This window comes from Mycena indigotica (assembly GCF_014461135.1).
Source record: "Mycena indigotica strain 171206Taipei chromosome Unknown Mind.scaff0005, whole genome shotgun sequence".
NCBI lineage: Eukaryota > Fungi > Basidiomycota > Agaricomycetes > Agaricales > Mycenaceae > Mycena > Mycena indigotica.
Window position 1 is genome coordinate 1,055,005 of NW_023503004.1, and position 71,753 is coordinate 1,126,757.

General features: G+C 50.4%; 5 protein-coding genes across 5 annotated transcripts; 2 read left to right on the top strand and 3 right to left on the bottom strand.

The window, feature by feature from the left end:
• Positions 1-20,412: 20,412 nt before the first annotated feature.
• MIND_00570900 (uncharacterized protein) lies at positions 20,413-21,842 on the bottom strand (the record flags this gene model as incomplete). The annotated part of the gene is made up of 5 exons (XM_037362474.1): positions 20,413-20,877; positions 20,921-21,185; positions 21,240-21,505; positions 21,564-21,596; positions 21,807-21,842. 5 exons carry the CDS (start codon positions 21,840-21,842, stop codon positions 20,413-20,415), a joined length of 1,065 nt encoding a protein of 354 aa, XP_037220395.1.
• Positions 21,843-25,609: 3,767 nt separating this feature from the next.
• Positions 25,610-26,804, bottom strand: MIND_00571000 (Peptidylprolyl isomerase; the record flags this gene model as incomplete). The annotated part of the gene is made up of 4 exons (XM_037362475.1): positions 26,683-26,804; positions 25,857-26,632; positions 25,666-25,807; positions 25,610-25,616 (listed from the first exon to the last, which is right to left on the bottom strand). Exons 1-4 carry the CDS (start codon positions 26,709-26,711, stop codon positions 25,610-25,612), a joined length of 954 nt encoding a protein of 317 aa, XP_037220396.1. The 5' UTR covers positions 26,712-26,804.
• Positions 26,805-27,168: 364 nt separating this feature from the next.
• MIND_00571100 (uncharacterized protein) lies at positions 27,169-28,625 on the bottom strand (the record flags this gene model as incomplete). The annotated part of the gene is made up of 8 exons (XM_037362476.1): positions 27,169-27,341; positions 27,407-27,571; positions 27,618-27,830; positions 27,877-28,010; positions 28,062-28,120; positions 28,174-28,280; positions 28,335-28,545; positions 28,596-28,625. The coding sequence occupies 8 exons, from the start codon at positions 28,623-28,625 to the stop codon at positions 27,169-27,171; spliced, it is 1,092 nt and encodes a 363-aa protein (XP_037220397.1).
• A 974-nt stretch (positions 28,626-29,599) lies between these two features.
• On the top strand, positions 29,600-31,147 carry MIND_00571200 (uncharacterized protein; the record flags this gene model as incomplete). Its single annotated transcript, XM_037362477.1, has 11 exons — positions 29,600-29,630; positions 29,683-29,769; positions 29,828-29,852; positions 29,906-29,953; positions 30,004-30,065; positions 30,113-30,191; positions 30,236-30,346; positions 30,396-30,475; positions 30,535-30,737; positions 30,783-30,872; positions 30,920-31,147. 11 exons carry the CDS (start codon positions 29,600-29,602, stop codon positions 31,145-31,147), a joined length of 1,044 nt encoding a protein of 347 aa, XP_037220398.1.
• A 4,030-nt stretch (positions 31,148-35,177) lies between these two features.
• MIND_00571300 (Fe2OG dioxygenase domain-containing protein) lies at positions 35,178-36,851 on the top strand (the record flags this gene model as incomplete). The annotated part of the gene is made up of 3 exons (XM_037362478.1): positions 35,178-35,386; positions 35,437-35,705; positions 35,755-36,851. The coding sequence occupies exons 1-3, from the start codon at positions 35,232-35,234 to the stop codon at positions 36,849-36,851; spliced, it is 1,521 nt and encodes a 506-aa protein (XP_037220399.1). The 5' UTR covers positions 35,178-35,231.
• Positions 36,852-71,753: the final 34,902 nt, after the last annotated feature.

Below are 71,753 nucleotides of genomic sequence, written 5' to 3' on the forward strand. Positions count from 1 at the left end.
AGGACCGCTACCCGCTTCCGCTGATCTCGGACTTGCTTGACGCACCGGGAAAGGCACGTATCTATACAAAACTCGATCTGCGCCACGCCTATCATCTTCTCCGCATCGCACCCGGAGACGAACCAAAAACGGCATTCCGCTCCTCGCTACGGCTCTTACGAGTTCAGGGTTGTACCTGAAGGGCTTACCAATGCTCCTGCTGCGTTTCAAAGATTTCTCAATAGTCTTTTCGCCGACTTACTGGATGTTACAGTTATCGTCTATCTTGACGACATCCTAGTCTATTCAGACGACAAGTCGAAGCATGTCGAGCATGTTCGGGAAGTCCTCAGGCGTCTCGCGAGCCGGACTCTACTGTAAGTTGCCAAAGTGCGAATTTGGCGTCACGACCACCGAGTATCTGGGCTACATTCTCTCTCCTGACGGCTTTCGCATGTCTCCGGAGAAGGTCTCCGCGATCACGGACTGGCCTACGCCTAGGAAAGTTAAGGATATTCAATCCTTCCTCAGTTTCTGTAACTTCTATCGACATTTTATCTTCAACTACTCCGACATCACGATTCCGCTCACTCATCTCACTCGTGCCAACGTCCGCTGGAACTGGTCCACTGAGTGTCAAGAGGCTTTCGATTACCTCAAGAAGGCCTTTGTCGAGGCTCCGATCCTTCATCACTGGGTCCCAGACCGCCAAATCACCCTAGAAACGGACGCCTCCGACTACGCTATCGCCGCTATCCTTTCCGTCTCCGGCGATGATGGTGAAATCCATCCTGTGGCTTTCCGGAGTCGCTCTCTGGGGCCATCAGAGCTCAACTATGACACACACGATAAGGAATTACTCGCTATCTTCGATGCGTTTACTCACTGGCATCAATATCTTGAAGGCGCTCCGATTCCGGTCGATGTGGTCACCGATCACAAGAATCTTGAGTATTTCTCTACTACCAAGGTTCTAACTCGGCGCCAGGTCCGCTGGTCCGAGTATCTTTGTCGTTTCAACATGACAATCCGATTCCGCCCAGGTAAACTTGGGGGTAAGCCTGATGCGTTAACTAGACGATGGGACGTCTACCCAAAAGAGGGGGATAAGTCCTATGGAAAATTGAATCCGCAAAATTTTCGCCCTATTTTCACGTCTGAACAACTCAACGCCTCTCTCCCGCTACCTTCCTTGAAGAACCTGTGTCCGCGCCTCCGTCATTCTGGATGTCAAGAAGCTTCACGACGACATCCCGCTCATAGCAATGACGATCCCGCTGCCGTCTCCAGCCTCTCCGCCGCGAAATCTGGCAACTCATCGCGCTGGAAACTTCGATGACACTGGTCTCTTACGCTATGACGATCGAATCTGGGTACCACTCGTCTCCGGTACGTCTCCGGAGTTGCGACTTACTGTACTCCGACACCATCACGACCATATCCTCTCCGGTCACTTTGGCCAAAATCGTACTCTCGCTCTTGTCCGACGCGAATACACCTGGCCAGAACTCAGAACCTTCGTCAAGGACTACTGTGCATCTTGTATCACGTGCAAGTGCAACAAGAAGCCAAGGCATCGACCTTATGGTCTGCTGAAGCCTCTCCCCGTTCCTCTCCGTCCTTGGGATTCTATCTCTATGGACTTCATTGAGCAGCTCCCCACATCCGGTGAATTCGATACCATTCTAGTCATCGTTGATCGTGCCTCCAAACAGGTCATTTTGATTCCGTGCGACACTCACATTTCGTCTCCGGAGCTCGCTCGACTTTTCCTCATTCACGTCTTCTCGAAACACGGAGTCCCATCCCACGTCACTTCTGACCGCGGAAAGGAATTCGTGTCCTCTTTTTTCCGTTCCCTTGGAGAACTACTCAACATGGAACTCCATTATACTTCGGGTTATCATCCTTCTGCTGATGGGCAAACGGAGCGCATGAACCAAACTGTTGAGCAATATATTCGCATCTATTGTTCTTACCAACAGGATGATTGGCACGAGTTACTGCCGATCGCAGAGTTCGCACTCAATAATGCTCCTAACGCTTCTACTGGCATATCACCCTTCTTCGCGAACAAAGGCTACGATCCCTCTATTACGATTCATCCAGAGCGTGATGTGGCTAATGTTTATGCTAAGGACTACGTCGTCGATCTCCAAGAGCTGCACGAGTTCCTCAAGGAACAGATCAAGTACGCTCAGGAGCAATACAAAGAGACTGCGGACCGGAAACGCATTCCGGATCCGTCTCCGTCTATTGGTGATGAAGTCTTTATCTCGACCAAGTACATCAAGACCAAGCGTCCGACTCCGAAGTTCTCGGAAACGCATTTTGGTCCCTTCGAGATCATCGGAAAGCCCAGTGCTGCGTCCTATCAAGTCCGTCTCCCGAAATCCCTTTCTCAAGTTCATCCCGTTTTTCACGTTTCCCAAATCGAAATCCACACACCCAACAAGTTCCCTGATCGCGAAGAGCCACCACCTGCGGCAATTGAAGTCGATGGAGAAGAACACTTCGAAATCAAACAAATCGTTGACTCCAAGATTGATCGCCGTTTCAAGGGCCCGGCTCGACTCCGCTACCTGGTCGAATGGCTTGGTTACGAGAACACTGATGAGCAATTCACTTGGGTTGGTGCACCTGACTTGGAAGCTGAAGAGTATATCGAATCCTTCCATCGTCAATACCCCAACAAACCCAAACTGGATTAACATCACACCGGATTTGCGAGATAAGGAAAATTATATTCTATTTTACATTAACGACTCTAATCTTCGTCGTTTTCTCGATTCCGTCTCCGAGGCGTCTCCGTCTCCGCTACTCGGCTCTTCCCTTCCCTTTGTCAACCCTTGCCGGGGGCTCCTCGTCGACATCCATTGCATCCTCTTCTTCAACCTCCTCCTGTTCCTCCTCGTATGGCTCACCCTCTGCATCCTCCGACTCCGACTCATCCGCGTCTCGGCACAACTGACCTTCCCGCTGAATGAACACATCCCAGTGTTTCAGGGTCTTGTCGATCCCCTGGATGCGTTCGTCCAGCCGTTCGGGTGTGGTCGCCGAATTGATTGCGCCAACGTTGAATCGCAGCTCGCGACCAAGGTTTTGTAAACCCATGATCACGCGGTTGAGTTGCCGGTGATCAGTTCGCTGACGCATCAGCAGATTGCCGATTGTGGCGGCAACCCCCGCGTTGCTGAGCGTCAGGCCTGACGACTCCGCTGGCGTTTCCGCTGGCGTCTCCGCTGACGTCTCCGCAGGAGCCTTCTTCGCAACCACTCTGGGCACCACGATCCGTGGCCCCGCAATCTTCTTCTTGCCCTTCTCTTTGACCATCCCCGCTTCCTTCTCGTCTTTGCGGAATCGCAGCGGCGGGTTTCCGTCCTCGCAGCGGATCTTGAGCTTGCGGCAATTCTCGCAAGACAGCCTTCCGTGCCAAGTCGTATTGGGTTTGGGCTCGACCCACACGCAGGCTTTCCCCGACCTGATGCATTTGCGACATTTCTCTGCCAAATCGGGTTAGGTGTTTAACTCAAATCAAAATCTTTGCACTTACTTTCGCCTTCTTCATCGCCTCCCGCATCGGACTTGACAGTCTGGGCCTTATCGGCGCTCTCGGCGTTTTCGGGTCTTCCCGCCTTCTTGGGTTCTTCGGCTACATCAGCCGGCTCGGGCTCCGCGGATGACTCAACGCGTTGCATGACCCGGCGGCCAACCCGGGCATTTGCCTCGGCCGTCTCGGCAAGGGTCAGCGGTGCGAGTCCGCGTTCCCGGCGAGCCCTAGCCCGCGCTCTGGCCAACTCGGCCTTCCGCCTCTGCTCTTCGGCCTTGCGCTCGGCCTTTTCTGCTTCCTTCCGCTTGGTCTCAGCCTCATCCTCCTGCTCCTTGAGCACCTGGGCTCGCTGCTGCTCGGCTCGGCTCCGGTGGTACTCGGCCGCTCGCTCGATGAGCTCTTCTTCATTGTTCGGGACCGAGGCCAATGGGGCTATGACGGACCCGTGCTCCGACTCCTCCTCGTTTATCGGCTCGTTGTCAACCGGGTCATCGGGATCGTACGACTCCGACCGACCACCCGGTGACGGTGCCCTTGGAGCCATCTCCGCGAGCTCAGCACGCAGCCTCTCCGCTCTACGCTCCAACTCCTCCAACTCCCTCCGCATGTCTACGCGTCGGTTGCTACCCGACGGTAACGCGTCAGCCAAGGGGTCTCTGTCCGTCCCCCCAACCCAGCCACCAATCCTTTCCGTCTCCGACAACTCCTCGACCTGCTCCACCGCGTTGGTGTACAGGTTCTTGGCCTTCTTCGCGTTTTTGGCGTTTTGGCGTTTAGGCGGCATGGTGGTGAAGAAGTGCCAATGGGTCCAAGCGGGGACCCTGAGTTCGTCAGAGTATCGGTCGTAGGTCGTCCAGCTGTGGGGAATATGTGAGATGGAGAGGAAGTGGAGAAGAGGGTAGGCGTGGAGTAGAAAGTAGTCGAAATGTCGAGTAGGAATGGAATGTGAACACTGGCACTTGTCCTCGGTGGGACACTCGAAAGCACTGGCGCGGACACTGAGAGGGCTCGGGGTAAGAAAGTGTAATGTATTCCTGATTGACAGGCCAGCTAAATACTGAGAAGAATAGGGGAGTAAATGAGTAATCATGTATTTGTAAGTAACTATGAGTGGGACATTCCACCCTTCCACAGTGGGGAGAACTTTGAATCTCGCCCTCGAGATCACGTGTATTTGGGTGGAATAACCACAACTTGGAAGGTAAGTAAAATAGATTCAATCAAAAGGACAACTTGATGACGGTATTGGAGCATGGAGGAAGCACGGCGGAGGGTGTGGACGTGAGAGTGAGAGAGGAAGCCGTGAACGCAGCGCTGACTCATCACTGGAATCCAGCTCATTGAATTTGTGTGCAATATCGATGAACAAGGCGCGGAAATGCCGTGAAATGAGCGCGCCAATCAGAGTTTGGAAGAATTTGGTAAAAAGACAGGGTGAACATGGGGAATGTATGCGTTCATGAGTTCGATGACGTGAGCGCAACGGTGGAGCAGCATGGGGAGAACTTTGGATGTGCTCCGGTGGTGACTCAGGAACAGGAAAGAAATCGATTGAGACGCGTGTCGGTGTAGGAGGAATCTGAGGCGAAGGCTCGGATGGACGCGATGCGCGGTTGTATTGAGAAATTAAATGGCCGGCAACACCGCCAGCATGACGTGTCATCGGAATTGGAGAGCCATCTGGAAGAACAAGGCGTCCGCGGGAGTTAAAACAGACAAGGCCTCGACGTAGAAGTGTGTGTGTGCGTGGACAGTGTTGAAATCCAAGTGCGTGGGCATTGCTACGGGCACAAACGAAGCAGCGGTGTGAACGCGGTTTGCTCGAAGGAAGATCGGCACGAGTGGCGGTTGACATGGGAAAAGCTTGGCGCGAGAAGCTCGGCTTTATCGGGCGATCAGAGCGATTGACGTGACAAAACAGAAAGAAAGGAGTGTTTCTCGGCTGTGCGGTAGTCGCTATGGAGCTAATAGGAGCTGGAGAGTGTGCTTGGGGGCTCGAGAGCGTCGTGCAGGGCAATAGTGGAGGGAATTCGATGGTGGGAAGGATGTTGGAGTGCTCAGGAATGCTGTGGGAGCCGCGAAGACGATGATCCAAGCTCGTCTGATGAAGTCTCGACACGAGCGGCACAGGAGAAGGCTGAGACGGCACTGAGACCTAGAGAGGATTTGGTAGAAGAACCCTCCCTCGCGGTGGGCTCCACTGAAGAAGTGCCAATGGGTCCAAGCGGGGACCCTGAGTTCGTCAGAGTATCGGTCGTAGGTCGTCCAGCTGTGGGGAATATGTGAGATGGAGAGGAAGTGGAGAAGAGGGTAGGCGTGGAGTAGAAAGTAGTCGAAATGTCGAGTAGGAATGGAATGTGAACACTGGCACTTGTCCTCGGTGGGACACTCGAAAGCACTGGCGCGGACACTGAGAGGGCTCGGGGTAAGAAAGTGTAATGTATTCCTGATTGACAGGCCAGCTAAATACTGAGAAGAATAGGGGAGTAAATGAGTAATCATGTATTTGTAAGTAACTATGAGTGGGACATTCCACCCTTCCACAGTGGGAAGTGGTAAAGATAGAGAGATTGATGTCAATCGGTGACGTGCTTCTTGTCACCCCTTTCCTTTTCTGGCCTCCTTCCTATTATCACGTTCTCACCGGCTTCCTCGGTGATCTCGGCTCTTCCCGGTTCTCGACTCGAAATTTTCACAAGTCCAAACTCTGACTCCGACTCATTCTGATTCCGACTCCTACCTCTACGACCATTGCTCCTGTTTCTTGTGGGCAAGAAACGCAAGAGGGGGATACTGTTATATCCGTGCCGACTCCGGCATCCGTCTCCGATATCCGTCTCCGGTATTTGGTTTTTACGCAATGAAGATTTACTGAGCGTTTCCAATTACCCCGACTTATGATCTATGCAATCATCTATGCCTTGTTCCTCGTATGCAACTCCTCTTCTACTTTACTTGACTTTGTTCTAATCTTGTTACTTACTTTGTTATACCTTATTCCGTTTCCGTTACTTCTCGTACTATAAATACTTTGATGTATTATCACGTACTTCAGTTTGTAAATTAGCGTTGCTGGTCTCTATCTCCCAGCGTCGTCTCGACTCCACTCTTCTCCTCTTGTCTTGTCTTGGTCAACTGGAAGCCCCGGTCACCCAATCATCCTTCTGTGGTGTTCCGCCCCAAGTGCTCTACGACTTCGATTCCGTCTCCGACTTCGACTCCGTCTCCGTCTCCGTCTCCGTCTCCGTCCCTTTGGTCGACACAGCACTTAACATTGTCCGTAGCTGCCGCTGTCGGGCACAGAAGGCTTGGGCGGTGTCGCAGGCGAGGTCCCAGGGCGACCGTCGGGAGGGCGTTGACGGATCGGTGATTGTGCGGGCGAGATGGAGGGCCGGACCGGAGACGGAACCGGAGTCGGACCGGAATCGGAGGCGTCTCCGAGGGGCCGAAAGGGAGGTTCCCCTGACATCACCCCCCCCTTTGAATGCGGCGTCCCGACGCATAGACCGGAACGGAATCGAGTCGAAGGTCGCAGAGGCGATGTGTCGTGGCTTGCCAGGGTACTTACGATAGAACTCCGCAATTTTCTCCGGGGCAAAGACGCGGTCGAAGCGGACCCATTGGTCGTGCGATGCGTCGTAGCCTTTCCATCTGACGAAGTAGTTCAGCCGTTTATACCTCACCCTTGCGTCCAGGATTTCCTCTACTTCCCACTCCGGAACTCCGTCCTCGAGGTCCGGAGGGGGCTGGTCGTAGCCAGGGCGTCCGTCGAAGGGGTCGTCCTGGGCGAGCCTCGAGCTTGACGACGGGGAAGACCGGGTGGAGCTTCGAGTAGCGCGGAGGGAGGTCGAGCTTGTAGGCACCTTTGCTGATCTCCGCGACTATCTTGAACGGTCCGAGGCGGCGATGGGAGAACTTTTCCAGGGGGCGAGTCGTCCTGATGTCAGAGGCATCCAGCCAAACACGGTCGCCAACCTTAAACTCCGGAGACGGAGTCCGTCTCCGGTCGTAGTAGCGCTTGTACTCCTCTTTGGCCTTAGTGAGCGCAGCCTTGGCTTCAGCAACACCGGTGGCGATCCGGTCACGGAACTCGTTCACTGACTCCATGGCGGAACGGACTCCGGGTTCGAAGCCCATGCGCGGGAGCCGTCCCGTGTCCGTCATGAAGGGGACCTGCTGCGTGGAGGAGTGAACATGGTTGTTGTAGGCGAACTCCGCGGCCGGAATCAGCTCATCCCAGTCGTCCTGCTGGTAGTTGGTGAAGATCCGCAAGTACTGCTCCAGCTCCTGGTTGACGCGCTCTGTCTGACCGTCTGTCTGCGGGTGGTATGCGGTGGACGTGGCGGGCTTGATGCCGATTAGACGCCAAAGTTCTCGGGTGAAGTCCGCGATGAACTGCGAGCCGCGGTCGGAGACGTACTTCTCCGGAGTCCCATGGTGCCGCCAGACATTCCGGTAGTAGAGGCGGGCTGCCCCTACTGCATCGACCGTCGTATGACACTCCGAGATGGGAGCGCTTTCCGAGGGTGTCAACGACGACCATAATCGCGTCGTACCCATGGGCTTCGGGAAGCTCTACGATGAAGTCGACGGAGACGGTATGCCAGCGTTCCGGGGGCGTTTCCGTGGGGTGCAGCTCTCCGTGGGGCAGTCTCCGGAGTGCCTTGGTGCGACAGCACAAGTCACAGGTTGCGACATACCGGCCGATATGGCGAGACATCTGAGGCCACCAGTAGTTCCGGGAGACCAACTCCAGGGTCTTGAAACGACCTGCGTGTCCGGCGACTCGGGTGTCATGGCAGAGCTCGATGATGCGTCTCCGGAGGTCCTTGTCCTTTGGTACGACGATCTTTCCTCGGAAATGGAGAAGACCGCCGGAGACGGCCCACTCGTCAGAACGTGAGGAGCGGGGGCCTCGAGCTTGACCTTGAACCTTAAGAAGTTGCCGGGCCGCTAGTGCGACGGGCTCCTCCAGGTCAGGCTCACCGGAGAGGGCATCACGGATGTCGCGGAGGAGTTCAGAGCCGGGACCGGAAACGGAAACGCCCTCGAGTGCGCGGACGTGGAAGAGTTCAGGCCGCAGAAGGACGACATCGGAGTTGTCGGAATCGACTCCGTGGTCGGGTCTCCGGGAGAGGGCGTCAGGCCGACCCATATCGCGGCCAGTGTCAGGGGATGAGGGTCCAGGTGCCTAGTTGATACCAAAGCCGGGGGAACAGCCCCACAGCCAACTACTTAAGTACAGGGCTATCTGCGCACGGACCAGTCACGTGATCAGTCACAGCTGTCACATCACATGCTCCCCTTACACCAACCCCTCCTCAAGATCCGTCGCCTCGACGGATAGGCGGAGTGTAGGGTTCTGCGAACTCGTATTCGGGGTCGCCAGGGAAATAGAGGTTGTCGCCTATAACACGCGATGATTGCGCAGGTACGCCCCCTCGTTGGGCCGTCTGTCGATTGCGCTGCCGACCGTGCGCTACCGCGTCAATCTGCATGGGAGTGGAAGCCACACTGGTATCCATCCGCATGGGAGAGGCGCCTTGGGTATGCGAGACTCGGGTAAACGTCGACGGAGTTCCCATAGCCACCGAGGGTGCGAAGGGAGTAGGGTTAGGCTGGGGAGTAGGGAGAGTGGAAGCCGCGGCCCGTATAGGTTGGGTAGTGGCGGCGGCGGGCTGACGGGGTAGGGTAGACGGGAAGAGGGGAGAAGACAGTCGCGAATGCCCAGCTGGCCCGCCGGCGGCAGTCGAAGCCCTCGGATGAGCGGCAGGACGTGCGGCAGTGGGGGCGCGGGGCACCTGAGACTGGCCACGGGGCACAGTGGACGAGCGGTGCGGAGCACGGTCGACATCCATCTTAGTGGCGTGGGACGCAGGCACAGGCGCGACAGGAGGAGGGGGGGCAGGTCCCTCAGCAGACGGTGGCTGACGTTGCTTCTTCGCACGGACACGCTTACGCATGAACCGTTTCCCAAGCGCAATAAGCGCTTCACCGATTTGCTGGTCGGTTCCCCGGATAGAGACCCGGCGCTCGCCAGGCGCAGCGCGATCAGAGTACGCACGCAACTGAGCACCGGAAGTGTCGTGAGCTTGGTGGAGACCCTTGCCGCCACGACCCACGATATGCCCGACAGCCGAGTCAGGCACCACAAGCGTACAAGAGAAGCGCGTGACAGTGTCGGGCGCAGTAGGGGGGAAGGTTTCGGCAAGTGGTATCGAAGTGTGGGCCGCAGCGATGACGGCAGGGGTAGGGGCCGGGATTGTTGGAAGAACCCAGCGACTGCCGTCCCAGACACCGTGGAATGTAGGACCAGGGGAAGGGGGAGCAGGGGGTGGAGCAGGTGTACCATACTCAAGACGGTCTAGACGGTCGGTGAGGCGAGTAATTTCGCTCTGCAGGAGCAGGCAGTACGAATACAGGTCGACAGGAACGCCGGGAGTCGTCATTGGAGGAGAGAAGGCAAGCACAGTAGGGTGAGGACAAATATAGGAGATAGAGAGGATCAACTGGGGCTAGAAGAGTGCCAGAGTCGATGTAGAGGCTTTGGTATGCTGTCAGGGGATGAGGGTCCAGGTGCCTAGTTGATACCAAAGCCGGGGGAACAGCCCCACAGCCAACTACTTAAGTACAGGGCTATCTGCGCACGGACCAGTCACGTGATCAGTCACAGCTGTCACATCACATGCTCCCCTTACAGCCAGGCTTGTGGTGCAGCGTGAAGTCGAACCGGGAGAGGTACAGAGACCACCGGGCCTGTCTCCGGTTGAGGTGCTGCGTCTTCCTGAAGTACTCCAAATTCTTATGGTCAGTCCAAATCTCGACAGGGTGCGCGGCGCCCTCGAGGAAGTGTCTATACTCCTCGAGTGCGCGGATGATCGCGAGCATCTCCTTGTCGTGGATTTCGTAGTTGCGCTGGACATCATTTAAGCTTTTGGAATAGAATGCTACAGGGTGCCACTTCCCGTCCGGGGCGGATTGTGAAAGAACCGCCCCCGTCGCATAATCAGAGCTGTCCGCCTCGAGTCGGAAAGGCCGTGCGTCGTCCGGAATCGCCAGGACCGGTTCCGAGGTGACCGCGTCCTTGATCGCTTGGAACGCGGAGGCCTCCGCGTCACCCCAAGTCCACTGCTGGTCCTTCTTGGTGAGCACGAAAAGAGGGGCGCGCAAGGGTCGAGAAGTCCCGAATGAACCTGCGGTAGAAGTTAGCGAACCCAAGGAACTGCTGAATGTCCTTCTTGTTTTCCGGAGTCGGCCAAGCGGAGACGCCTGCGACCTTGACGGGGTCCATTTCGACGTGGTTGTGGGAGATGATGACTCCGAGGTACTCGATTGACGATTTTTCAAAGTCGCACTTCTCCGCTCGGAGGTACAACTTGTGCTCCCGGAGTCGCCGTAAGACCTCCTGGACAATCTGCCGGTGTTTCCGGAGGTCGGAATGGGCAATCAGGATGTCGTCAAGGTAGATCATGACGTCTCCGGAGAGCATGAGATCCTGGAAAATGTCATTCATCATCGTTTGGAACGTCGCGGGAGAGTTTGTCAGGCCGAAATACATCACCAAGGGCTCGAACAGGCCTCGGTTAGTCTGGAAAGCCGCTTTCCACTCGTCACCTTCCTTGATCCGGACGTTGTTGAAGCCCCAACGGACGTCGAGTTTGGTGAAGTAACGAGCGCCTTTGAGCCGGTTGATGAGGTCGTTGATCAGCGGAAGGGGGTACCGGTTTTTGACAGTCATCGCGTTGAGAGCACGGTAGTCCTGGACGAAGCGGAGTCCGCCGTCCTTCTTCTTGACGAAGAAGACCGGAGACGCCATCGGAGACTCACCTGTTTATCCCAAAACCCACTGTACATCATCAGTGGCAACCCAGCGGGTTGGCACTGATAACAGCCAGTCTTTTCATTTTTGCCTAAGTGGTGAATAATTGGTGGAGATGGGGGTGAATATCTCCAAAGTCCAAGGCTATTTTTTCGCTAAGTCCAACATGTAGGGGTGAATAAAGGTGAACAATATGACACAGGCTATCAAGACCAAGTTTGCCAGTCATACTCCATGACAAGTGTGACATATTGTCCCAAAAGGAAGTTTTTACCAGTAGACATGTGAGCTGTTCTTGATGCTTGTACCATGCTGTTATACACTATTCTATATGGTAATAGGCATTCTTGAAAGAAAGGAAATAATCACTGTTTGATGATACAGTCATCAGAGTATGTCACACATTGTCACAAAATCAAAGTTGTATATTTTGACCATATGAACAACTTTCATTAAGTAACCTATAGTGCCAGCCAAATGGGTGTATCACTACTTGTTAATCAGTACATGATCTCTGACTGATAATATGATATCTCAATGAGTAAATAAGATAGAGATCCAATGGCAGCACTACCAATAATACCTAAATGAGATGATCAATATCCTTCACAATACAGGATCATCAGCACACCTATACTAACTCATGATCATCTATCAAACATTTTGATCTAGCCATATCTCCACCAGTTCATCATGGACTTAGATGATTGTTTCACTAGTAGGTAGGTGGTCATATCCTCCTGATATTTGCTGATATCAGTATAGTTCAATATCTCTAGACTACACTGTTATCCCACTTTTCCATGGGCTTTCTGCCTTAATTTGAATCAAAAACAATGATGACTTGATATCTAGGTCACTAATACATGGATAATTATAATACAAGTTGTGTTATAGTCTGTTGGATCTCTATAATAGCTTTTCAAGACATATCTATTTTTAAATATCCTATATGCCTGTATATATGTCAGCTATGCCAGTATTAAAATCTCCTCATAACTCACTCAGAGGTCAGGTATCCCCAATGGGATAAAGGGAGGAAGCATACAGGGGAGTTCCCTTGAGAGATTTAATGCCTTCCATAACATTTTGTTGATGGAATCTCTTGTTATTCTTCATTATACCTATGACTGCTATGACACAATATATTGACAATACATCCATGATCTGCTGGTTGATTATAGATCAAAATATGTCAAGTTCAGTCAATGAGGTATATAGACAGACCCACATACTCTGATTGATGATTGTCTGTACTTGGATAGGGAAATGAGGCAGACATTCAACTACAGGTTAGGTGCGAAACTGGTTTACATGAATAGTGAGGTCTATAGACTCAGTACTGGACATTGAGATGCATGTATGGTGGTATTTGGATAACTACTAGGACCCTGTACTGTAATTAGTCATGGTCCTGGCATGTGTTACAGAAGGTAGCTGGAGAGAGGGTAAGGACCCATAGAGCAGAAAAGAGTGTCTTCGCTATTACAACTGGTCAGAAATTAATTTCAAGTATGATACAAGGCTTAAACATAGGATACTATAGACCTTCAAATGAACCTGTCTAACACTTGAATTAACCTCATAGCTATTCTGGATCTCTCACAGTACCATTATCAGTGTTATCTATCCCAAAAATGATGAGTTCACTATGGGCTGGTCTCTGTGAATATCATAAATCTGAGTATATCCCCTGGTAGGGGTCTTATGCACCTCCTGTAAAATGGTACCCCTACCCTCACAGCCCATCTGCATCCTAGCTTATATGGCACCTAAGGTCTTTAGGAATTGACTGACCCTAACACTTGCTCTGTGGTCGTGAATGGGTGTAGGTGTGCTATACCATCCCATAGTATCATATCAAGTTAGATCATAAAATTCTATGCATGCAGTCCCAGTATATCAGCAAAATACTCCTCAACTTGGTATTCAGGCATGCTTGGCAGTAAATATATGAACCTAATAGTTGCAAAAGAATATAGTTGATGATGCTCAAGTATAGCTGGATGGTATACCTTTCAAATGAACTCTCTTCCAGCTTTATCTACTCAGGCAGGCTGGGGATCTGTGCTGATCTTTCAACCATGATGGAGATCAAATACCACTGATGAGTAACTGTATGGCGTTGTCAGTGCCATATTTACTAGGAGATAGGAGGGTACATAATGGAGCAATAAGTTATAGTAACTAAGCTTACAAATCAGCCACCTTACAATTCCAAAGTACTAGATATTCTCTTGTTTATGCCTAAATGAATAAAGGAATCATATCATATGATAATAATCAAAACATCCTTATTAATTGATAATACTATTAAGACCCTTCCTGCTAGTGCTTGATTTGTGCATTTAACTCAAGTAACAAGCAAGATAGAAGCCCATCAGTTATGTATGAGCCAGTAATTGGGCAGTGCCAATACTACTATTGAGCTGCCACTATAGGTCACTTGATGAAAGTTATTCATATAGTCATGATATACAACTTTGATTTTGTGACAATTTGTGACATGCTTTGATGATTGTCCTTCCAAACAACCAATTTCCTTTTAGGGAAACAGCTATATGATATTGTAGAATAAGACATAGACAACAAAACCTACTCACACTATTGGTAAAAACTTTCTTTTTGCGACAATATGTCACACTTGTTACGGAGTATGACTGGCGAACTTGGTCTTGATGGCCTGTGTCAAATTATTCACCTTTATTCACCCCTACATGTTGGACTTAGCGAAAAAATAGCCTTGGACTTTGGAGATATTCACCCCAATCTCCACCAATTATTCACCACTTAGGCAAAAATGAAAAGACTGGCTGTTATCAGTGCCAACCCGCTGGGTTGCCACTGATAATGTACAGTGGGTTTTGGGATAAACAGGTGCGGAGACTTGGAGGGGCGAATCCGGCCCGTCGAAAGCCCTTCCTCGATGAACGCGTCGAGCTCGCGTTGCTCGAGGGGCGAGATGGGGTACACCTTGCAGTTGGTGGGCTTAGCGTCGGGGACAAGCTCAATGGCGTGGTCCCAGGCTCTCCGCTCCGGTAGCGTGTCGAAGGACTCCTTGTTGAAGACGTCCTGGAACTCCTTAGCCCAGTCCGGGATCTCGGAGGGGGGGGGCGGAGTTCTTGGCGAAGGCTTCGGCCAGACGCTGTGAGACGGTGCTACCTGCGCGTATCTCCTCTGAGGGACGGAACGAGGTATAGAAGATGCGGTCACCATCTTCGAGCTGGTCATCTTCGTCATCCGAGTCCGAGTCCGGCGTCAGATCAGGCAGGTCGGAATCGAGACCGGAATCGGAATCGTCTCCGTCCTCAGGGCCAGAGAGGTCCATAGTGCAAACCGAGGGGAACGGGCCGGAGCGGAGACGCTTCTGAAGCGACCGGAGTCGCCGCAGCTCGGTCCGTTCGACGCGCTCTTCCTCACGGTAGGTCGAGCAATTGCGGGGGCACCGTGTCATCTTGACCTCCTTGGTTTCCCAATTGATCTCTGGGTTATGTTTCCGCAACCAGGAATACCCCAGGATGAGGTCTTGCTTGCCAAGATGGGTGACGGCCAGTTGAACTCGTTCGGCATGGCCCTTGTAGCGCAGGACCAAGTCCGCGATCTGTTTGATGGAGCCAGCGTCATTGGGGGTGCCATCGACATTGAAAACCGGAATCGGCTGATCGAGGGTGCGGACCGGAATGCCATTCCGAGCAACATAGTTCGTGTCAATGAAGTCGGAGGTGGCACCACAGTCGACAAGCCCAGAGAGTGAGAGCTTCAGCGCGCTGGTGGTGGACTCAAGCTCCAACGGGAGGTGGAGGGAGTTCGCCCCGGGGGCAGCGGCAACGGTGTACTGCTTGGGCAGTTTCTTTTCCCAGGCAGTGAGGCGGCGAAGGACGATGACCGGAGTCGCGGGCGGAGTCGGAGACGGAGTCGAGGCGGGGGCAGGAGAGGGTGTGTCTTTCGTTTCGGGCTCATTGTAGGGCAAGGAACTGCATTCATCATACAAAGAGGCAAAACGATTTATAGACGCGAACGAGGGCACACCAGTCACTCGTCGCGGGGGACAAAATCCTCTCCGGCCATCGACTCCGCTGCCGTCTCCGGCAGGGCAGCTGTGTCCGTGTAGCGGGCGATCAACTCCGCTAACATCTCGTCACCGAGTTGTTGGATCACCTCGTCGAGGATGTCCATCGAGCGGACATCGGCAGGGAGGGGGCAATCCCGGGCGAGATGGTTTGGGTCGCCGCACCTGAAGCAGGCGCGGCGAGGGGCACCCCGAGCCCTGGTGCGGTCCAACCCCATAGGGACGGGAGCTGGAGGCGCCGGAGCGGGGGCGCGGGCCGCGGGTGGCACGACCGGAGCCACCGGGCGGAAGGGGGCCGGAGCCGGGATGCGGTTGACCGGAAACGGAGTCCGAATCAAATCGCCAGGCGTCTTGGGGGCGGCTGACTTGATCAGCTTGGCCCGGACCAGGGCCTCGTATTGACGGAAGGCCCGGGTGCGCCAGCTAAGGTAATCCCGGAGGTCCGGGGGTCGTTCGAGGACGTGATTCCGTTGTTGATCAAGGGGTCAAGTCCGTGGCGGAACTTGGTCACCTTGACCAGCGCGTCTTCGAATCCGGCGAGGTCCATCAGGTCCTCGAAGTCGTCGGTGTACTGGTAGACATCCTTTGTGCCCATGTGATAGGCGGAAGTCTCCAGCTTGGAGAGAGCGTGATTTTGCTCGTTCTCCTCAACGAACCGGAGTCGAAACTCGGAAACGAACGAGCCCCAGGACGGAAACGGAAACGGGGCTTTGCTTCCGTGGCGCTCCGCCCATTGCTGAGCGGGTCCTTCTGCCATAAACGACATGGCATAGCGGACGGCCTTTTCCTCGCTCGCCTCTCCGTTGACCACGAAGGCCTCAGGGGCAAGGCGGGCGTAGGTGCGGACCGCGTAAAGGAACGCGCGGCCGCGTTTCCGGTCGCCGTTGAAGGTGAACGGGGGGTTTGGTCGCAAGACCAATTTTGAGGCGAGGTTGATGTCGCCAAAAAGGGCTTCGGAGTCGCCCTGGACCGGAGTCGGAGTCGGAATCGACGTCTCCGGCGAAGGTGTTTGGGGTCCGCCAGCATTATTAGCGGCGGCAGCGGCAGCGGAAGCCTGGTTGGTGAGTAAAGCAAGGGCCTCAGTTAGGCTATCAATTTTCGCCTCGAGTGAGTCCAGCCGGGCGTCTGCGGTAGGAGTGACTCCGGACGGCATGACGGGTGCGGGGACCACAGGAGTAGAGGAGGAGGGGACAAGTGGCAGGGGCGGTGACGAGGGTGGAACAGACTCGTACTCCGAGCCTGAGTCAGCGCCGAACCTGGCAATCTTGTCCGGTTAATCCCGTAGAGAGTTTCTGCTGCTGTAAGGGCAACCCCGGAGGCCTGAGATCAAGGTCCTAGCAGGGGAGGATCCAAAGAGAAGAAACTCTAAGGGTCCGCCTGCTAGGTAGCTGACTATATACTGCTTGTCCGTAGCTGCCGCTGTTGGGCACAGAAGGCTTGGGCGGCGTCGCAGGCGAGGTCCCAGGGCGACCGTCAGGAGGGCGTTGACGGATCGGTGATTGTGCGGGCGAGATGGAGGGCCGGACCGGAGACGGAACCGGAGTCGGACCGGAATCGGAGGCGTCTCCGAGGGGCCGAAAGGGAGGTTCCCCTGACATATAGTTGAAATAATCGAACAAAGCCCACCACACAAGAAGCTGCGCCGCAAGACAAACAGTACATCTGTTATAATCTTGTCGACCTGTCAAATCTCACCCCCCCCCCGCTGCAGCTGACTCGGAATTCAATATTGAGAGCAACGAAGAGGAGGATGAGCTACCAGAGCCGGAGAATTTGGCCAAGAATGTATTCGACCGCAAGGCCAAGCAAGGTGTGTTCCTCGATCTGACCTGTTCTTAGCTTACCACCCAACCGCAGCCACTGCAATTCAGAAATCAAAAGCCAAAGGACAAACCAAAGGAAGAACGGCAAGCAAGCCAACTGCTCAGGTCAAGGGAAAAGCGAAAGAAAAGGAAAAATTAGTGCCGACTGGTGCGTGCTGAATCTTGTTAGCTTTCTTGATTTACAAGTTGCATAGTTCTCAAATTTGAAGCCCCGACTATTGCCTGCAACTCCATTACCACAGCCAAACTGGATATTCCCTTCGATAGCACCTACGACGAAGCTGAACTCGCTGTTTTTGATCATGTCGGATGCTCTGATGTCGCTGTCCAGCCGTTAATGCAGTACAAGTTTTCTCGTGGAAGTGCCGTGCTCCTTAGTGAAGATAGTTGGGATGATTTCCGTCAGCGCGTTGCAGAGAAGTATGATAAAGACAAGGGTAAGATAACTGTCGTAACGTTGGCATTGCTGCCGGATAATGTGTGTCCTTCTTTCTCCCTAATCTCTACTCATATCAACAGTATATGGCTTCCCTGCTCGCACGAAGCTGTAGGGGCAACCCCGGAGGCCTGAGATCAAGGTCCTAGCAGGGGAGGATGCAAAGCGTGAACATTGGTAAGCGAATACAAATGAAGCTGACCTAGCAGGGGAGGATCCAAAGAGAAGAAACTCTAAGGGTCCGCCTGCTAGGTAGCTGACTATATACTGCTTGTCCGTAGCTGCCGCTGTCGGGCACAGAAGGCTTGGGCGGCGTCGCAGGCGAGGTCCCAGGGCGACCGTCGGGAGGGCGTTGACAGATCGGTGATTGTGCGGGCGAGATGGAGGGCCGGACCGGAATCGGGCGCGTCTCCGGGCCGAAAGGGAGGTTCCCCTGACATCACCCCCCCCTTTGAATGCGGTGTCCCGACGCATAGACCGGAACGGAATCGAGTCGAAGGTCGCGGAGGCGATGTGTCGTGGGTTGCCAGGGTCCTTACGGTAGAACTCCGCGATTTTCTCCGGGGCGAAGACACGGTCGAAGCGGACCCACTGGTCGTGCGACGCGTCGTAGCCTTTCCATATATGGCCCTCGCACGAACTCACAATTCTTGGTAGCTCTCTTTCCAACTGCCGCCCATCCTTCAAGACGATGAGTTGTGAGGACATTTACAGCAGACTCATCAGCAAAAACGAGGTAGTCGACATGGAAATGGCCAATGTCATAGATGAATTGGCGGTGCTGATCTTCATCACGTTCAGATGCAACACGAGAAAGCTGGGGAGATATCAATTCAAGTAATATAGAGTTGTAGACCATAGACATACCCGCTTCTTGCTCAACCCAAGGTGTTTTAGGGTGCGAGAAATCGTAGCAATGGAGACATGGAGGTTGTATACCGCTAGGATCTCAGTCTTGAGCTCGTCAAGATATGTGTCGCAACTTCGTGCCAGCGCAGCAGCCAAAAACTAGATAGCCTAAGCACTAAATATCACAGGAAATGAAGAAGACGCACATTGCAAAGCTCCCAGTCCATAATAGCCTCCATTCCACCAATTCCCAACCGATAGGCCCGCCCAGTGTCTTTATGAGTCTTCAGACAGCGCTGAACACAGCGAAGAGGCATTCGGATGTCGATGGCAATTTCTGTGGGTTTCTTGCCAAGAACATGGCGCTGGTAGACAGCCAGATCTTTGAGATCCTTGGAGTATTGCTTGCGAATGACTTGTCGAGGCGCCCGAGCCTGAGGCTGACCACCACGCGGCATGGTGGTGGTCGTCAAAGCTAAGAGCCTTTGCGGTCACATTGATCATAACACACACACTCTTCGCTAGCTTCACAGGTCCTACGACAGTTGCCAGAGCCTTGGTAAAGGTTATAGGTATACCTAGCAGTGTGTAAACTCGCGTCAAATCATGTTACAAGTGCTTGTTGTCGAGGGAAAGCTGGACGAGACGTGAAATTAAATCCCACAATTTCACGTAAATTCTAGTGCCATTCGATGCGCCTCAAAAAGGCGATTCGAACGCACATACTTGCAGGGGAAACAGACGTGTATTGGTGGAGAAACAAGCTATTTAGTGTCGACTACATTTTCCGTATATATCGACTTGTTTTGATCCGCGCCCTATCAGGTGAGAACAGCAATAATTAATGTCTAATACTTGAAAAAAAAATTCACTATAAAAAAAAAGTTCAAGGCCCACTGGGGGGACCGACCGACTGGCGTCATGTGCATTGATGCCATCACGCTTCCCCCTTGGATAGCTTTGGTGATGTGTAAATAAGGTTTGGCTCTGGATAGCAGTGAATGCCATATTGGGGTGATGAACCAGTTTGGCCACTGGTATTCAGCAGAAAAGTCGCCCTTTAAGTTGCAAAAAAAAGTCGCACTATCAAAATAAATATGTTGCTGAGTATCCCCGCGACTTTTCTGCTAATGGTGTAACAGAATTTATTGCGCTACCCAACTTATGTGGAAAAATCGCGCAAAATGCGAAAATTGTGACAATATGTGGGGGGGGAATATTTCCCCAGGACCCCAAAGTGACCACCATAGAAGGGCAGGGTAACAATTAATGGCTACAATGTTTAAGAAACAATTACAGAACAACTCCATAGATAAAACACATCAAACCCGCACAGACTAAGCTAGGGTGCAGGATTTAAGTGGTGTTTCAAACCGCGTTTTGAAACAGCTGTTTCAAACCGCGGTTTTTAATTATTTTCAGAAAAAGTGCTGTTTCAAAACACATCACATGTGGGAAAGTTAGGCAATTTACTGGTTTTAGACAGACTTTGGTGTATACTGTAGCAGCTATAGTTACAGCTATAGAGGTAGCATACTAATCAACCATTGTTACTCTCTATGTAATGTCACTAAAGGTCTTTTAAAGGCTCAAAGTGTTACTGTCACATCGGTGATAGGGTCACACCATATACAGACAACACAGAATATAACTTAGGATAGCAAGGGGCACCCTGAAAGCTTGAGGAATGGTGTAAAAAGACAAGTAAATACATATGCTAGTACAAAAAAATGATTCAAAAGGTTAAAAATTGCCATTTTAGGCAATTTTAATCAATCCCTGTTTGCAAACCGGTTTGTAAATCGGCTGGGAGTTCAAACCGGTTTTAATAACCCCCTAGAATTCAATCCTGCACCCTAGACTAAGCAGTACACGGGGGGAATCACATCACATTAAATCGGCACCGCGCGGACTCGGAGGCGTTGGCGGAGCCTCCCGGTAGCGCTCAGGCACAGCTAGCACGAGCTGGAAGTGAAGTTCGGTGGCACCCTGAAGCGGCAGAAGCCCCGCGAAGAGCGTGTGCCCCACGAATCGGTCGACGACACGTGCCCCACCCTCGCCCTCGCGCTCGATGTTCCCGCGCTGCACGGACAGCGGGCGGTCTGGACAGAACCCGTTCACAGTTGCGACGCGGCGCGCGAGGTACCGCTGGAGCGTCTCCGCGGCCTGCATGGGCGAATACGGCGCGCTCGGGTGGGTCGGCGACGGCGACGGCGAGCCCCGGGCACTTGATCCGGAGCCCGATCCGCAACTGATGGTGCTGATGGTCGGCGACGCGGGGACCTGGCCCGAGTCGTACGCCCGGATGGTGCGATGAATCTTGGACAAGACATCGCCGATGCTGACGAACGCCTGTCCAATCGTCTTAGAGCGGACTTCGACGCGTGTCTTGAACTCCATCGGCGCGCCGGGCGGTGTGGAAAGACGGATTGTCAGTGAGTTGCGCGGGGGGCTGCAGGCGGGGGGTGAGGAGAAGGTCGGCCGTCAGAAGGGGGTTGGCTTGGAAAGCATCGGAGGGGAAAGATAGGTCGAGCGTGAGCGCCGTCGCCGGGGCCAATGCCGGGTGGAGCTGTAATCGGCGTGGTTCGGCGGGGATCACAGTCTCAGTCTGGCGCAGAGGCAGTGTTAGAGTTGTTCGCATTCTACTCGTGGAGTCGGGGCTGGGCAGGGGGACATCAGCGTTGGGATGTGGTGTGGGCGGTAGGAAACGCAACGGGAGCCGTGGGGGCGTTTCGGCGACCGGAAGCTGCTCGTGCCGCTCTGGTGGGGATTCAAGTCGAGTAGGTATGTCAGTGTCAGTGTCGTCCACTGACGGCAACGCGGAAGTCCACGACTCCGGCGTATTCATCGCCGAATACGCCTCGATTGTCAAACTCCAGCGCACCTCTCTTCTGTCTAGACTGGCGCGCGGTCGCGCTCCGGGAGGGGAAGACATGGCTCTAGGGCGGGGTGGGGAGCGAAAACAAGACGCGAGCTCGAGCTGTAACGCAGTATAATAAGCATGATGTAGCCGCCCCATTGGAGATGTCGGCACGCACCAAATTTGGGAAATGACTCCGTCTTACAACAGCCTGCGTGTGACGATGACTCTGGGGTCACGCCCCACGCCCCGGCCGCAGGACAGATGATGGATGGATGGCTATCCCCGAATGCGCGCCCGGGCTCAGCTGCCCCGACCGCTGCTGTTGAGTTGTTGTGCTGTTGAGCGTGTGGCCTAGGCCTGACGTGAAACAATATTACGCGGCGCGTGGCGGTGGCTGATGCGTGCTACCGGCAACTACCTGAGGCTGCGGCGAGTGTGTGTGGAAAGGGTTCATGCCAACACACCATACTACAGCGCATATATAGCGTTGCGAATGCATTAGGATCGAGGGCACTGCGTCATCGTGACGCGGATGCGGGTCAAGGCGGTGCGTGCGTCCGACTAAATTGCGTCGGCGGGCGGAGTGGGCGCCTAGCTGACGAGGATCGGCGCTCCCTTCATGATCAATGCAGAGACGGATCCGCGCTGGGAGCGGGGTCTTCAGTTTGGCCGAACAAAGCGGCGCTCGATGGGGATGCCGAGTGACAACGGACGCGGCACTGGCCGTGTCATAGTAGCGAGGGTCGTCATCGTTTAGCAGTTATTCTAAGTGCGGCGAGGCTGGCGCTCCTGGCACTGATGAGAAAGGCTGCGCTTGGGCCCGCGCTGCGCTAGATGTTCCGAGCTGCGCTAGATGTTCCGAGCAGCCACGCAGCCTGCGCAACAGCATAAGTTGGGTGTGCATTCGCAGTCTCGGGTCCGTTGCGGCTGTTTCACCATCGCGCCCGCAGAGGCCGCCGGATTGGGGGTGGGCGTTAAAGGGTCGTCGACGTGGCATGACAAGGAAGTTTGATATCTGATGGATGATCCGACAAGCGCCTAAAAACGTAAGCTGGCGACGTGCGTTCGAGCCTCGACACGCGCGCGTCATTTCCGTGTGGTATCAATTATGATTGCACAAAGAGACAACTGTGCAAACTCCTTCGTTCATTTATCCTCACGTAGTATACCCACCGGGGTTCCACGCAAAACATAGTCCCCTAAGCAGGATTTATAAATAATCATGTAATAAAAGTTGCAGAAATTGATGTACAAGAAATCAACTTCTATATTATGGTATCAAATACCCATTTCATTCAATTTGGTGGTCATGGTCATATCAGATTTTTTGGCCGAAATATTTCAGCAGGTCACAGGTCACAGCCCATTCTTTTGGTTCTAAAGTGTCCTGATTTAGAAGGATCTCAAAAATTCCTATACTATAACTGCCAAAATATTCATTTTTGTGCACAGGTTGTCAATAACTCCTTTCAGCGCCTATTTTTCTCAAACCCCTGTGATTATATAGGTGATTCTAGCACTGCCACGGGTACCTAAATAATAAGATTGATATCCTGTACAATATCTATTCATCTTATGGTTATTCATCACACACATTGATGCAGCAATGTCCTCCTCCTTCTTGCAAATCTCCTGAAATTTCACATAACAGCTATCAAATTGGGTCTTGGTTTGCTATCACAGGTGAAAGGTCTAGCATTGCAAGTGTAAATGGACTTGCTCACTGCTACAGCCATGGAATTTACCCTTTGCTGCATTAATATTGTTGCAGATCCTCAACAAATGCTCAAGTTCTTTTTCAAAACTGCGGATTAGATGCCTAGCTGACAAGAAGAGCAATAAAATACTGTCTGATCTTTAGCATGCTGCACTTTTGCTGCATTAAATCATGCTACTATTTGCTGGGCTACTGTGTTGGACAACATGGAGGTGTGCAGTAAAGTGGTACTGTTCTATTTTAATCAATTGTCACACATCACACCCCCATGAAAACTGAGGTGCCAACAGAGCTGACGAATTGGCCCGGGTGATGGCACCCGGCCTGCCCGCTCCCACTAACAAAAAATTTTGTCACTCACACAGCCGCTGAGCGGCTGACGAAACATCCAGTTTGTCATGGGGGTCATGCTGCCGACCCCCCTGATAAATTTATTAAAATGGGACAATCTTGTATTTGGCGAAGGGTATCTCACGTCTTGCCCTCATTGGGCTAGAATATGATCTTCTGCAAATTGAGCAGCTGGTCTTTCAGAGACGTGACAACCCATAGCACTGTTAAGTCTGTGTCTTGCAGCTCTTCCTGCAATGTGAGCAGCAATCCAAACTATTAAGGTGCTACTGAATGTATCTCCAGAGGCCACACTCCTAATTCATGCCTAACTTTTTTTTCTAGAAATAATTGCACTTGATTTTGTAATTGCTGTTTTCAGAAAAGTTGGCACCAGCTGATTGCACACCACCTCCGCACCTTTTATGACTTGGAGGTTTTTATGTTTTATTCTCCATCAGTTCTTATTGTACATAGATGTATTTAGTATCAAAAATTGGAAATACCTGCTGATCATCCAGGAGGTAGATCTTACGAGCAGAGAAGTGCAACTTCAAAAAATCGTCAATTGAGTACCTTGGAGTCATCTCCCATGACCACATTGAAATGGACTCTGTTAAAGTCACAGGTATTTCTGCTTGGCCATCTCCAGAAAACAAGAAGGATGTCCAACAGTTCCTTAGGTTTGCTAATTTCTACTACTAGTTCATTGGGGACTTCTCAGCCCCTGTGTGTCCTCTAAGTCTCTTTGCGCTCACCAACAAGGACCAGCATTGGACTTGGGACTTGGTCAACTCAAAACCAATTTTGGCAAGGCTGGACGACACACGGCCTTTCCGACTTGAGAGAGGATCTCTGCAGCTGTGATTATGCGATGGGGACGGTTCTTCCGCAATCCACCCTGGACAGGAGGTGGCACCCTGTGGCATTCTATTCCAAAAGCTTAAATAATGTCTAGTGCAACTACAAGGTCCATGACAATGCAATTGTCACGGTTCAGGTCGAACTACCAGGCCACGGGGCCGTTCGGGCCCGCATGGGCCTGCACAACCGCCATACTCCTCAACACTCCCCATTCTTCCAACCCCTTCCCTTCACCCCTGCAGGCCCTACGCAGTGCCCATCCGATCCGCCCTGGGACCTAGCGCCTATCCGATCCATCCCTAATATCTGAGCGTATGAAAACTGTACTTACAGGATGTAGTCGCTAGGCTAATATTGTCTATTCTCCGGGCTTAAAACCCATCTTCGTGCTCCTCAGACCCACTCGCAGTTGGACCACCTGATGTCCCGATACGGCCCGAGCCCGACGCTGACAGCGATGCTCATCACTTGAGGAGTATAGACACTTTCTCGAGGGCACCATGCACCCTGTCGAGATTTGGGCTGACCATAAGAATTCGGAGTACTTCAAGAAGACACAGCACCTCAACCAGAGACAGGCCCAGTGGTTGCTTTTCCTCTCTGGTTCAACTTCATGCTGTACCACAAGCCCAGCCGTAACATGAGTCAACCTCATGCCTTCTCCCGGAGACTGTCAGGGGAACCTCCCTTTTGGCCCCTCGGAGATGATTCTGATTCCAGTTCTGATTCCGGTCTGGCCCTCCATCTCGCCCACACAATCACTGATTTGTCAACACCTACTCCCGATGGTCACCCTGGGACCTTGCCTGTGATGCCGCCCAGCAGCAGCTATGGCCAAGCAGTATATAGTCAGCTCCCTAGCAGGCAGACCCTTAGAGTTTCTTCTTTTGGGATCCTCCCCTGCTAGGACCTTGATCTCAGTCCCTTACAAAATCATATATTACAATGTTTCTTCCCAAGTTCTAGATTCAGTCCTAATGGCTACACTATCCTCAGCAATATCTCTAAGCCTCAACAGTGCAGACTTTAGGTTTTGCGGCCTGGGGTACCACACATAGGCAACTGCACGGGTAGGCCAAACCAGTGCAGGTATACGGGTCTTTAAAATTTTTTGCAAAAAAAAAGTTTCACAAAGATTGAATTTTTTATCCCACTTTTTTTTTAAAAAAAATTATCTATCAGTAGTCACATGATGTGAATCATGGGAACTTATTGCGTCATATTGCAGGAGGGGGGAGGGGGGTCCCCAGAGGGTCGGAAAAAAACTTTCCGACCTATATCCATGTTTTGTATCTTGAACCCCCCTTGGCCTATAGGCTATAAAGACTATTAATATGGGAGAAGATACAGAGTAATGGAAGTCAACTCGGTATCGCTCTCTTCCACAAGAATTTCGTCCTCATCATCCTCCTCTGTTGCCTCAGCTTCAGCCTCAACTTCGGCCTCAGCTTCGGCCTCGGCTTCAGCTTCGGGTATCGCGCTTGGATCCAGCAGTTCGAATTTGTCTTCTAAGGTGTTCATCAGCATGACGAAAATGGTGTACGGCTCTATGCTCACTAGGTAGCTCTCCACTTCTCCGCTTCCGCGCAAACTCGTCGGCATATGACCAAAAGTCGTCCCCGCCGAGTGTGTGGTTGCTCCAGTCGGTCGCCCACGCCCCGCGCCCGTGGGAGAAGTGCACAAAGCCGGGGTGTGCGGAGAGCTTCTTGTCCAATTTGAGCTTCAGCGGCGACTCGTCCTGCAGGAGCATCATATAGTCGACCACAACGAAGATGGCGAACGGCCGCTCGGGGTCCGTTAGCGCGTCGAGGACGGCCTCGTTGAGGTCGGGGTACTTTTCGAGGATCAGGGCGTGGGAAGACGTCGCGAAGTGGGTGAGCGCAGGGAGGGAGAGGGCCTGGATCCACACCGGAAATGGTTCGTCATGGAGCCCGACGAGGAATAGTTCCAAGTGCGTGACGTTCGCGAGCGATGGCTGCGCAGACAGCCCTGCCACGACGTCGGGATCATAAATGTCGAAGAACTGGCCGATGGAGCAGCGCAGACGGCGGAGTTTGGGCAGCAGGTCTAAAGCACCGTAGACGCGCACACCGGAATAAATTATGAACTCTTCGATACCGGAGCAGATCGTCAGGATTTCGCGGATGTCGTCCTTACTGAGTTCGTACGAGAGAAGGATACTCTTGACGGCGGCAGCCAGAAACGCCGTGCCCTTGCGCTGCGCTAGGCGGTCGAAGCCTGGCCGGGTGATCTGTCGGATGGTCTGCGATATGAAGTCGATGTGGGAGAGGGAGGAGGTCACGATCATCGTGTGGCAGGCGAGGTGCTCCACCCTGCAGCGGCGTTTATCATCTGTGAGCGCGGCTGGCAACAGCACACGCACCACTCTTTCACGCGGCCAGCGACGAGCATGAGGTTCGGCACCTCCCGGGCGTCGTTACACGCAGCAATGCGGAAGATGTGCCGCTCCAACTCAGGGGGCAGGCGGGGGTGGTCGTCGTCGTCCATGGTGGGCGAAAGCAAGGAGTGTTGCGTAAATGCGTTCTGTTACCGGCGGTGATCCGTCTTCGGTTGTTTCCGGTTCTCCTTGCACCAACTCATTATGGACGTCGTCCTCGCTGAATATCCAGTGGGAATGCGCAATGACGGCAAGACTACGATACATGGCCCATGGGCGAAGGCCGACATGCACGGGCCAAATCTGGGCGACAACACAACTTGCTGACGTAGGCAGGATGATGTGATGACACTGCCGTCGGATCATGATATCTGATATTGACGCCAGTGTGATGACCAACTGATGACTCATTTTTTTTCTTCCCTGAACCACGATGTCATTCGGATTCTAACTCGTTCTGTTCCATGCACACTACGCGCCAACCGCGCGGTCCGTCTCGTCGTTGTGGACCTTTGGCTTCTCATCCGCGCCCTCCTCCAGCACCGCCTCGTATTCCGCCTCAATCGAGTCAAACAGGCCCGTTCCACCCACAGGATGCGCTGGTGTCCAGCCAATGCTGAGGGCCTTGCCTGCGACGGAGCGCGCTGGGTGTTTGGTTAGTCAGGAGGAGGGGCGAAGGACAAGAAAGGTGCGGAGTGGAAGCACGCACAATTGCTCCCGTACGCAAAATCGCTCCACTCCCCGAGCGCCATCTGCACTTCTTCTGGCTGAAGCGTGCGTGGCTCCGCCGTTGGTATTGCGCCTTTTGCATGCAGTCGCCTACCAATCTCGCCCGCGAGCTCGCGCCACTGGTACGTGTCCGTGGCGCAGAAGTCTAAACATCTAATCAAGTTGTCTGCTAGAACGGTAAAATGACATACAAAAGCAATCTGAACCGGTGGGCGCCTTAGGGGTTCTGCTCAATGCGTCGTCCAGGAGGACGAAGTACAGCCTGACGAGATCCTGCACGTGTACGCCGTTCCACAATGGAAGGCCGGGGCCGACGTGAATGGATTGCCGAAGCTTGAGCGCGGCGCGGATAAGGGCGGGGATCTGTACGGAGGTGCGGCTGAACAGCCCCGTGCCTCGTCCGTCTAACTGACTTCAGCTCGGGAGGCGGGTCACGACAGAGGAACACACATATCAACGGCGGCATAACGACATAGCCGCGAACATAGCCGTCGATGCTCGCCTGCATGATCATGTTGTCGGTCTCGCGGTGGACGTAGGAGGTTGGGATGGCACGAATATCAGTGCAGTCTTCGTCCTGGTATCTATTCGATGGACTTGAGTCGTTGCTCAAGGCCAACAGCAGAAAAGCGTACATCTTCTCAGACGCAAACTGCCCTTTCGCGTTGTCGGTCAACGCTCCCGTTCCCGAGGACTGCGTTCCTTTTTGCTGAGCCAGGAGCTGCATGAGGAAGCAAGACGACGCACGTGGATGAACACACTCTGCACTCCCGTCTTCTCATATCGCTCCTTCAACCCCTCGAGCATCGCCCGCGCCGATGGCGGGTGGTCCGCATTTGCCGTGTGGAGGATCACTGCCAGCAGAAACGTCAGCGCACAACAGCATTGAAGAACCTTGAAGTCCCCACCGTCCGCCTCCCTTGCCGCCGCCCTGACCACATCCACATCTGCCAAATCGGCCACCAACACCTCCACTCCAATCTTCTCACGGAGAACCGCTGCGCGCGCCTCGCCCCGCACGAGCACGGTTAGTCGAACATTCCCCGCAAGGTAGTCCGGTCGCTCGAGGAAGGCCGACAGCGCCGTTCCCCCGACAAAGCCGGTTGCGCCGGTCAGAAGCTTTGCGAAGACCAGTTAGTCGAGCGGAAGGAAGCAGAGGGTAGGCTTACGACGCTGAGCGGGTACTGCGGGATGGGCATGGTTTGAGGGCAAGATTGTCGTAACACGAAGAGATGGGTCTCCTCCGCCTCACGACATCTTTATGTGGTTTGTCGGCGGCCGTGGATTCTGTCGCTTGTCAGGCCACGCGTCTGATATGTGGGGACGTGGGTTTCGAAGGCGCACATCCGGCAGCACCAAGGCAGCACTCCCAGACTTGTGCTCCGGAAGACATTGCTCGTTGTTCTGGAAGCACCCCGCGAGGCTTTTGAGTCGCCCACGGACGACCATTGGCCACGTCGCGCTCTTTCTTTGGCGCGGTTTCCCACTCGCTGTCGTTCCAAGTGTCCGGCGCCGGCCCATTCGCCGTATATTCCCCTCGGCTTGTCAACCTTTCCCCATCGGTGCCGACTGCTCCCAATCTTCATCTGCTTGAATTTTAACACGGAAACGCCACCAGCCCCTCAGACATTTGACCTCTGCCCAGCGTCATATCAATATCTGCGATAATTCACCCTCAGCTGCCTGCAATTAGGCTTCGACTCATCCGCCGACATAAAAATAAACTACTGACGTACACTCACTATTCCGTCTGTCGCCTATCACGTCTCAGCGCCGTCCGCCAAGCTGGGTCGCCTCACCTCCGTCGTCGCATGTCCTCTGCTCCCAAACGCGGTTCGCGCGCGCTCCATCGCGAATAGAAAGCCGGAGTGTTGGTCCAATTTTCCTTCCCAACATAGCGCCTATTGCTCTTCAACTGCTTCGAAACCACAGCACGCCATTGAATGCATATGCCGCGGAAAGCAGCGCATTGTCGTCACCGCCGTTGTCAATGCCTCTCGTACATATACATCCGTATGCGAGGCTCGCTTCATAAGGCTACATACTCTCCTTGCGGTCCGTCTAAGTATATGTAATCGGGCTCGCCATCGACCGATTCTCCCCCCACTTTCTTCCCTCCGCTAACACCTACCCCCCTTCTAAACTCTCGACTCTCCACCCTACATACCAAAAGATGCCTGCATCGCCCACTGCGCTGCTAGTTGGTGAGGACGTCTCAAAGGCCCTGACGATAGAGCTCCGTTGACGGCGACACAGGCCTCAATCTCATGGGTGTGCTCTTCAACACCCTGCTGTACGGCCTCGTCCTTGGCCAGTTCCTGACATACTTCAATGGCTCCTCGCGTATGTTTTCCCTTTGCTCGCGTCTTGGCCGTTGCTGACTGCCGTCACTGGCGAGCAGGAACAAAGGACCCGGCGTGGATTCGGTGACACACTTCTCCTCGACAATTGAAGTCTTAACTGAACGCGCGCGCGACAGGGCAATCGTCTGGATGCTGCTCATACTCGATACCATCCACAGTGGGGTGTGCGTGTTCTGCATGTTCTCCGCCGGCCCCTTTTACGTATGATTTTTAGCGAGTTTTACGCCGTATGGGACGTGGCCGTGACCAACTACGGCGATCTTGCGAGCTTCGCCAGTGCGTGCGCCGGCCATTCAAGCAGCAGCAAGCCTGACCTTTTGTAGTTGTTAACTGGGTCATCCCTTTCACTGCGACTGCCGATGCTGTCGCTGCGCTGTTGACACAGGCGTTCCTTCTCTACAGGTGAGCGATTCCATTTATTGTGTACTCGGGTCTTATGAATGCAGGGTCCACTCTTTAACCCGCAACGTCGCCCTGGTGGCTTTCCTCGGCACCACATCGGTGCTCAGTTTTGCATTCGGATGCACCGCAGGGATATACTCCGGCATTCTTGGGACGTGCGTCGCCTCTACTTTCCGCCTTTCTGATGCTTAGTCTCTGCGGCAGCGTCGAAAAGTTCCCGCCGCTCGTGAAATGGGTAATCTTGTGGCTCTCGTTCCAGTCGGTTTCCGACCTCGGCATCTCTGGTGCGTGTCCCACTACTGGCAATCGACGCGGACGGGCCATTCGCTGACATTTCCAACAGGTGCGCTAATCTTCTCGCTCATTCGCTCGCGCACAGGCTTCCGCAAGACCGATGCGATGATCAACCGACTGATCTACGGCGCGATCGAGACGGGCGTCTTTGCCTCGGTGTTCGCGATGGGCGACCTCTTCTCGTTCACGTTCTTCCGCCAGTCGAATCTCTACCTCACGTTTGCGTACCCCATTGGGCGGATATACACAAACGTGGGTGTCCTTTGTCTCCCCCAGGAGCACGACTGAAAGACCCAGACGCTCCTACATGTCTTGAACTCCCGCGACTCCATACGGATGACCGGCGGGATGGCGACCGCCATTTCGCTCGGCGAGGTACTGACAGAGGTATCCCCGCATCTCTTCGTCCCCTCCGGAGCGCTCATAGGCCACAGGGCCACACCCGCGGCCGTAGCGCGGCAACGACACCTTCGGATACACTGTCCAACAAGCAGAGCATCGTGTTCCGCCAGCAGAACAACGGCCACGGGCATGACCACGACACGAGCTTCGTGGACCTCGACGACGACGCAAGCCAGATGGCAGGCCCGAAGGAGTCGATGGAGCGCGATCGCAAGTCGCGTATCATGGTCGCCGTGGAGGAGTCGGTGCATGTTGTGTAGTACAGCAGTCGCAATGGGACTCGGTAGTAATGATCATATGGCAGTTCGCATGCTTGTGGAATGAAATCTATCCAAAAAATGGAAGGCTTTCAGTCGATTTGCATCACTTGGCGTCAAAATGTTGGGTCTTTGGGAAAGAAAGTAGAACACCATAACAATACATGTCACAAGTCCATGATTTCTAAACGAACACCTGACATTGCAGCTTAATCCTGGCTCATTATCATATTTAGTGCTGGCCAAATACAAATATAATATGCAATTCAGATATTATATCATATTTGCATACTTGGAAGAATATTATATTTGTGGTATATTATATTCATATTTCCTCTTAGATATCCAATTTGATATGAGTAGCTTTCAAATATAATCTAGTGATCTGGAATATGACTCTAAGGCCTAAGGAGTCATCATCGTCTGCCAAACCTATCTTTAGCCATTCCTTGGTAATGATACCCAATGACATTATCTTTATTGGGCAAGACATCAGACATTGTATATACTTGAGATGAGAGAATACTGTAGTTTCATTCAATCTTATAGGCCAGTGACCTTGTGCAGAGATGTACAACTTAGCCAATGGCCAACTTTCATGTGGCCTGCTGCCTTATATGGTAGGTCTGCACACCATAGACACAGAATATTTGAAATTACCATTTTGGGCTGGTTTGGGACCAGAGAAACTCGTTATGACCACAGTAAAATTCCAGACAAAATGACAATATAACCATAACAGGATTAATAATAGTACAGTATATATTCCATAGATATACTAAAACCAGGAATGGTTGAATACCTGAGTATAATTGAATATTCCTAGGCAGTAATATAATGTATTCAGGATATATTATATCATATTCAGGTATATTAATATTCCAGGTCTGCGCTGACATTATATTATATTCATAATATTCATAATATATTTAATATTTATTCGAAAATATTTATTTATGGCCAGCACTAATTATATTACTATCAAAATTCCAGGATAGTAATAATAGAATATACAGTAATCATAATATGGTAAAATTTCATTGTCATATAAGTATCATAATGAATTATCCTCTTTGAACAACTATTAGGTAGCTGTAGTGTCATTAAAAACACTCTATTATAGTTTTTTTTTTTTTTTTTTTTGCATTTATGTTAGGGGAACCCCCGCTTCGGCCTCCTTCGGACCGTCCGAGCGCATCCGAGGCACATCCGACCAGCGCCCCCTCGGACGCCCCGACCTACCCTGACCCTTGTCCTCGGCCTCCTTCGCCTGCACAATCACTGATCCGTCAAGACCCTCCCAACGGTCACCTTAGGACAGAGCCTGTGACGCCACTCAGGCCTTCTGCGCTCTACGTCGGCAGTTACGGACGACCAGTATATAGTTGGCGCCCTAGCAGGCGGACCCTTAGAGTTTTTTCTCTTTGGATCCTCCCCTGCTAGGTCGGTCCCTCCGTGTATTTCCGTTGCTTTTATTCACGCTTTTGATCCTCCCCTGCTAGGCTTTTGTCGGAGTCTCCAGGGTTGCCCTTACAATTTAGCTGGTATCAAAAGAAAATATTGCAATAGTCCTTTGTATTCTTTTTTGCATTTGGTCCTTGCTGAAGTCCACTGTATTTGCAATGAGTGGCTGTGGGGGATTATCTTATCATAAGTTGAGTCATCAGCCACTGCCGCTGAAACGATAACTTATACATTTGCACATTGGTGTTTCTTATGAGGCACGTGGGGTGGGGGTCCTCATGGGGTAAAAATAATTTTTTGTATATGAAAGATTTACGCCTTATACCACAAGTGTGAGCCGTAGTGGTAAAATCTAGGCTAAATCTGCTAGCAGCCTGCTAGCACCCCCATTGCCTAAATGTCTAGCTTCTGCTAGCCAGCCTTTAGCTAGCATGTTGCTAGCTCTTACTAGAGCCCACCGTGACTTATTGTGACAAGTGTGACTATTATTTATTAATATTATTATTCCGCGCCCTCCCATCGCCCCGTACCAGGGGAACCCAGAGTTTGAGGCCAGAGAGCAAGAATGAGTGGCTAGGACAAGGGTGAACATAAGAGACAAGAGCCTGGGCTGTCCAGTCCAACCAAGGGCTCAGGTCAATGAGGCAAGCTAGCCTGGAGCGTTGGAAGTCGTCTAGACGCCCCTTTCCTGGGGTATGGTCGCAGCAACCCCACTTGAGGGGACCAGGCCGGAGTAGGGTTCAAAGAAAGAGACTTCAATGCTAAACCTAAGGTACAGGAGTAATACTCTTAGTCTTTATATACTGTGGGCGCTAGGGGCCGATCGGGCCCGCTGAGGGTCAATCAGAATGGAGCAGGGGATGTCTCTTGTCGTCCCTGGTCGCTCCGCTAGGAGCCCAGGGACCATTCCTCTGGAAAGGAGCCATGCCAAAATCGACACTAAGGAGTGTTTGGCAATGCAACAGTAAGGAGCTCCCTCCTGATCCCTGTGGTTGTCTGGGGCCGATTGGGCCCGCTGTCAAGGGTGTCTGGCGGCGCATCATAATCCCTGATGGCGGGTCATGATGGCTTGATGGCTGACTAAAGTGTGATCCATGATTATGTTCCTTCTCTGGGATATTAGGGTTGTAGCTCAGTGCCTTGAGCTTGTGAATTATGAGGGCTTGTCAAGCCCTAGGGCTCTAAGGGTGGTGAGGGCCCGATGGGCCATATAGGGCCCGACGGCCCAACCTGAACCGTGACAGTGGGGTGGGCTCAGGCTGTGAATGGGCCTGGTGTATAGTGGCTCTTGAAGGGACAATGACTCGATGGTGAACCCTCCAGCATATGTCCGGACCCCGGACTGGTGCCAAATTGGGGGGACATCGATGATGCTGGGCATGGTGGCGGGAACTTGAAGCAGAGATACAAGTAAAGATACTTAGTTGGAATGACTGGCATTCAAGATAGAAAAATATTGTGGGAAAAATGTTATTTGAAAATGTTTTGCGGATTTTAGAAATGGCTATGATCCGCAACTATTTGTCAAGTTTAGAGAATAAAGTTGCAGAAAATGGTGTTTTGCTTAAAATGTTGCGGTAAAGTGAAATTTTTACAAAGTGTGTGGAAATTTAATACTTCCCCACTTTGACCGCCATAAATATATGCCCTCATTGTTTACACCACCAATGGGATGACAGCTGCTGAGAAGCTGCCGATCACATGTGTCGCAGGCATCAGTGACAGCTGCCTGCCACCACATCATCAGCTGGAATCCAGCTCTTGTCGCAAATGGACCCAGCTTGGGGCCAGTTCCGGCCGGCTATCAGGGAATGATTGCCTACCATAGCAAAAAAAAATCGGATTTTTGTAGCACTCACAGATAGAAAAGAAAACATAAAATGTATTGTATATACAGAGATACATCATACTAATAACAGGACTACGGAAGGGGAGGAGGGAGTGGCTAAGGGAGGGAGAGGGGGGGGAACAGGACAGAAAAAGGCTTGAAAATCTTGAAGGGGTGATTTGAGGACTTGAGAATAGGCAAGGACTTGACAGAGTGCTTGATTAACAGTGCTTGTGGTTGCTTGAAGGCATTTGAGGCTTGAGGAGGGCTTGAAAAGTGTTTGGACTTGGGGGGGAAAAGAGAGAAGTGCGTTGCTGGCTGTTCCTGGCAACGGCATATATGAGCGCTGATACCGCGCGGAACTGTCAATCATCTGATTGACATCCAGCGCTCGGTGTTCCGGGAGGTTCTCAGGCCTCCGGATCGTCCAGCTAGCATTCTCATGGCAGACGGCTGCTGCCAGGTGTCATGTCAGCCAGTGCCAGCTGGAAAGGCCGGCTGCACACCAGCTAGGGGCCAATTGGTGGTGTACAAATCAAGCCTATTTTCCTCGAGTTTCATTTATTATTGTTCCAAGTTGTCAAAATATGCATTTTTTTATCCACTATTTATCATAAATTAATCCTACTTAGGGGCCTATTGGCCGGCCGCGGAGCTGGGTGTCGTCATGCCCACCGGAAGCGCCGATCGAGATCAACCGATCATCACCCCGGGCGCCCTTTGCTTCGCGACCATCCGCCGCTTCTCTTCCCCCCACTACGAGGACGATTCCTCCCCCTGCGAGCTACGCGGACGATGCCCGGCACCTGGAGCGCAAGCGAGCACCTGCGCGTCCTCTCGAGCGCGCTCGAGCTCAGCGCGACGCTGCCGTACACGGCCGGCGTGCACCTGGTCGGCGGAGATGATCTGGGGGTGTACTACCACACTGGCGGGGAGTCGGGCGAGGCGCGGTGGGTCCCTTGCTTGCCTGTCCTCCACGTTGAATATCTTGGGCGCACAGCCTCATCGACTTTTGCACCGCTGCGGAGGGCGACGTCGCGAAGTTGGCGGCTGCGTGTGCCCCGGCGTCGTTCGGGCTGGGGCCGGCGGACGTGCTCGACGAGAGCTACCGCAAGGCGGGCAAGCTGGACGTCAACAGATTTGCGGCGCGGCTGGATGTCACCGCCAGCGGGATCCTGGAGGCCGTCAGTCCATATCTGCTGGACGGGCGGGATGCGGACACGGAGGACGCCGTGCTGGTGGCAGAGATGTACAAGCTGAACGTGTATGGTGCGCGACAAGTTTATCACTATATCCCGGCATTCATAGAGCCACATAGGGGCTGGGTCGTTCTTCAAAGACCACAAGGACACGCCGCGGAGCGAAACGATGATCGGCTCGCTCGTGGTCGTGCTCCCTTCTCCCCACACGGGCGGCGCCCTCACCCTCTCTCACGGCGCGCACACGGGCCACTTCGACTCGAGCGCGCTCCTCGCGGGCCACTCCCCCTCCACACCTTCCGTCGCGTACGTGGCGTTTTACAGCGATGTTGTGCATGCTGTCGAGCCTGTTCTTACGGGCCACCGCGTCACACTGACCTACAACTTATTCGTCCGAAAGCGCACTCGCGCAGGCTATACACCTGGCAGCCGGATCGTGCCCGCCCCGGAACAGGCGCTGGAGACGGCGCTGCGGGCGCTCGTCGCGGAGGCCAAGTTCATGCGCGCGGGCGGGCTGCTCGCGTTCGGACTCAGCCACCAGTACCCGGCGCTTACCGAGGCGGGCGCGGCAGACACCAATGACAACGCGGGCGACGAGTTGAACACAGGTTCTCACGCGTATCTGCGCGACGTCCTGAAGGGCAACGACGCGCGCGTGCGGTCGGCTGCAAGCCGGGCGGGGCTCAGCAGCTTCGTGCGCCTTGTGTACGACACGAAGGAGTACAGCTGGAAAAAGAGGAAGCCGAGGCAGGTGATGGCGGAGAGCGAGATGGAGCTCGAGTGGCTCGACACGGAGTTCAGCAGTCTGACTCATGCGATGAAGCGGCGCGGGCGGGTGCTGGTGCCCCAGGACGAGCAGGGGCAGCCGGGGAGGCTTTCCCCTCGCTCGGACGATGATGAGGACATGGACGATGAAAATGACGACGACGCAGAGGGCGGGGGCGAGCCGGTCGACTGCCAGTGGGTCACGCCCCGGAAGAAGCACAACGAGACGCCGTCCCGCTATATGGCGACCGGAAATCAGGCGACGATCGCGTATATCTATGGCGATGCGGTGCTGTTCGTGGTGGTGCCGCCGCTGGGAAAGAAGGGCACGCCGCGGGAGGAGGTTAAGCCGTCGGAGAGCGATGTTGAGGAGGACGGGGGAGATGACGAGGAGGAAGATACGATGGATGAAGATGAGGAAGATGAGGACGAAGATGAGGACACAGAGTGACTTTCATAATACTTATCGTAGAATTCTACGTTCACAATATATATTCCATCCAATATTGGAGGAAATGTCCTGTTCAGTGTTCAGTGTTGTATTTGACCTATTTAAGTATACAGCTGCCACTCACGATTTGACACAGCTGCGACTCAAAGCGGTATTGAGTCAATACCGCTCCACCGCCGAATACATGGGCAACAGATCATCCTCCTCGCCCTCATGACCATGCCAGTGTCCATGCCCGTGTCCGCTACTGCTGCGTGACCTGCCCTCAATTACAGCCATGCGCGCTGGTGGTTTTTCCTTGTCATACAGCAGTGTGAGCTTCGTGGTATATGCGAAGACAGGCACATATTGCGCTTCAAGTTCTTGTCGCCAAAACGCGAGGGTGGTGTTCAAAGACAAAGTGTGCAGGCATCTGTTATTGAAGAACGAGCTTCAGAGCCGCTCCTTCTTTGGGTTGGGAGAGAGGAGGGACGGTAAGTGGATGTAGGAGAGCGGAGCACAGGTCTAAGGCGGGGAAAGATCAAGAGCATCGTCATATAGATGGCAGCCGTCTCTGTCAAGCTGCTCCAGGCGCGGCAGGCCGTGGATCGCCGCGATCGCGGCTGAGAAGAGAATTTCATCAGCGATTAAGAGGTCCTGTCATCCAATGCGTTCAACCAGGCGTGCTGAGACGACACGAAGCTCTTCCTCGGTGGGCAGAACGAACCCCGGACCGACGGGCATCTGCGTTGCCAGCTGCTCCGGGGCGAGAACCCGCTTGACGACACGCCAAGAGCGAACGAGCGGCGCGACAGCATCCGAGAGGAAGTCGACCCGTTGCCGTCCATGGTCGGGCGCCGGCCGCGAAGGCACAGGGAGCAGTGCGGTTGACGACGAGCAATATGTGCGCGAAAACGTGAGGTCGGTGAAGAGCAATGGGCGGGTGAGTTGACTGAGGCGCCGGTTTGTCTGGAAGAGGGCCGATAGGTGCTTCCAGCGGAGATGGGAGGCGACTTCGAGCCACAACTCGTCCGGCACATCGTCCGTAAAAACGTGGCTGTCGACATGATGACGGTTGAGTGTGGGAGAGTCACAGACGTGACGATTGATGAATGCCTTGGCGACATCACACGTTACCGACTGACTCGGCACGTCAAAAATTTTCTTCTTCCCCACCACATCGACGATTATGCCCATCCGTCGACCCGACGCTGGGCCAAGCGGACGCATCTTCAACAGCTTCGCCAGTCTTTTCAAGGCCCGCAGATTATCCACAATCGTCACCTTCTTCTGGTTCTCTCGCGGGCCAACACCTTTCAGGGTGACGTCTGCCGATCGATGCACCTATGATGCTGCACTCTTTGTAGTCGTTTGGCTGCTCCCCGTCGACTAAACTTCTGCCGGAACATCTTGATCATCTCCCTCATTCAGTGCTCACTGCTCACTCCCGCGAGTTATTCTCTGGCAGTTGACTCCCTCCTCACCTATTCTATAAAGCGAGTTCCAAGTTCCAACCACCTCGGCAATCTGGCTGGTGTTTCCCGCGGTCTGGTACGCAGAAGACGATATAGGGATCCGCTCTGCCATCTCGGCTGGATTCACACCGATAAGAACTGCTCATTGAAATGGTCAGCAGGTCTCACGAACCGAATCCCGATCAGCATTCACTTACGGAGAAACGGGCAGGCGACTCTCAGCGGGTATGCCGCCGTGTTGCCCGTATCGTCTCTACGGATACCCCGGGAAGGTACGTGCGCTATTCTTTGCCGGCTGCGCTCCTCTTGCACAACGTCTCAACAGAATTGGTATAAACGGCTGACATAAACGGCTGTCGCAATGCATTTCACTCTCACTCTCCCACCCTCTCTTCGATTGACGGTCTGCCGATCCGTTCTCATCTTGCCGCGGCTCAGCTGGTCTCGCTTGAGTAGTTTCCGGGGGGAATTGACGGCGCCTGAGCGCCGCTGCAGTATTAATACGCACAAGCCCACAATCGCTTCCCTCATATACCACCCACATTCAAGCGCCGACATGCGCAACATCGTGCTTCCCGGCATACACGAACTCTTTCCTGACTATCTCCTCGACCTTCCCCGTGTTCATCGACGCCTACAACTTGAATTGCCCAAGCCGTTGCTTCTGCCTTTCGACCTCTCTAAAGGTTACTATCCACCCTGCCCAGCGGACAAGTCCACTTCTTTCCGTTTCCGCCCACCATCGCCCGCTGGTTCGGACAACAGCGTAGACCAGCGGGGCTGGCAGTCTGAATCAGGCTCGGGCAGCTCGGATGCGGAAGCTAGCGCCGCTCTCAATTGCCGGCGGCACGTCTGTCTACGCTGCCGCAAGCGTTTCAACCGCCCAAGCAGTTTGCGCATACACATGAACACACACACTGGTGCGACGCGTGAGTCTTCTCCATATCCCGACAGATTGTCCGCGACGACTCACACATCGATAGCATACCCCTGTCCGCATCCGGGCTGTGGCCGCTCCTTCAACGTCAACAGCAATATGCGAAGGCACTACCGCAGACACACCTCCGATGTGCCGGCGATTTCGACGGTTACCGCCCCAACGCCTCAAAAGTCACACAATCTGCCGCGTAGTTCCGTTTTCATATCATCGGCTTCTTCCCGGTGGAGACTGTCAGATGTGAAGTCGTGGGTTTAGATCTAGCTTGAACTCTAACTGTACTTTCAAGTGTAATTATTGCGGATGTGAAAATGGCAACATCATGATAAGCCTTCCGATTCTATCGGGCCATCTGGATCATGGATCTCTACCACGGGACTGGGCGCCGTTGTGTTTCCCTGACATCTGCAAAGTTATAAGCGTCTCAACATCATTACATCTTGCGGATTCGATGCTCCTCACTCTTGCTGACGAGTTAATACTCGAAGTTCTTCATCATGTTCCTCATGCAACATTGCTCCACCTCGCGCTGAGCTGTCACGCACTCAGCCGCCTTGCGCGCCTACTGCTCTATGCCACACTCCACTTCACACCATATGTCGCGATAGGCACAATGCACCAATATGGCGGCTACCAGCTTTGCATCCCACCACCAGCAGAAAAGGAAGCACTTGTCAAGAAACTGGAGTTCTTTGCATCGCCTGCAATTGCGCCACATGTGCGCCAGATCGTGGTCCGCAAAGTCGACTCCTATCCTGACTCTGATGGTGGCCCCGACTATATCTGGTATACTAGAGATGAATGGGACAGATTTTCTCCAGATAGAAACACACATGAGCTGGTTGACATGCTCTTCTCATTAATCACTACAAGCACATTCCCCAGCCTAAACTCATTTTCAGCCCACTCCATCCCAGTCACACAGGTGTCTCTTAGTGCCCTAGCTTCTGTTTCAATGCTGCAGGCTTGCAACATACGGCACTGTTCACTGGCTGCAGAAGCTAAAGCTCATGGCAACCAACTCTCTCTCAGGACCTTAGGCATAACCAACACAGATGTTGGGGCTTGGCTTGCTTTCTCCAGCCCACTGTCCTTGACAGCAGTAACCCTATGTGGCAGTATCACCTTCCCAGTTAAGCAGCTGTTGTTTCCTCAGGTCAAGAGCCTTACCTTACAAACTGACTGGAAAAACATTGCACCCAACTTACTCCTGCTTACAACATGGTTTCCTGCTGTCACTCTTCTAGATGTGACGCAAATAACGAATGGTGATGATCTAGCTCTTGCTTCAGACAGAGCTACCTCTCCATCTTGGATCCCCTTTCCTCTGCTCACAACACTCCACACAAATCACCTGGGCCTGCAGGTCTTTTTTCAAAAGACCCCACTAGTTCATCTCAGCCTGACTGGATCTGATCATGATTATAATCTTGGCACGCTCACAGATATGGATGAAACATTTTCTTCATTTGCCCCAGAAACCATCCCTTCAACAATCATGACACTAGACCTGGATTTTGTGATTAGGACCCCCACTGACTGTGATATACACCTCCATCTCTCTGCACTGCTGAAGCATTTCCTATGTCTTAGGAGGCTCACCTTCAAAGTAACACAGTGGATGGGAGATCTTTATACTCTGGCAGATACCTTCCAGTGTATCCCAGTAGTGGAACAACAGATAGTTGTTGACCAAGAGGCAATGGGACTCATGCAGGCACTGCCTAGCCTATTGCCACCCACGCTCATTGATCTTGCCATTTATTTTGACCTTGACTGGAAGTCATGCCAAGATGCCAAAAGGGAGCTAACAGATGTTGGAAAGAGACTGGAGGATCCTGTCAATTTATGGCAGCTCTGGCTGAAACAAGCACCATTATTGAGCACAGTGATACTCAAGGGAACCTTGTTCCACATCAATGTCAAGTTGCATGGTTCAGGAACCCAGATACTTAGATGGGAAATTAAGGATACTATTGGTTACCAACAATATGGATTTGGTGAAACTTGATATTAACCAATCTTACACCAACCTGTAGGCCTTGTACACAATATTGAAAAAATTCTCTGAGTATGGAATTAGTTATCAATGAATATATCTTGTGAAAAGACCATTTGGTATCATAATTTGCAGAAAACCTTTGATCAGGACTGAAAACTTATTAAAGGATCACCTTTTGGTGTGCTTGTTATATATTTGAGAGGATATTTTCAGACAGTGTTGTTGAATAAGGGGTGGTTAACAAGGGTGAATGTTATAGATTGCACTTCAAATACTATATGAATTTTCATATATTACAGCGGGTTTGCTCTTTTCATATCCCAAAAAGATATATTTCATAAGTTTTATAGTGCCTCTAGTGCCAAAAGATCCCTAATAAGGAAATCATATAAATTGAGATTTTTGTAAGCAATGTCAGAGTATCTTGGCAATTCAAAACTGTCAGGGGAACCTCCCTTTCGGCCCCTTTGAGACGATTCCGATTCCAGTCTGACTCCGGTTCCAACTTGGGTCCGGCCCTCCATCTCGCCCACACAATCACCGATCTATCAATGCCCTCCCGACAGTCGCCCTGGGACCTCGCCTGCGATGCCGCCCAGGCCTTCTGTGCCCGACAGTGGCAGCTACGGACAAGCAGTATATAGTCAGCCACCTAGCAGGAAGACCCTTAGAGTTTCTTCTCGTTGGATCCTAGTCAGACTCACTGTCCTACTCTGAGTCTCTGTGAGAGGGTCTTGATGGATCAGTGATTGTGCAGGCGAAGGAGGCCATAGACAATGGTCGGGATGGGTTGGAGCATCCGAGGGGCGCTGGTTGGATGCACCTCGGATACGCTCGGACAGTCCGAAGGAGGCCAAAGCGGGGTCCCCTAACAATAGGCAAGTATTCCAAGTATAGTATAAAGAGATGAAAAATAATATAAAATATCCAGACTATATATGCTCATTTGTTCTGGGACCTGTTTACTCTATATATAACAGTGAGACAATAAGAATACCTATAAAATACAAGCCAGAACCAGGGTATATGCCTATGACCTTTATCTTCTGCTACTATTGCTTAGTTCAATGGTTTTATTGTAAATTATTGTCTTGCTTTTGTAAGGTTGCTGGTTTAACTCCATAAGAGTCCTACTTTTGCAGCCAATTGTTATTATTAGCTATTCTGTGTTGAAGTAAGCGATTGATCCGGCGGTGATGGGATCAAAAGAAGCGCAGATTCTGTTTGCAATCACAATTGAATCGCAATCCAGTGAGGGATCTATGCGTTAGGGGAAACACTGCCCTTCCGCTAAGACTGCATTGTGCTTATATACTGAGTACATTTATATCTAGAATATTCTACTTGTTTCTTAATCAGTCAGCAATGAATGGAATGTGCTGGAATATTCGCGGCGAGTCACACATGTGACCATCATATTTTCAATATTCTGTTCATTCCCTGACTATCCTCATAAGTATTATTGCAAGGTAGTCTGCTTGAAAATGTATAATATTTCTATTCATGAACCAGTTACCACTGTAGATATATCATTACTTACTTAGCTATGAGTGCTATAGAACCTGGGTGGATATTGGTGTAGCATTATCTAGTTGTTTTCTTTTCTTTTTCCTAATGTATATATGCTGATAAATAACTATAAACCTCAATAAGCATTCTCTTCTTGCACAAGGCTTTTACTTACATCTTATAAGCCTTGCCGTATACTTATAGACATGGAGATGGTGTATAAGCACATATTGTTATTTATAATACAGTTGGCAGTTTACATGCATTTTGAGGCTTTATATAATTATATTTACATATTATAGATTACATGCACCGGTAATCAGTTCCCTTTTTTTCCTGATGTTACTGTGGTATTTAACCCAGAGCTTTGTGTGATATGTAACATGTGCTATTTAAGCGAAGAAGGAATTCAGCTTCAAGAATTAAGTAAAAGCATTTTTAGCCTCTTATTCATTAAGGTAAACCAAGAGGCCTGATACTACTATAACTAGACAGGCTGGGGCTACGCCCCAGCTTTAAATGTTGCTTCACAGCTTTTGAAAATTGAATGTACCAATTTCATTTATGAGTTTATGAAATCTCAAGGTCTACATACCCTACATACTAATGTTACAGTTAAGAATAATATCGCAAATAACCTTAGATTAGACTTGTTTATGGTACTTGGTGCACAATCTTGGTTTTTCATGGTTTTACAGCTTTGTGTCCCAATTAGACTCTTTACAGCTTTTCTTACCAAATCAGGTTTCAACAGCAGTGAACCCAAAAGTGGAAATGTGGAGTAAATGAATTGCTAAAGCTGATGCCAAACATGTGCATACATTCACACGACATCTGCTTAATATAAGAGTAATACCAGACAATGCACTAAGTACTAGAGGTCTCCGGTAGAGGTCTCCGGCGCATGCACCGTAGCCAATGACCTTGCTTTCTGCCCTAGCAGGGTTGGTGTGATACCAACTAGTTTACTTGTTAAGCATCACCTGGCGCACTACAAGATATTTACCAATCCAAATATAATTGTTTAGGGTTTGGTTTATGGTGGTTTCAAATTAAAAGTATTGCCAAATATTCCTTATAGCATTTAAAGAAATTTGATTTCAACAATTCTTCTAGACAAAGAATTGAAGCTAAAGGACACTAGAGTATTGCTGATTTCATTCTTCATGAAAGTGAACTAAAGAAATGAAAAGAAGAGTTTATTTTGTGCATCTTATATCTTACTTAATTCTAGCTCAAATTAAATAAAGTGTTGTATACAATTGATCATCCTTCTAACCCTGAAAAATTCAAGATATTTTGTACAAAAGTTCAAGGTTACAAACAACAGATGAAGATTTCCATATCAGGAATTTTAATAGGCATAGTATGGTACAGGGTTCTACAATTTGGTTAATTCTGGTTCCAATACATGTCTACCAATACTTTTTAAAATTGGGTTAATTACTGCCTATTTTTCTCAAGTTCTATAAGATTGATGAATACCAATAAATTCCACAATGAATTCTGAAAAGTATCATATAGTAGTACTTATCTTCATTATCAGATAGCACTAATATAACAGTCCAATCAGGTAATTTCCAAAGTTGGACTTCAAGTTCATATTATAAGTATATTTGAAACTTATCACTGCAAAGGAAATGGACTGAACTCAGTTAGCCTAATGGAAAACTATCAAGATAAGCTAGTGTGAGTAGACTAGAAATATCAAGATATCAAAAGTTACCTCTCTAATGCCTTGAATGATCATAGCTTCAAATTATTTGGTTTTGTTTGTTTATTATTTGTTACTCAGTGGAATACACATTAATAATGGTTAAAACATCCATTGTATCAATGAATTTAGACTGAAATTATTCAAGTCCCACTTAATAAACATAAAGCTCTACACCACCAAAGTGCCCACAGATGTGATCTAGCTGGACATTCCAGCTGGTTTCCAGATAATCACCCATCTGGCTTCAGGTGGCTTCCATCTGATTTCCAGCAGGTTTGCACAGCTGGAAATTCCAGCTGGAATCCAGATGGTATGTATATATATATTTCAGCACTCTTGCCATATAGGTTTGTCACCCTAACAAATGTTGTGGAAGGCTACATAGAAAATAAATAAAATATCATAATTAAAGTAAGAAAACAATTTCATTGCAAATTTGACCATTTTCTGGATATATGAACAAAATAGCTCTATACAAAGGTAGTTACAAATATAATGGTCCCTGGGATACTCAACATATCAAGATCACTTTAGGGCCGGCAGAACGCGACTCTTGTCGAGGGCTGACGGTTGGGATCAATCGATCGAGCGCCCAGAGGCGCCCAGGGAATTATTTGATCCGGCTCCATATGAAATTGTGTGGCGGTCACACGAGGTAACACACAGACTCTTCTCTTCCTTCCCCCTTACCTCCAACCCCGCCAACGACCGCAACTTGGGCCTGTCCTGCTGGTGAGTGGTGGTCTCTAATCTATCCATAGTCACTGACCAGAACCTTACAGCCTTTTCCCTGTGACTCCCGCGATACATGATCCACCTTCTCCCCAAGAAGGTGAGCAAGGGGCTCCGCGATGGGCGCTGGTGCAGGAAACGGTGTTGGGGGATGCACTCTGTATGTCATGCCGCTCACCGCCCATTTCCACTCAACTTTTTTCAGTGTTTTGATGGTCGTTGTTAACACCCGCTGGCCGCTAGCTTCGCGCGACACGACTAGGTGTGTCATCGTCCCCACCCCATACCATGCCTAACTAACCTTCCCAGCCCCCACCCGTGCGAACTGCCCTGCCCTCTCCACCTCCCGCAATCCTTCAACCCCGCCCACAACCTCCGTTCCGCCGCCCGAGCGCCGCCAGCTGTCCGATCCGGAGGCTATGCGCGCTGCGGCTACGCGGCGCAAGCAGGGTGACAAACACTCACGCGCGCTTGGCCTCCGCCCACCGCTCGTCCTCCGCGTGTGGCCCTGCGGCCCTCGCCGGGGTTTCTTACAGCCCCTCCCCGCCGACCTCCTGCGACAACAATGTCGTGAACGTGAAGGTGGGCCCTGCGGACGCCAGCGAGCCACAGGGTGGGCCGTCTGGTGCTGCGCTCAACGATAGCAACATTTGTTGTCAGTAGTACCTGTAAATAACCTGTATTCATATTTACTTGCTGCAATAAAACAATTGTTCTGCATTTATACTCTCCGCCCTACTGTCTGTACTCTATAAAATATATTATGGTGTGGCTGCCCGGATGTCCAGCTGGCACCCAGACCCTCTGGACCCAGCATGGACCCATTTGCGTCCAAACATGGAGACCATGTGGCGCTGATATGGAACCAGCTGGAGGTGACATGTGTCCATCATGTCATTTCCAGCTATGACACAGCTGGAGATATGTTGGCGGTGTATGGTATATCAATGGTGACATTCAAACTTGGTGTACCTACCAATAAGTGCAGAAAACATGTCAAGAAAATATTCTGGCCTTACCCTGAGTCCTAGATTGACTGTGAGATGATAATATGTAGTTAGATACTTAGCTTAACTGTGAATAAGCATAGTAGGTAAGATTGTCTATTCACTGGTATCAATAAATTTATAAGATTTCAATAGTATTTCACTATAATTCAACACATAGAGTGATACACTGAAGCTTTCCTTAGTAGGATAGTTATAAAGGCTACTCTTGATTTTATGGGCATTTTCTAGCAATTTAATACAGTTCATGAGGGCCAGAAAACAGAGGATTTGGTTGTGTGACATATAGTAACATTATCAAATGCATCAGATGTCTACATGCGATCAATCATCTTTCCAGCCCACGGAAAGCAACAACAGTGACTCAAGCACCAGAACCTATGCATGCCCGGGCCGCACCTGGAATACTGATTCTAATCTGCTTTACATTGGTCTGTTTGCACTTGTTTAGAATCATTGTTTACACTTGTTTACTGATTGAATTTTACACATCCAGGACCTAGCTAAAGCAAGGTAACCCTACCATTTCCAGTCACTCCTGGAGCCGCTCACAGAGCTGCGACTCAATACTGCTCCAACGCCGAATACATGGGTAACAGATCATCCTCCTCGTCCTCAAGACTATTTAAATGACCGTGTCCGCTACTGCCGCTGCCCGCGCTCAAGTTCGACGCGACCTGCGCTTCAACCGCAGCCATGCGCGCGCGCATCTCCAGCAGCTCGAGCGTGATCTCCGACTGCTGGAACCCTTTGCCACCGAAGAGCCGGCCCTTGCTGCCGAGGTTCCGGATCAGCGACCGTGGTCCGACGCCGCCGCGCTCCGTGAGCAGAATGCGGCCTGAGCGCCGCACGGCGGGTCAGCCGGGCGGAGGTTACGCCAGCGCGTGATGCGCCAGTAGGCGAGCGCCACGAGCGTGCAGACGAGGAGGAGGCTCATAACGAGACCGGCCAGCGGTCCGGGCTGGAGACGGCGCGGGCCGGTGCCCGCACCTTCGCCTGCGTGGTGTGATACGGGGCCGGGCGGAGAGGAAGACGCGGCGCGCGGAGTGGTGGAGGCTGGTGCGAGTGCGAGCGGGCTGTCGAGCATCGATGCTGACGGCTGACGTGATCGGAGTGCGGCTGTGCGGCCCGGGGGGTGCGCCACCGGCGGTGGGGCGTCGCTGGGAAGCGTGGGCCCGCGTTCGTGCCCGCTGTCGTCTGGAATGAAAGGAATGAACGGTGCATTCACGGGCGGCGGGGGGATGTGGGAGGGGTGTGAACTGACCGCGCGTGTGGGTCCTGCTATCCGCAGTGGCGGGAAGGGAAGTCGCGGATAGCACGGCACTGCTCGTGCTGAGACCAAGACTCGCGGTTGGTACCGATTCGGGGCCGGCAGATGTCACCGTGGCGTCACTGGCGCTCGAGATTGCGACGCGCGTGGCAACCTGAACTTCGGTCGCGGTTAGATCCACAGCACTGGCAGAGGGAGGTCTGAAGACGATGGTGATCATATGGGGGAGGCGTCTTCTACCACGCCCGCGCTACTGCTGCTTTTATGGGACGGTCTTGGAGACGAGCAAGTTGCATGTTGATATCATCGTCGTCGTCGTTCCAGTTGGACAACACCTCGAAGGCACTGCCAGTGCTTCCACTGATCCCTCGTAATGTTGACTCGTAGATGAGATGGCGCCGCATGCGTACGAGCTGGGAGTCTGGGACAGAGGGCAAGGGCTCGCCAGCGTCAAGCTTTGACGACTGGCACGGTGGGCACACGGCGCCATCGACGGCCTCAGGCTTCCATGGCACAGATCACGGCTTTGCGGAGATAGCACCCTGCCAAACAACGCTCGGAGTCCTTCCTCCCGCTGCACCGCGTTGTCCCGCTGGCTGCTGCAGGGCCCAGGCTGCAGATGAGGAGATGACGTGGCGGGACGAGCGATAGCCATCCGTCACACCATCACGCTGACATCATCACGCTGATAGCACCTGTCTGAAATCACACGCTGTCAGTTCTCTTCGCAGTCAGTAATATCAGCTGACAGCAACGGTGGCGCCCTTCGGTTCAGTCTGAGACTCTGAGTCAGTGAGACTGTCAGCCTCACCGCCGCCTACGATGCTACAATTGCCCGTGTTCCTTGCGCCTTCTGGCATTGCGCAATCACAGTGCCGGCGCCTGACCAAGTGCCTGAGCAGCCTGACGCATCCCCGACATCTCGGCGCAGACAACCGTTGTGGCCGCATCTTTCCGGGGCCGTCCTCTCGGGGCATCCCCTCTCTTGCTGTCCAGCGCCTAAACATTGATATCAAGCGACAATCGAACGGGCCACAAAATGGATTAAGTAACGCCGCCGGCTTGTGGCGTGGGCGTGTGATTGCGGAGTCTGATTTGCGCGCCGGGATCAGACCCCGCGAGATCACACACTTGCAATCAGAGGTACGCAGCGACGCTACGCCGGCACGACTGAATGGGATTGACGCACGAGGGAGAGGTCCGCGTTATCACGGCGCTATGCTATCATACGCATGCAAGACTGGCGTGACTCGGTGTGCGTGCATGTGGGATTGCAGCTAGGACTCTAACCCTTTCCATTTGTCAATATTTACCAATGGTAATAAACATTTCAATGCCCATTTTATTTGTGAACTTGGGCAAACACAAATTAAATATCAATAAATATGAGGGGGTTCAAGATTCGAAACATGGATATAGGGTCGGAAAGTTTTTTTTCTGACCCTCTGGGGAAGTTTACTTTTGATATTGATTTTATATTCAAAAGGACTATTGGAGCTTAAATCAACATGTTTCCCATTGATAGATGCATATGCATCATGAAAATTGACACAATATATGATAAAATTAACTTTGTCTGATGGGAGGAACCATTTATAAATAGTTTTAAACATTTATTACTGTTTGTATTTGTGTTTCTATTTTATTTGAAATTTTGACAAATAGAAATAAAATAGTTAGAGCCCTAAGTGCGGCATCAGTCCTTGGCGCCAGTGCAGCTCCAGTCCCCGAGGCAACTTGAAGCTGGCTGCCCGATGGTTGAGGTGGGCACTGGGGGCTGATTCGCCCTGCAAAGGGAGCAGCATCGCCCACGCTCCGCCCAGGGAAATCGATGTAGTCTGAACACCCCTGAAACTAAACTGCTCAGGATCTGCTGCTGGCCGTCACACTGGATGTGTTCTGTTGAACAATTGAAGACGGGATGACAGCCCAGGGGCCTGCAGCTTCTCTGCCTATCTGGTCCACGTACGGTGGAGCATGGGGCACTGGCATGCCTGACGCTCTGTCACTGCACATCAATACAAGTAAGTACTGGTCATCCTTTGCAATGACCTGTCTGTCCTGTTATGGGTGCATGTATTGAGGCACCTCTCTGCAGCCTGGTGTCAAGAGAAAGAAGCAAAATGTGCCATAAAAGATCACCTGTGTAGCCCAATACCCACTGTGTACTATCTAGTCCACCCCAGCGGGGTGTCGCAGATAAGCCATGCTGCTCTCAGCATTGCCATAGAACTGAATAAACCTTGGAAAGGGAACTGAATAAATCTGAGCAGTTCTTAGGTTTTCACCATTTTTCGCACCAAGTCCACATGACTGGCTATTATCACCTCACTCATAGTATGAATAATGTTGAATAGACTGGGTATTTCCTAGTAGCATTGTATATCGTTTAGCTTATTAGTATATGTATAGCTATCATATAAGTGTATTCTGATATGAATAATAATAAATAGTAATGAATAATTCAAACCCTCTTGAGACTTGGGTTGAACTCAGCACCTGGATTACATGTGTGTCATGATGTGTGACAAATTTCCCCAAAAGGAAATTTTCACTATTTGACTGTACAATCATCAGAGAATGTCACAGATCGTCACAAATCAAAGTTGTGTATTTTGGCTATACAAACAACTTTCATTAAGTGACCTATAGTCGCAACTGAATAATTGTATTACTAGAATTGGCCAATTATTAGCTGATCTACACCTGAGTAATATATCAGCAAGTGGATAACTTATATAGGTGATTAAAGCACTACCAAGGGTACCTAAATGATAAGATCAATATCCAGGACAATAAAATGTTATTTGCATAGCTATATTATGCTATAATGATTCATCACCTACATTGACACTGCAATATCTCCACTGCAATATCTCAAGTGAGTTGATTTTTGTACTGGTAGGTAGGTAATAACGTAGTGTTGATATGCTCTGATGTGATCATGCTTATATATGTTGAGACTATGACATTAGACCACTCTTTGGTAGTTGTTATATTTCAAATTTGATTAAACTCAATGATCACTTGATATCTTACTGGTAACTTCATGGATAAGCATAATCTAAGTTGCAATCTGGTCTAATAGATGTATATCATAGATATGGGAGCCCCCATAATTTTAGGTATCGTGTCTACCTGTATATATGACATATATCCTCTCACACCGATCTCCCAATAACTTACTTAGAAGTGAGGGATCCATACGGAGGGGTCCCCCATTGAGATTAAATTTCCCACACCACATTATATACATACGAAATCTTGTTATTCCCTATTATAATGATGAATAGTACTGCATATCATATTGGCAATACAGCCATGATCTGCCAGTCGATTATAGATCAAATATGTGAAACTTGGCAAATGAGGTGTATACATCTACCTACATACTCTGATTGATCTCTATATATTCTTGGAGGATGAATTGGGGTGAATATTCCAAGATGAGTTGAGTGCAGAACTGGTTTACATGAATGGTAGGGTCTATAGACTGAGTACTGGACATTGAGATGCATGTATAAGGATATTTAGATGTCTAGTAGGACCCCATACTATAATCCATCATGGCTCTGGCATGTATTACAGAAGGTAGCTGAAGAGAGGGTAGGTACCCATAGAGCAAAAGAGAGTGTCTTCGCTATTATAACTGATTAGAAATTAATGTCAAGTATGATGCAAGACTTGGATATAAGATGGTATAGACCTTCAAATGAACCTGTCCAGCACTTGAATCAGCCTCATAGCTATTCTAGATCTCTCACAGTACCATTATCAGTGTTATCTATCCCAATAATAATGAGTTCATCATAGCATGACCTTTGCAAGTCTGGGAAATCTGAGTCTATTCACTAGTAGGAGTATGGTCCACCCTTCAGAAACTGGTGCCTGTACCCCTCTAGCATATCTCTATCCTGGGTTATATAGCACCTAAGGTCTCTATTAATTGACTGGCCCCAGCATTTGCCCCATGGTGGAAAATGAGTAAGGGTGTGCTAGGCTATCCTATGATATCATATCAACTTAGATCATGAGATTCCATGCATGTAGTCTTAGGATATCACCAAAATACTGCTCAATTTAGTATTCAGGCATGCTTGGCAGTAAATAGATCAGGGCAATGGTGACACAAAATATAACTGATGTGGCTCAAGGATAGTAGGATAGTATACCTTTCAAATGAACTCTATTTCAACTGTATCCACCAAGGCTAGCTGGAGATCTGTGCCCATCTTTCAGAGGTGATGGAGATCAAATTCTACTGATGAGTGAATGTATTGTATTATCAGTGCCATAGTCACTGGGAGTGAGGAAGGTATACACCAGGGGGTTTTGCTAGAGTAGCTAAACTTACAAGTCTGTCACTGTAAGGGCAACCTCGCGAGGCTCGAAATCAGAGTCCTGAGCAGAGGGGGAATCCTTAGTGAACTACTACAACAGGAAGGGACACTACAGACTCACCTGAGCAGAGGGGGAATCCTTAGAGAACAAGCCAAGGAGCCCTCTGCCCAGGTGCACTACTATATACTAGTGACTGGAGTAATGATAGAGTGACTGCGTAGCGACGGATGACGGGTTGGAGAAGTCAGGTGTTGCTAATGGACCCTAGGTGAGTGTCGAGTAGCCCTCGAAGCTCCGGAGAGGCAGGTTTGGGACCGTGATGCCAAGGGAGGGGCCCAGGCATCCCTAGACGGCCCAAGAAGGCTTCGGGAGGTCCAGGCTGCCTCTGGGCGTCTGCGCTTGTGACCGTGACGTGACAACCGGAATCGGAATCGGAATCGGAATCGGAATCGACTCCGGGTGTGTGACCGTGACGTGACGGCCGGAAACGTGTGGAGGGAGAGCGTCAGGGTGCGGAGACGCGGAGACACGAGCGGAGACGCGGCGCCTGATGGGATCAAGTGACGGCATCAGGGTTTCCCCTGACAGTCACCTTATATTGTTAAAGTACTAGATATTCTCTTTTTTATTACCGAATGATCAATATAGTAATCATATCATATGATGATGATCAAAATACTTCATAATCAATACTTGCCTTTGATACCCTTCCTGCTAGCACTTGATTCATGTATTTAGGTCGAGCAGCTATTGAGATAGGAGCCCATCAGTTAAATACGAGCTCGTGATGGGTCAGTGCTAACACATTTATTGAGCCACCACTATAGGTTACTTAATGAAAGGTGTTTATATAGTTACAATACACAACTTTGATTTTGTGACAAAGTGTGACACTCTCTTATGATTCCACTGTTAGACTGTGAAAATTTCCTTTTTTGGTAACTGTGTCATCCTTGTAACCTAACAGTATATATGGAGCTGATCTGGGCTGCACAGGTGTCTGAATTTCACTTACTATTAGGACCTGGTATACAATTTCCTTTTTGAGTAGTCCATGATTACACAGAACTGACTCCTATACTTGGGTATATAATCACTATTGAACATTATTCATACTATGAGTGAGGTGATAATAGCCAGTCATGTGGACTTGGTGCGAAAAATGGTGAAAACCTAAGAACTGCTCAGATTTATTCAGTTCCCTTTCCAAGGTTTATTCAGTTCTATGGCAATGCTGAGAGCAGCATGGCTTATCTGCGACACCCCGCTGGGGTGGACTAGATAGTACACAGTGGGTATTGGGCTACACAGGTGTAAAAGATGCAGAGATAAACAGCGGTATCATATACTTGGTACACCACACATGGCAAAAGAAGTGTTGAGTATTATTCATTGTTCAATCCTAGGCAGGATACAAGTGTAAACATGCAGCATGTGAGCAGTAAGTATAGGTGCTATGCAGTATGCTGGTTGGATGTCCTGAAAGCCACACTCATTCCCACTCATACCGGGGTTTCTGTCAAAAAAAATAGGCCCTGAAGTAGGATTTATATATGGAATATAGTAGACAACAAAGATGTATATTTTAGCAACTTAGGAAGATAACAAATAAAATTCCAGGAAAGCAGACTTGAGTTGTAAGAAATTAGGCTATATATTAAGTCATCTGATTGAACTTTACTCAAAGCTAATACTGTATGATTTTGACCGTAAGTTCGGTGGGTGTAACATGTCACCCAATGAACTTGCAATGTAACAAGTTCATCATTGATGGAATTACTATATATGGTGGGCTGGCGATAGCTGGCTGAAATTTTCTGATATATAATCAGGGCCAGCAGCAAAGTGTACCAAATATATATCAGAAATAAGTGACAAATTGCCATTATATATGACAAATCACCCTTATATATAACAAATTGGGGGTAACAATAATGTGACACTATTTTTTGACAAATATTTGGGCTTGAATAATGTGCACTTATCGTCTATGCAACAGGGTCAGAAAGAGGGTTGTCACAATATATGGTATATTTGATACCCTAAGACAAAACTTGATCTCTTGTAAATCAAATACAATTTTTCTTGCTTTGATTGCATATCAATCAAAGCAGTTAAAAAGGACATCATTTTGGACTGCTATTTCTTTTATATAAATGTTGCTTGGGGGACTTTTTTTTTTGCTGAAGCCTGGTGTGAATGCAAAGTATTTGTGATCAAGGCATGCAACTACATATTTACATATTATACAACCCCCCCTGGCCACCATTCTTGCATCCCTTTGTCTAACTCCTACAAAATCCTACCTAATGCCTATCTGCCTTGGGATCTAGCACCTATCTGCTCCCATCCCTACTACTGTAGTATTTGACATTTTGGGTGTGACATCACATCCAAATTCCGCAATTTGTATGGTGGCATCAAATTGGCCAACTAGGCAATTAGGCACTGAAAATTGCACTAAATTACCATTTTGGGAAGGGATTTGTGAAGATTTGGTATGAGAGGCAAAAAAATGCATGGAATGACAGTTGTGAGATGTGAGATGTGACCTGTGAATTGAATAAAATACTACAGTACCTACCTCTATAAATACTGACAAGCTGTATTTGATAGCCTAATATTGTCTATTTTCAAGGCTTCTCACAAGTGTCACAGATAAATACCTGTACTCTACCTGCAGGTAATTTAGGCTTGAAAATTAAGACCTGCATTCACGGTGGGAAATAGATACCTGTACTCACTGATACGGGTACCTGCATAGGTTATCCACAGGTATTTCTCATATAACATAAGAAGTCTCAGGTATATTGACAATATCAATGGTCTATATAGCATATAGTATCAAGTAATGCACTTATATAGACACTACACAGCATGAGAAGCCTGTAGTTACTGCAACATATATAAGATAATGAATATTGAGATCTTTTAGAGCCTTACTTGTACTCTTGGCATCTGTGGGAAACAAATACCTGTATCCACGGATGCTTTCTTGCGGGTACCTGTGGTGATATCCGCGGGTATTGACACTTGTGCTAAGCTTTATCTATTCTGCAGGCTAAAACACCCTCTTATCTGTGCTCCTCAGAGCTGGCTGCTGACAGCCTCCAACAGAACTCATTCCACAGTGTGGGGAGTAAAGTGGATGGGTTGACTAACTTGGAGAAAAAACTGGAAAAATTGCAATCATATTGCAGAAACAGTCTGCCAAGGCCAGATGCAGATCTGAACTGGCAGCAGGCCTAAGGGCAGAGGCTACTGGGACTGTGTATGCACATCCTGAAACACATGCATCATGTAGAGCAAAGCCTAAATTTGCATAATATATACAGAGTTGCTGCATATTGTGGCTAGCACTTGGAATATGCTATGACTAACTATATAGTATATTGTTATCATTGGTCGATCATTCTAGTCATTATATGACATATACAAAACTATTAACCAAGACAACAATGGGCATTGGTAGTTTGATAAAAACTCCCTGGCTGCCGGTAGAGGTGGTCCAAATGGCTGGCAAGGGCCCAATGTTCAACTTTCAAATCTGGCAATAAGATAACTTGAAGATTACACATCATGTGGACCAGGGCTGCAAATAAATAAAACAAATTGTCAGGGAACCTCACTGATTCCGATCCTGATTCCGATCCTGAATCTGGTCCGATTCTGACTCTGGTGATAGCATCACTGCCTCCATCAGGCACATCACACCCCCTTGGTGTATTGAGCATCATAGGGTGTGCACCAAGATGAGTGAGGAGCGAGCGGCCGGGGTGCGGCTACTGAGTGGTAGTGCTGTCCAATTATGAGTATGAATATGAAAATTTCATAATTTATTCATATTCATAATATATTCTCCCTGCTGGAGCATATTATAATTGTATTCATATATCCATAATCATAATTGAGCTTGGAATATGAATATATTCATAATATATTCAATTATATTCAAGCTTCACAAGTCTTTACATAGTGCATATAATCCACCTTATCTTGCAGTTTATTCAACCACTCCTTGGTTATGATTGTTTCTGTCACCAGTTTTGCATTTATTAGAGCATATATATCTGTCATTCTATGCTTGATGCTGGGGAACAGGCACTCTACAGAGATGCTCCTTGCAGCAATGACTAGGATTAATGACATAGCCTGGATATCCCACAACAAAATATTGACCTAACCAAAACTCTAGGTTAATCATGATACCTTCACCAGCCAAGAGTATCATCAAAGTCCGGGGCAATAATGTAAAGGTCAACTTCAGCCTTCTGCTGGACACAGATGTTGTCCTGGCTGATGTACTGCTGAGAGTCATTGATATTGCAAAGACTGAGTTTGAAGATGTTGCTACTGCTACAGAGCTAGTACATCTGGTGAAGGGCTTGCTAGTGTATTTGAATATAATCAATTATGGCCAGGGTATAATATATTATATTCATAATATATTCATATTCATAATCACTCATATTCAATGGGTCTGAATATGCAGAGGGCATAATATAATCATATTTATTCGAATATATTCAAAATATATTCTAACATAATATAATTGTGGACAGCACTACTGAGTGGTGGATGCTCTCCCTTTTGATAGCTGAGATGAGATAATAGTGGATCATTATTGATAATGAGATCAAATTGTGCGGAGGTTACCCAGGGGTGTACGAAGGAGAGAAAAAAGGCTGTTGTTTTCCCAGGTGGAGGCCGCCGGCGGACGCGGGCCCGAACCGGCGGCGGCGCTGGAGTCATATACGGTATGCACATTCTCGATAAACAAATACACAAGCGGGGGCTACGAAATACAACCACAGCAGAACAAAGAGCCAAAAATCTATCTACTCATCTCTCTATCTCGCCCTACGCCGGCGCCGCCCGCGGGGTGTGCTTCGTCCGCGGCTTGATCTTATTCCGCCGCAAGCTCAGCGGGCGCGCTTTTCCTCTTAACCTTTGGTACACGCCGCACGCGTTGCACACCTGCCGCCCGTCCGCCCCGCGGCGCCACACGCTCGTCGCGCGCGTCGCGCAGTGCGCGCAGCGCGGCCCGGTGTACTCCGCGTCGGGCACCGCGTCCGGCTCCGGCTCGTCGCGGTCCGCGTCGATCAGCGCCTGCGGCCGGCGCGCGCCGCGCTGCTGCAGGTACAGCCCGCACGCGTTGCAGAGCGGCCGCTGCGTGCCCGGCTCGCGCCGCCAGAGCGGCGCGTCGTCGTCGCGGCGCAGTGCGCGCAGCACTTTTGCGCGGGCGGGGAGCCGGCGGGGCGGGCCGCGCGCCGGGACGGGGCGGGGGCAAGATCGGGCGCGGGGGAGAGGCCCGGGGCGGGGCTGGGGCTCGCGGAGAAGGCGTATGTGGGGGCCGCGGCGGGTGGGTAGGCGGGGAAGTCGGCCCAGTTGATGGGCGCGAGTGCGTCGACCGCGAAGGACCAGTCGGGGCCCGGGCCGGCGAGCCCGTCGGCGAAGGCGTCGAGCGGGATGAGGCTGCTAAGGTCGATCGTGGGGGCGGGGACGGCGTAGCCGTCGTAGGGCGTGGGCACGGGGAGCGCGGCGTGGAGTGTGGGCGAGTGGCCCGCGCTGGAGCTGCTGGAGGAGGCGTAGGCGGAGGGCGGGGGGCTGGGCGAAGTGAGGTCTAGAAGCTTTGTCAGCGGTGGGAGGGCTAGTGGGGAGGAGACGGACCGTGCGGCCAATAGCCGAGCGTGTCGTAGGGCGCCGTACTGAAGGCGTACAGATCACGGTCGTGCTCCTCGTGGGCGTGGGCGTGTGCGTCGAGCAGCGCAGGCAGCGGGGCGAAGAGCGCGGTATGCAGGGCCATCCTTCGTGTGCGTCGTACCTTCACTAGTGGGGGTGGGGGGCGGAAGGAAGGGAAGCAAGCCCCGACAGCCCCGGACGCACGCCTTTAACCGGCGCGGACGAACGCCCAGCGGGGACGGAGAACCCTGCACGCGCGGCGGCGGTAACCAGATGGCGTGATTGACGGCGCACAGCCCGCGTGATTGCGCGTTCTATATTGCACGCATTCTGATGCCGATCCCAGGCCCGTTCTCACGCCGAGCCTCGCGACGCCGCAGGGATCGGCGCCGCAGGGTCATTCCTGAAACACGCCCACGCCGTGCGCTTGGCGAGAGGGAATGGGACTACGCTGTGCGCCAACCCAAAGACGACGAAACGAAAAAAGCCCGGGGTCAGTCACGCCGGGACGCCCCACCCCACTCCGTCCATGCGCACGAGCCCAGGCACGGAAGGGAAGTCCCACCCCACCCCAGGCTGTCAGTCTACAATGCTTCGATTGTTCAACAGCCTCTGTCTCTCGCGACACGACAGATCGCGCGTCGCCGGCTCGGACTCCGCCGGTGAGATTATCCGGTCGCGCTCGCGGTCGTGCGCCCTGAGCGGAAGCTATGTTGGCGGGGCGGATCGGCGCGCCCGGAGCGTGCGCATGCGTTGTCTATCGCAGCCAGTCCGCAGCCATGGCCAGCCACCAGCACCCGCCGCCTCCCACCCTCTCGCTCTCGCACACCGAGTCAGCCCGGCGCACGCACACGATAACGCGGACCCGCGCGCTTATTTATCCGCGGCTATCCGGACCCGTCGCCATCCCAATGCGGCCGCGTCAATCCCATTCCCACTCCCATTCACTCGCGGTGTGCGTGATTGCGACCGCGACCGCGCGCGTCTGATGCTGATCCCGAGCAGGTAATCACGCGCCCCCGATTGGCCGCGGAGCTGGCGCAGCGGCGGGGTTAATTATGGCGGTGCAGACATCAGCGCGGATCGGCGGCTGCTGCGCTGATCGCGCGCTGGTGCGCGGTGGGATGCAGCCGGCGCCGCCGCTCCGACGAATCTCGGTGAAATACGAACGCAGTCACGGCCGATCGCGGGCACCGCCCGGACCTCGGTCGGTGCGGGACTCGGGCCGCCCACCGCCCGGTGCGCCACTGGACGCTGGAGATGCCTCGTCCACCGGTGACGGCGAGGCGACGGCGGCGGGCGGGGCCATCACCCACCGGATTCCAGGGCCGGCGCCGGACGTGTGATAAGACGGCTGCGCATCCGCCCAATCTCGAGGGTGACGTGTGACGTGTGGCAGGCGTGCGCGTGGGAGCGTTAGCCCCCGTCATCGGCGGTGCGCCTCCGGGGCAAGTCCGCAAGTGGACAATGCGCCGTGTGGCGTGTGCGCACGGAAGGAAGGCGGAGGGACGTTCTCGGAAGGCGTGCGCAAACGCAGACGCGGACGCAAATGAAGACCGACGTCCCCGACCTCGGCGGCGTCGGCGTATCCTCGCGTGAATCCCGATTACCGCACGTGCACCGCCGAAGGACCCTGTCCTTGCTCCACACTCCGCACTCTGTCGTGAGGGCGGCGCCGGCCTGCCCCAAGCGACCGCCGAGCGTGGGCGCGATCGCCTTGGCTGCGGCGTAGCGTTGCGCGGGCCATCAATCGCGCAATTTCAGGCTGAGGCCAAAGTCCAGCGTTCGTCCGTAGGCGCAAGGGGAAAGAAGCGCGGGCGTGGTCGGCGCCTGCGCCAAACGCCAGCCAGCCAGTCAGTTCGTGTGTATAACGCGGGGCACGGGGCCGCGCGCCCAGGGCCGGAAGCGCCAAGCGCATTCCGCGCGCTGACAGCGTGCGAGCGGGTCCGCCGACAACGGACGCACGTCAGTGGCGTGCGCAGACAGCGGGACAGTTGCCATACCCGGCGCTGCGGCGATGGCCGGCGGTGGGAAGAGGAAGGGCATGACCGCGTGGGGAGGGGAGGAAAAAAAGAATATTCCGATTCGAGGGCTTAACAGTCTGGCACCCGCGGGCTGATGATGGCCGGATGGAAGTAGTACGCGGCGCCGCCCCTAAAGCTTGTCCGAAGCATCGGGGCGCCGGGCCGAGAGTCGGGCCTGCCAGGGCCGAAGCCCTGGCAGGCCCTGTACAGGGCTTGGGCTGGGCCGGGCCTGAGAGGGCCGGGCCGCAGGGCTTAAGCCCGGCCCTGCAGAACACTTAATTATACAAAAAAAAATCTTAGTATGAATTATAGCTCAGCATCCTCCATCTCGACATCTTCCTCATCCTCCAACTCCATGGCCCGACCAGAAACACTCATATTTTATCAAGAATTCCTTCAAAACAGCTATTTTCTTCTCCACCAAGAGCTTTGATGTGGCTGGGAGGTCAACCCCACAATGACAAAGGACACCTCGTTGTGGCTTGATAAAATCCCCAGTCCATTTCCTCTTTCCTGGTGGAGGCTGTCCAAATCAATCACGGTGCGTCCATCTTTGCTTAGATCTTTTCAGCCTTTTTATATGCCTCCTTCTATCAGGGGAACCCCCCCGCTTCGGCCTCCTTCAGACCTGCTGAACACATCCGAGGTGCATCCGACCGGCCCCCCCTCGGACGCTAATATACTGGGGGAGTAAACTAATAGAGGAGTTCAATCAAGACCTCAACCCTATTAATCTACAACGCAGACGCGGAGTTGAGCTTGAAACGGAATAAGATCAAGCTGCGGATGAAGTGTACTCTCCGTGTGGTGTAGAGTGGAGGGGAGATAGTTAGAGCTTTGGTTTTCTTTTATGCTGTTTGTATTCATAGGCCCTATGGTGTATTTGTTTATCCAGCATGTGCAATCGCTGTATTATTGCAGATAAATATGCGTATCAGTACACTCTTCGTGCAGTCCCTTCTGACGAAGTCTTTGCTCGAGCAGCTCAAGCCGAGCCTGAGGTTAATCGTCTCCCACCCAAGTATCAAGACTATGCCAATGTGTTCTCGGAAACGGAAGCTTTCAACCTTCCACCCCATCGCGAGTTTGATCTCAAGATCGAGACTGTCACACGGTAAATTCAAATCTTTCTTTTCCCTCAGAAACATGAACACAAATATCACCTTTCAATATATATTTCCTTCTGAAAGAAATAAGATATTTTATCTGAATAAAAATAGACACCAAAATGATTTCTTTTTATCCGTCTTTAAGTACCAGAGAAAGACTCTCTTTTCATCACAATGAAAGAGCAATTAAAAGACTGCCATTTTGTCCAACTTTCTGTCTACAACAAATTGTGATCTTTGTGTTTTTGCAAAAAGGCCAATTGAAAATCAGGGCTTTTGATGTGCCTTTTTGTGTTGCACAAAGAACAACTTTCATTGACACACAAAGACGTTCAGAAAGATCGTCTTTCTGTGCCTCTTTTGGACTATCACAAAGAACATCTTTGTGATTGCCCAAAAGGGGAAAGGAAAGGGTATCTTTCTGTACACCTTTCAGCTTGACTAAAACATTAGCTTTCTGTCAGGACTAATAGGCATGAAGAAATATAATATTTCTGTGCTACCCTAGGGTATACCTTGGGGTATACCCTAGGGTACACCTTGCAGCTCAGGTAGGGTTACCTTAAATAATATTGTGACAGAATGCTTATGTGATTGCCTACAATGCCCACCAATCATGTCATCATGAGAGCTCCGCTTTGAAACAAAATCCTTGAAGCCACGCTGCGTCCAAAATTCAAGTCAAACTGTCAAAGTGATTGCTTATTATGAACAATATATACATGAACAGTGTATCAAACTACTCTACACTACATTATACGGAGCACTTCAGCCTCAGACTTGATAAAAAGGATCAGTTGTTCAATACCTCGGACGATTCCGCTGCGCCCACCACAGAGAAGCGGATCATGGAGTTCAATGTGGTTGTGACCACATACGGAACAGGGCACCCTCCCGAGCCAGGCGGGCCTGAACCATTCGTGGCAGACCTTTTCTGCGCCGCGTTAGTACGACAACGCGGGCACGAAAAGAAGTGCTACCCATTCGCTTGCGATCCCGGACATGCCACATTGCAGCCCAGTAGCGAGTGGTGCACTTGTTGAGCTGTCGGAGGCGATTCTTGGGTAAAGACGTGTGTCCGATCTTGAAAACGCGCTGCCCATTTCGCAATTTGAGGTCCAAGGCGTAGATTACGCCAGGACCGTCTTTGGGCGGAGAGTGGTGATGGTTGGAGATCAGTAGTGCTCGCGCTTGAATGGCGAGACAGAATTGTTGAGGGGATGGGAATTTGAGAGCGAGGGTTAACGCGCGGGTGCGAGCATCCATGGTGCGAGTACGACGCACGTCATGGGAAAAGAGGGAGAGAGGCATCGAGGGCGAGAGCGGGCAAGCAGGGGAGGGTGGCGGGACCAAGCGTCAGGCAGGCGAGCGCGACAGAGGGCGCGGTCGGGCGCAGGCGGACCGGAGAAGGGCTGGCAGGCGGCAGGGGAGCGGGCAGGCGCGAAAACCGCGAGGGCAGGCGTGAGCAGGCGCGAAAATGGTGCGGCGAGCGCGAAAGGCGCGAGAAGTCGGCAAAAGTCAGCGAGCACGCGCGAGACTGGGTGCGAGAGAGCGCGAGAGAGCGCGGGCGGGCGTGAGAGAGCGCGAGAGGGCGAGAGGGCGCGAGACTGGGCGGGGGAGGGCGCTGGATGGGCCGATTTGGGCGGGAGGGGCTGGAAACGGCGGGACAGCGGTGGATGGGGCCAGATATGGGCGGGAAACGGCGGGGGAGGGTGCTGGATTGGTGGATATGGGGTGGATGGCGCTGGATGGGCCAGATCTGGGCAGATCTGGGCGGGAAACGGCGGGAGAGTGGGTAGATGGGCCAGATATGGGTGTGAGAGGGCAAGAGGGCGCTGGAGGGGCCAGAGATGGGCAAGAGGCCGCTGGATGGCCGCTGGATGGGCCAGATAGGGTGGTAGACGGCGCGGGCGGTCACGAGAGAGGCGCGGCGGGCGGGTCCCGAGAGCTCGCTATTGTGGCGCGCCAGGCGCTTTTAAGGAGACGTAGACGGACGCGCACTACCTATTGCTGATTCTATGCAAAAGATGCTGGCAATTGCTTACCAGGCTAATGCAAAAGATGTCAGGCCCCTTGTATTTGCTGATTTTCTCAATGGAATTGATGCATATGACTAATGTTTTGACATATTATATCAGATAAATCACCTTTTCTTCAGGCCGATAACTCGGTATGTAATATTGGAGACTTGATATGACAGAAACAAGGAAATAAATAATGGCTTAAGTAATATTGATCTAACAGAATTCAGCAATCAAAAGCGGTGATGGCAATCAAAAATCGTTCCACATTAGTCAAAATACCTGCTTGCCATCAATCCCATCAATGATATCATCTCCTAGGTGCTAAAAACACAGTAATACTTCTTTGAATAATATATCCTAGGCCCTTGCCATCATCTTTTGCATTAGCCTGGTAGGCAGTGGCCATCATCTTACGCATAGATGGAGCTATATGAGCTGGGGCGCACTACACTGATACGGTGTGAGCGCGTGGTCCATTTTTTTAGGCAAAGTAGTGATAAGAGGTATGTCGTCAACAGGCGACATAGTTCCGTCCTTGCGAATGTTGTCCACAGGAACGAGAGGAGGGGAGTCGGGGATGAAGGAAGCATGAGGAGACACTTCAGTTGCTGGGAGGCTTTGCTGAAAGAGATTATTAGCAAGAAACAGTGGGACAGGCAGGCATATACACAAGTTTAATGAGGGCGCAGGCCTTGATGGCCTCGTCGTCGGCGATGCAGTTGTCGACAAGCCTGCCCAGTGCGCGAACCTGCTGTGCAAGGTCGTACTCAGTGCCGCCACACATGAATTCCTCACTCGTCAAGTACGAGGTGAATTCGGAAATGAGGGAACCGGGATGGACGTGGTCGGTGTTGGGCACAGTCAGCCAGTAAAGCTGGTGCTCGTAAGAAAGCTGGGAATTGGCGTCAGCTAGACAAAGACAAGTAGGACGATAATACGCACCAAGATGCAGCAGATGTCCGTGAAGACTTCGTGCTTGAAACGGAGCTGTGTGCTGAGGACCTTGTCGCCCTTGAAGAAACGGGCAAGGCGAGTCAGGAGGAGGTTGAGGGCAGGAGGGAGGCTGGACGCCTCGAAGTGAACAGCAGGTGAGGAGATAGAAGGGGATCCTGGGCTAGAGTGTGTCATTTGGCGAGGTAAAGTGAAGGATGGAAAGGCTAATGCGATCGCGCTTCACGGAGTGTCGCTTATATGTTGGAGGAGAGGGCCGGTGCCTGGCCAGCCTGAGACAAAACACGAGCCGCGACACGAGCACGTCGTCGCAGCACGAGGCGACAGGCACCAAACAAAACAGGTAGCAGATACGGGCCAGCGAAAATGGGTGGGCTAGCAGTTGGATTGGGATGCCAACCGGCCTGCTAGTCCAGAAACAGATGTGCAGGGGCCCAGAAAGTGGGGCCGGCTTTCGAGAAAGAGCGAGAAGAGAGCACTGAAGGCGGATGCAACATGCTGACAGGCACATGTACACAACAACGAGGCTGAAAAGGCCGTCAATTCACTGGCAAACTAGGAATAAGCAAAACGGTACATCTAGAGCAATGACGGGCACTGTTGAATAGAGTGCAAATGAGACTCGCAGAAACTACAGTATGGGACTCTGAAAACGCAGTCAGCGCAAGCATGCGGCTGGAAGTAAAAATACTAACTGACGACCACCTGCTTCTACCTGGCCATTGCTGGAAACTGGGTGTAATGGTGAACAGACCAAACGTCAATGATCCCAAAAAGCCCTCACGCATAATTTGATGGTTGATATAGGGCTCGATACATAGCTCTACATCATAACCTGGTTGGCCCAATGGTTTTTCTTCTTTTGCAACAGAACAAACTGAAACCCAGCCACAGTTCATGCTGTGTACTTTTTGGCATTCTTTGGTGGACATGATTGATTCATTAGGCCTTCGTATACCACTTGAATAGAAAGGACTTCACCAGAAGCTGCAATAACTAATGTTGCTGTAAAGGCATGCTTCTCTTCAGCACCAATAAACCTGACCTGATTTGAGCCACAGGGAGCCCATATTAGATGCCCACCCAGGTTATAAAAATTCCAGTCTAATGTCTTCAGTCTTAATTATATGCACTCAAGGTAAGGCAGCATTTGCGCAGACTTCCTCCCAGTTATTAAGGAGCTTCTGGGCAGTGTTTGTTGCATGAAATTGTGCATGCTCTGGAACCTCTGAATGCTGTTACTATTGCATATTCTAGAATTCCTCCTGCTATAGAGGAGTTGGCTAATCATTTTACTGGAAGAGCATATAGATGTTAGTGTTGGGCTTGAGCCATATTGGGGCGTTGGGTGGTCCGACTTCAAGTGGGTCTGAGAAGCACGAAAGGTAGGGTTTAGCCCGGAGAATAGACAATATTAGCCCACCGACTACATTCTGTAAGTACAGTTTCTATATGCTAGGATATTAGGGATAGATCGGATGGGCCCCAGGTCCCAGGGCGGATCGGATGGGCGCTGCATAGGGCCTGTAAGAGTGAAGGGAAGGGGTTAGAAGGATGGGGGGTTTTGAGGAGTATGGCAGGGGCACCTTTGCTTATTTAAAAGGAGAACTGCTAGCAGAGTAGGAGTTATTACCAGGTGGAGACTATTAAAACATGTCTATGCTATCAGACAATTCCTGGAAACTATTGGAGTGCTGAGGATGTTCATCAAGGACTATATTATCATTCCAAGACCAATTCCAGAAGCATGGGGAGAGCAACAGGAGAAAGCCATGGACAGGCTCAAGCAAGCTTTAATCAATGCACCAAGTCTGAAGCCATTGAATTATGAATGGGACTTAGACATAGTTATAGCAGTGGACACCTCTTGGATGGCAGTTCGTATTTAGATCTATTAGTGCGACCTCATGGATCCGCGCAAATGCTATTATACCAAATTTGCATCAATACCGTTGAATAAAAGAGAGGCGGAGTTCTCTTAGTCAAAACGGGAATTATATAGACTTAAGCAAGAGTTGGACGCAATGCGCTACTAGTTATTAGGATGTTAACAGCTGGTTATATATTTAAGGAATGTGGAACAACCCAAGAATAAGGCCCAATGCAACAATTAATAGATAGATTAAGTAGATTTTAATGTTCCAGTTCTAGCTTAAGTATGTAAAGGGTGCAGCATTCCCTCTTAATAGACTGTCAGCCTGCTTGCGCATAGTACTAGTTTCAAATAGTGATGGTGCGGCCGTATAACTGGCCTTGAAAACAAACTGGGGCTTATTGTTGAGGAATGAGACGTAGGCGACTAATACCTCACCCGCAGAGCATAAAGTACCATCGGCATGTAGACCAAGCCAGATACCGCAAGGCAAGCAACTCATAGCCACAATCTGTAAAAACTATGGAGGTCAGTCAAGATTAGATGACAGGGCAGTAACACACTATAGAGCTGTTGAGGCAGGTGAGATATTTACGCTGCGATGCTTAGCTAGGACATTTGAGGGTGCCAACAACGTCGACAATGGCCTAGATAACTAAGTGTTGCGGCAGGGTGGTGAGAGGTAGCAAGATTGGGGTGTTTGAGCCCTCTATGAGCGAAGGATAGGGAAAAAAAGGGAATAGAGGATGTTGCCTTAGTAGAGTGAGGATTTATGATCATAGGGGAGAAAGAAGAGAAGTACGATCACACCCGGGAGAAGCGCGACCACAGCCAGGTGGTGTTGTAACCACTTTGCTGGACGACACCAGCAGCGGAAGTATGTCATAATAAATAAATAGGGGCTTCTGACTTAATATGGCTACTTACATCAAACAAGAGCAATTTAATCATATAAACACTTATAGAATAATAGACACATGTCTAATTAAGCAAGGACGGACAGCCCTTGATAGTGTGGCTCTTGGAATCACAAAATTCGCAGAAAATAGCACTATAATTCAGTCAATAATGATAAAATAGAGAATAAAAGAGCAAACAAACTTAGGCTTCTTCCAAATCTGCATGCTCTTGACCGGGCGACGTGACCCAGAGCTCTTCCCGATATAAGTAAACTTTAAGCTGCCAGGCAAGGCACCTGCGCTAGTGCTTAAGGGCATATAATTTGGTATCGATATTGCAAAGCTATTGACGAAGATGCACTCTAGAATGTTGGATGCACAGGACTGGACACCAGTGCCTTTAAGAAGCGAGGGTGAGGCTGAAGCAATTTATAAAAATTACTAAAATGAAAGAACTATAATAGATTCTACCTTAGAGTGAATAGTACGACTGATCGGCATCAACGGGATCAGATTAGGCATTATGTCTGGGGTGATGGCTGCGCTGTGATTAATGAGAGGGTTTGGCTCCGGTGCTACCTAGAATATCTTGTGGACTTAGACAACCAAAGGATGCTGATGATCCTGATAAATGAGAATTTAGAAAAATACATGGAAAAATCTAAAGAATACCAATAACCTGCTTAGGCTGCTGCAAGTAGAGCAAAGAAAACATCACATAAGCTCAGACAAGGTGTTGGAACTATTTAAAAAACTACACACTAGAATTAGCATTGAGAAGAACAACTTGCAAAACTAATAATAACACTCACCAGGGGCAGAGCCTTTATTATAAAAAGCAGTACTTGCATAGTTATAACTAACTTGATTAACCCCAAAGGAAGAGCTTTTCTAAAAAGGAAATAAGCACAGCAAGATCAAAAGAAGTTATTTTAAACATACTTCTAAAAATAGCAACTTTAAAGAAGATGCTAGGGACTTGGGCTGTCCATGTTATTTAGACAGTTGATGTAAATACTAACAAGCGGCACATTTATGTTCACGAACAGCCTTGTGAGTGTGTATAATATCCTTGCAGAAAAACCAATTTCTATATAAACCTCTATAAATAGATCAATAGTTCGGAATCCGCTGCATACCATAGCAGAACACAGGGCAAAGACTAATTTGTTAGTGGCTGGAACTTTAATAAAGGACATAAATTTATCCTTCAAAGCTAACTATGATGCCTTAGTATAAATATAAAAGTAAATAGTAATATACTACTACAAAATAAGTATGTTTGACTAAGAAGACTTGCTAATTAATAGTATTCTAGGGCTGGTTATTGCGAATAGTCTTCTAAACATTAATAATAGCTAAAGGTTTGTTATTAGAGAGGCAGGGAACTGTATGTAGAAGATATGTAGAGGAGAAGAACTGGTATTAAAAATAAAAGGTTTTAAAGGCTGAGGGTTAAAGGGGCTTACTATGTTTTAAGAGGTTTAAAAGGGTTAGAAAACTAAGCCAGGCAGAGTTGATAATAAGTTACGGCCACAGTGTTATAGTCCTGATATAATAGGCTTACCTGGCTAGCTAAAGGGAACACACCTAAATAGTTAATAGTAGAAGAAGCATAGGGTAGCAACTGCTAACAGTGAGACATTGTTTTTCCCTAGTGCTAAGAAAAGGCCGACAGCTAATAAGGCCTGATTAAAAAAACCTAGGCCACAGGTTTTAGTATTGTCCTGTGACGGTTCGGGTCGGGCCGTCGGGCCCTATATACGGCCCGACGGGCCCTCACCACCCTTAGAGCCAAGCCCTCATATATTCACAAGCTCAAAGCACTGAGCAACAACACTAATATCCCAGAGAAGGGACATAATAACGGATCGCGCTTTAGTCAGCCATCAAGCCATCATGACCCGCCATCAGGGATCATGATGCGCCGCCGGACGCCCTTGACAGCGGGCCCAATCGGCCCCAGACAACCACAGGGATCAGGAGGGAGCTCCTCACTGTTGCATTGCCAAACACTCCTTAGTGTCGACTTTGGCATGGCTCCTTTCCAGAGGAATGGTCCCTGGGCTCCTAGCGGAGCGACCAGGGACGACCAGAGACATCCCCTGCTCCATTCTGATCGACCCTCAGCGGGCCCAATCGGCCCCTAGCGCCCACAGTATATAAAGACTACAGTATTACTCCTGTACCTTAGGTTTAGCATTGAAGTCTCTTCCTTTGAACCCTACTCCGGCCTGGTCCCCTAGAGCGGGGTTGCTGCGACCATACCCCGGGAAAGGGGCGTCTAGACGACTTCCAACACTCCAGGCTAGCTTGCCTCATTGACCTGAGCCCTTGGTTGGGCTGGACAGCTCAGGCTCTTGTCTCTTATGTTCACCCTTGTCCTAGCCACTTCTTCTTGCTCTCTGGCCTCAAGCTCTGGGTTCCCCTGGTACGGGGCGATGGGAGGGCGCGGGCCCGATCGGGCCCGCATGTCACGCGTCACACCGCGCAGTCACGCGGTGTCTAGGAGCCACAGCGACTCGTTTCTCCAGGAAAGGAGATATGTCGCCCCTTGGACTGGCAACCCTTCTCAAGCGCTCCAGGGGTCTCGGGCCCGCAGCCCCTGCTGCGGGGCGACTCCCCTCGACCCCCCGAACCGTCGGGCGTGACCGCGTTACGTCACGCCCCGCCCGAACGGCTTGTTCAACTGGCCCAGCCTATGCCTTGCCCTATGTCTTGGGCACCAACTCTACTAGGCAGCACTCTTTGGCTATGGACTCGTTCCCTTCAGCAGGGGTAGGACACTCTAGACAACTACTCGTATCCTGTGACACCGCTGTCACACAACGTGACAGCGGGGCGTCTCGAGTCGCCCCGAGTTGTCCCTACCCTGCTCTCTATTGCAGCAGTGGCACCATCTACGCTGCCTGGTTGCCGACCACCCAGCTATGGGGGTTGAACCATCTTTCCCACACTTGTCAGACTGGCAGGAGACCGTCACGTGGGCCCGGGCCGGCCCTGTTCCTGACATGTCCTATATAACGTGGAGCTATGAGCTGTAGTAATAAGATTTAGGTTATTATAGCCTAGAAGTAGCTTGATAGGATATACCCAAAAACCTAAGCTGTTCCTAAGCACTAGGAGCTCCTAGGCTATGCTATTTTAGCTTTTGCTAGCCTAGTATCTCAGAGTCACACACTCAGAGTCACATATATCACACTTTTATAAAATCTATTTTAATTCTTTATACCTAATCCAAGGTACTTATCTAGTATTTAAGGGCATCTCTTAAAAAATATTATTAATGTGGAACAATTTTTAATAACTATTAGTAGTTTTAATAAATATGTTTAGATACATTATTTTTGTCCTCATTCGGACAAACAGCCTTCCCCCACTATATACTGGGTCATCGGCCTGAAGAAAAGAAGTTAGCATTACCATATATGGTAGTTTCTTTGTCACATTAATCAATTTGATGGTGTTATTACTCATTCTGAGAGTATTTGATAGCCTATCTTGCTAGCATTTCCTAGGTTTACTAATAGCTTGGTTTTTAGGGTAGATCCTATCAAGCTATCTCTAGGCCTATAAGCTAAATCCTGTAGTTATGGGTAGAGCTATTGCGCTGTGTTAAAATAAAAATAGTAACAGGGAGTACTAGGCTTATTAAGACTATTAAAAGGGATAAAAGAACTATAATTCAGTTGAATAAGGCAACACAAGGACAGACAGAGTTTTAGAAATAGGTATAAATTCAAAAATTCACAAGAGATCAATTATTCTACTTGGAAGCGCATTAAAACAGCAACCCGTTTAGCAATAGCTTTAATAACATATGGATGGTTATTTCCAGTCTTATTTAAGATAGAAATTAATCTTCCCAAGAGGCTAGCATCAGTGCAGGCAGAAATAAAGGATTTATATCTACTAAACATAAGGCTATCTGTAGCTGCAACAGTGATCTGGGGCCAATTATATTATTAGAAGGAGATAAAATACTTAAATGAAAACCATATACCTTAAATTAAATAATAGCACCTTAAATTGTATAGTATATATAATTAATAATATATGAAAAAGCAGGGCCTAAGGAATGATAAGAATTAAGGACAACAATAAAATAAGTAAACACCTGCTTTCTCCTCATCGATCTCCAGGGTATTTAGTTGCTTAAGCAGAAGATCTCTGAACTAGAAGAGTTTTGACATGCAATAAATATATAATATTGACTATCCACAAAGCCACAATTGCTAGAGCCACAATTGCTAAAGCCGGCAGCAGCACAACTAAAGTATGAGACTTCTATTAAATAAAACAGGCAAGGCAGGTTGCATTCTGTATAATAAGAGCCCCTAGATTAAACTAGCCATAACAGTAGCCTAGTCAATTTCTCGTGCCTTCAACTTTAACATTAACTTATTACTAACTAGTAACAAGTTAATATTATATCTCACTAGCCTCTATAATACCTATCTCTAACTTATCTCCTTTTTACTATAGAGCTTTAAAACATAAAAAGAAGGCTTCCACCCATGCTCAATGGCTTAATGTTTATGTATCAATTTCCTTTAGGCTGCTGTTAAAGCATTTAACAAAGCTACTACTTCATTGCCGTGTTTTTTTAAATACTAACAGCATAGCTGCCTATTTAATTAACTATAATACTATTATTAATATTAAGGTGCTCAAATACTGTAGCATTTCGGCGGTCACGCGTCACACCAGCCTCAAAATGCCGAAATTTTTTCGGCGGTCACACCCCCACAGCCCAGATGCCGAATTCCCTTAGCTGATTTACCATTTTTGGGTGGCGCAGCCCGTAATATGCCGAAATTTTTCGGCGGTCACACTTGGAGCTGCCGGACGCCGAAAATTTCATTTCGGCGCCGATGTCACACCTAATTTGGGTGCCGAATTGAATAAAATACTACAGTAGATGTTTAGCTTAAACATTGTTATAGGAGCACTTTTTAGCAAATTTTTATTAGATACAATTGTTTAATATTTTTATCAAGAAGGTGGCCTTTTGTTATAGGTTTATGTTTTCTTATTTATTTCCTATCCCTCTCATTTTGTTTCTAGTTGGAAGAGGAAGCATTTAAAGATAATATCTGAGTAACCTATTCAACTTAGCCCTGGGGCTTTTTTTCAATACAAAAGCTGGAACACTTGTTTTTAACCAGTTTCACTAATCTCTAATCCTATCCTCATATACTTTAAAGGCCTCTAGTCCCTGTCTAGTTAATTTTTAGTTTTAGTATGTAAATTTCTGCTAAATAATAATCAAAGAGAGTTTAATGCTGACTAGGAGATTTGCTTTAAAGTGCAAGACTACTTAATAAGGTTGATGGATCTTAATATAGACTTTGCGTACCATCCCCACCCT